Genomic DNA, 72089 nt, shown 5'->3' with positions numbered 1-72089 from the left:
ACAACAACTAAAGGGAGAATTAACTAAAATATATAATTTCAAAAAGTTTAGTGACTAAATTAAAAAGAAAAATAGTTGAATGATCGAAATAGAACAAAGTTAATAGTTTGGTGACCATTTTTACACTTTACCCTTTGTAATAAATCCCGATGACTTTGTCACCGGATTCGGAATTCGAAATAGAAACCTTAGTAGCCGTCAAAGCGCGTGGGCGATTAATTAGTCCCAAATGTGTGGACAGATCTAAAGTGGGCCCACGTGTTTGTCCCCACTAGGGTAACATCCACCGTTAGATCCGGAAATATGCATCCCAGCCGCTCATTAATTTAACAAAAAATATACAAGAATAATGTTAAGATAATTCTCCACGTTATGGTAAAGCGTAATCAAACAAATCGTTTTCAGCTTTATAATTTTACAAAGGTTTACAAATTATTTTCAGTGGCGGAGTTAATTTTTTTTTTAAGAGTTAGGGTTAAAATTGTATATTTGTACGATAATAAAAATATAATTTAATTATTTTAATAGTTTATATTTTTATAATTTTTAAAATATTAAATTAAAATTTTATCATTTTAAGAGGTTAAAATATAATTTTACCATTACTAAATTAAAGTTTTATAAATTATTAAGGGTTTAAATAAAAAAAAATTCATTTTAAGAGTAGTCGGCACTATATTCATTAATGTTTTTTTTTATTATTAAAAATTTTAAAAAATATTACTATTTGGTATATTGATGATAAAATGTGTTTTTTATTTGGTAAGAAATTATGATGTGTTTAGTTTCTTTATATTTTTATTTTTAAAAGGTATAATGATTTTTTTAACTTTTCAACTTTATATAAAATGTCATTTTAGTATTCTATTTAATTTTTCGTCTTTTTACTAATTAAATTTTTTTTCAATTACCCCAAAATGAATAAAAAAACTACCGTTTGTTAACTTTACTGACATACCAAATAAATCATTATACCTTTTTAAAATTCTATATTATAAAAAAACACATATCAACCCAATTGATAAAATTAAAAAAAATCTTAAACTATACGTGAAAAAAACCTAGTCACAAAATTTAGAATTTAAAAAAGGTCAAAATTTGATTTTAGTCCTTAAGCTATGGATTTAGTTTCTATAATCAATTTTTGGCTATGTGCACTGCAATTTTTGAAATTCCAGCCATGAACAAAACGATAGTAGTTAATCAAATTCTACTTTTAATTATGTACTATGCGTAAAGTGCGGGTTTAGCCTTTGTACTCTAAGTTGATCATTTTTCACTCTATACTTTTCAAATTTTGAAAATTCAATTTTGACTCGAACAATAGTTATTAAATAAATGACATGACATTCTTTGTGAGTATTATGTAAAAATAGTAAGTTGACATGTTATTACACATTTGATAATAAATTTGCCGCTATAAAATTTTGAAAATAGAAAAAATTTAATTTTAAAAAAAAATTAATGACTACCATTTAGTGAAGATTAAAATTTCAAAAATTAAAAAAACTCCATGTTCTCACATTGATATCTGAATTTTTTTGTCCAAGTTAGCCCTTAAACTTAAAAATCATTCTCATATTGGGGTCTGAAGTTGATAATTATTCCCATATTATGACATAAATTTTAGGATTTTCAAAAAAATATTAGGGACTAACTTAGACAAAAAAATTAAATTTTAATATGAGAAAAATTGCCAAATTTAAAAAAGACAAAAAAATTATTCAAATCCCGAAGATAATTGGCAAATTTATGCCCTAATAATAGATTTAACCCTATAAATAATTATCAAAAAAAACTAGGGTTGAGTAAAATATTAAGAGCACCCCCCTTCTCTCCCGTTCTCTCCCAATATTCTTTCTCGGGATTGGTGGCCAAAGCGAAACTGACTCGTTTCCCCTATAAATAAACCCTTCTTTCCTTCATTCCCTACACGACCCTATGAAATGAAAACTCACCCTTTTTCCCATTTCTTGCTCTCTCTTTTTTCCTTTTGGATTTTGCAGCCATGGCTGCCTATGAAGCTTTAGGGTTTTCCCTTTCTTTTCTTTTTTTGCAGAAAAAAGTTGGTAGCGATAAGAGGAAAAAGAAAAGAAAGAACAAAAAACATGGCTCTCTTCGTATTCTTCCACAGCTTTCTTGAACTGCAATTTCATGTAATCAGATCATTCATTCATTCGTTGTCGTTGATGGTGCTGCATATATACGAGTACGTTGTTGCGGTTCAATAAAGCTGTGGGAAGATACAAACAGGGTCAAAGTCAAAGTAAAAAAGTCAGTGATTTGAAAAATTCAATGTTAATTTCTTCTTTACATGATCTGAATATGTTTTTCTCTGTGTTCTTTTATATACAATTAAAGCTTACGTTACAATTTAGAGCATGTTAATTCTAAGACTCGAACTTGGTCTCTAGATTCTTGTCTTCGCTGTGTTTGGTTTTGGATCTTAATTGTGTTCTGTCTTAATTTTGGTTTTGGACCAATCTGATCTTACATTGAGTACCATTCATTTATAAGTTTTACAATCATATATAAATGCCATTTAAATTATTCTGTTTTGAATGGTTGGAAAAAAAATTTATTTTAACCATATTATAGAGTTTGCTAGGACTCAAATAATGAGCCATTAAAGTTCTTGTTATATTGAATGTTACCTTAAGGACCACTTGGATTAGCCTTTGGCCTAGCTTTTCTGATTTGAAAAATCCCCACCCAATTCATCAAAGTTTACCCTAAATCCATTAATATTTTTAGGGTTTGTAACTGTTATTCATCAATCTTATCTTTTAAAATTTCGAATTTAAGTTCTCGAATTCAATGTCATCAATCTACTCGTGCCTTACCATTTCATCCAATACTGATTACTATAAAACCCCACTTTGATTTTGCTTACATTAGGGTTTTTTTCTTCTTCATATATATATATGACAAAGGACAACTCAGCTGTAAGAAAAAGGGGTTCTAGAGTATCTTTAAAACATGCTGTCTTGTCGTGAGGGTATATTTGCAAAAATAAAAAATAAAAAACCAGATCTGAATGTTGGTGCCTTCCTTTTAAGTGGATCTAGCTGCTACCATAGACAAATTAGTGTTTTTTTTTATAAAAAAAAAAACTCTAAATGAAGGGATAATGTTTTGTACTAATTTTGACAGCCATTAAACAATGAGAAGAAAGTACTATGATCTGAATTATATATATATGTATTAAATTAGCTGTACTCTGATATATATTCACGAGAAAATGTTAATGATCCAGTTAAAAAGGCTAAGTGTTTTGTTCGTTTGTTGACGTTGTTGTACAGATCATCCGATCTAACTACTTTAATTATGTGATCCATGCATGTCTTAATTGCCCCCCAACTATTCCTGGCAAACATGTATGTATCTATCTATAATTATATTAATAACAGTACTTATATTCATGTCGATTGAGTGCATCAATGTTATTGATCAAATTTTAGAGATTGCAACTTCGAAATAATCTTATTCTAATAAGTTTCTTTTTTTGGTGTTTTCTATATTTGTTTGACGGTCCATGTTTAGGTTCATGTTTGTCTTTTAATACTATCATCTTCAAGATTCTACTAAGTTGATTAGATAATTATTGGGTTTAAAATTACATTAAGAATCTCAAATTTAATATATATATATATATGGGCCGGTGATATTTAACTACAATTTAATCTCAAAATTAAATCTTTTAAGTGCATATATATATTGTTAGTAAAATTAAGGCATAATGACTTATTTGATCTTCTAATTTTATAAAAAAATCATTTTAGCCATCAAAATTAATTTTTCACTTTTTTTAGTCCTTAGACTTGTGTTTTTTTATTTATCAAATTACCCCAAAATAGATGAAAAATTTAATATTTTTTAACTTTGTTGATGTGACATATATATGGATTGCCATATGGATGACACATCATCATATAAAAATTTTAAAAATTCGAAAAATTATATAATTTGATTAAATGCTAGCATGTTATCCACGTATATGTCATGTCAGAAAAATTAACAAATATTAACTTTTCCTTCTATTTTGAAGTGATTTGACAAAAAATACAAATTCTAAACCTAAAAATGTGAAAAATTAAGTAAAAAACTTTTTTTTTATAACATTGGATGACTAAAAAGGTTATTATGATAATTTAAAAGAATGGCACATGTTCTATTTAGGGTGTAATAAAGAAATAGACATGTAACAACACTTAAATTTTGCTTTTGAAATTATAGGTATATATATCAAATATTAACACATATTTAAGTATAAAAGTAACCATGTTAAAAAAATTTACAAATAAATTTATCTTATCCCTTAATAAAATAAATCGAAAATTTTCATTCAAGATTTTCATATAATTCTTTTAAGATCTACCTATTTATTCTTGATAATAATAATAATAATAATAAATAAATAAATAAATAAATAACTACAAGCATATATATCATTGGAGAACCTAGCTAGAACTTGAGAATATTGCATTGATAAGGTTAAAAGGGAAGGAAATGATTTAAGATATGATGATTATAATTATAATAATTATTGATTGTTATTATTAGCTATTTCTAAAAAGCTGTGATTGCCTTGTGTTTTGTGAATGTCTGGTTGAATAATCTTGGTCTTAAAAGACACTGCAACCATTAGTCTTATTGTCTGTATTATTTGCCTGTAATATGGTAATAATTATAATATTAATCTCAAATTTCATTTTCCATCACTTTCTCTTTAAAGGAACTTACACAAGTTGAGAATGCTAATTTGAACTAAAATAAATCTTATATGTGATTTTTCCCTTTGCATGTGCATGTGTCTCACTACCTAATCACACAGATATGCAAAGAACTGATACACTTAATTTCTATAACACACATTGCCGCTTTCTTCCTTGCATGTTTTGCTGTTTGTATGTAGGCAAAATTAGGTTTATGTCCTGAATATCTTTTATCTATACTATATATGGATTTGATTGAATCAGTGTTATAAATCAACTCAATATTAACTCAATTAAAAAAATCAATTAAATAAAACAACTTAATATTAATTTTTATATATAATGGGAAAGGGACGTGGATACGAGGATTTAATTCTCATCTTACTGAAACGTGACATGAATCAATTGAATTAAGCTCGAGTTCTTAATTTCATTTTAATTATGTGAAAAATATTTATAAAACTCTCATAATCTCGAAATATGTAATTGATAGCTTAGATATTGTCATGACTCATGATGATGGTTAACCATACTTTTTCGATTAAAGATCTTTTATTACATGATCGTCACATTGAATCATAATTACTATGAAATCGAGTAAAAAAAAAACTTAAACAAAAACTGAACTCTCCTTACTACTTATATTTTATCAACAAAATTCAAACTCAGAAACTATTATTTACATTTTACTTTTTCATCTTGGTAGTCAGCACAAAGTTGGGCGCACTTCCCACATCGGATAAAAGGGCAGGCCCCTGCTTTGTTTCAGTTTCACTTGCTGTCCTAATGCTCCAATGGTTGGAACAAAGAGTTATGCCTTAAAAGCGACGTGACTGAAATTTTTTTTCCCCACGACACATGGGGGCGCCATTATTGCTTTGCCCTTGCCATTTCCCTTTCAGTTTGTTCACAGGCGCCAGTTGTATCGAATATTAATTGTTTAGTTACTGGTGTTCGTTCAACCGAGAATGGTAAAAATTTCGATGCCTTTTTAAAAGAAAGATTACGATTTTAAATGTGATATTTAAGTAAAAAATTTTCTGAGTAGAGATGTAGTTAGGGGTAAGTAAGATGTAGAAATTTAAGGTTGAGTAAATTGAGAAATTGAAAATTGATCCAAAAATAAAGTGTTTGATTGGTTTATAAAGTACAAATTAAAAAATCATGGTTATTTTAGTCTAACGGAAGTCTATTTTTTATTTAATTTATAACTAATTTAATTTTTATTATGTACAAATAAATATTTTATATTTAAAATAGTTAAAATGATAATTATCTATACAATGCTAATGGAGTAAAAAACTTAAGTGGGTCAGGATTGATTCAGTTGTTTTTAGAGTATAATAAAATAATAATTAAATAATTAAAAAACACTTGGCATTATCTTAAATCTGTTTATGAAGTTTTTTACTCCAGCATAATTATCCTAGTTAAAATGCCTTGAAAATTCTATATATAATATTTAAAAAATCTATATAAGAGTTATTGATTATTTTTTATTTACTTGTCAAACGTCTTAAAATAAACCTCATTTTGTCAAAATGAGTTCAAAACCTCAAAACTCAGAATTAATATGAAAAACTCGGATTCGAACTGAATCAAATTATTATAAATGGTTCAAAAAATTCAATTCAATCCTTCATTGAATCCCTTTTGTTGAATAGAGAAATATCAATTTTAATCCCTTTGAATTATCAAATATTCAAGTTAAACTTTTTCAAAACAAAATCTTCACATTTAACTCTTTAACTTTTCAACATTTTATTTGGACCACCAACACTGAATTCAATAGCAAGAATGCAACAACAAACAAAAAGCCATATTCATGATCTAATTGTTAGTGAATCACCAACGTGAAACTACAACGAATATATGTATGTATATATCGATTCAAATGTGTACAAAAACATGAACCGCTGCCCTCCCTTCATCCTTCCCCCACAAAATCTCACTTGTGGATTTAGTACTTGCATTTTTTGCTTACATAGAATAGTTTGAAAGGGATAAAAAGAAGAAAAAAAAAACTTAAAAGATAATTTTCCACTATTGCTTTCTTTTAATGACAATAATAATTAACTTGAAAAAGGGTATGATTTTCTTTTGAGGGTGTTGATGTGCCACCACTAGTCTATTTTCATTGCCCCTCTATAAAAAAAACCCAAAAAGAAAATTCAACTTGTATTCACATGGATGGGAAATTTCGTCCACACTCTTTGTTTCTTGGATTTGAGATACTTTATAACACTTTCAAGTGTTTGGGAGTACTATATATATGTATGTGCCTATGTATGCTAAAAGCTAGAATGTATGTATTAAAATGGTTTAAATTGAATTTTCGACTCCTAAGGGGAGCTAAAAATGAATTTCCATTCAATAAAGAGTCTAAAAGGGATTAAATATTTGAAATATTAACATCTGAAAGAGATTAAAGTTGCAATTGTACCATTCAACCAAGGAATGTACAATAAGGATCATCATGATGAGAAATCATTAAAAATCTCCCTGATCACATGAGATCTCTCAACTTTAAAAAATAAATAAAAAATAAAAATAAACAAACATATGATCTTTATTTAATTCTAAAAAGCTACAATGTGAGTATATAGCAGCTTGAAATGGTAAATTGCAGATGCATAAAAGTGTATGAATTATTGTCACCTTTTCCCCATGCTTTCTCAATAATTGAATTCATTCTGAATAATAATAAAAAATTAAAAGAAAAATAAAAGCTGCACTGCAGCAATTCATGAAAGCTAGATAATATCTAATATTAGCAAAATTATATATATTATATATAAAATAAAAGTCATATACCATTGTTTTTATTTTCTTGTTAATTATTTCCTGCTGTGCTCACCATCACCCTTTGTCTTCCCAATTACACTTACTTCTCTATATAAATATAAAATAAAATTTAAACATAATTTTTTTCATACTCGAATATGATTCTAACTCGAAAAAAATCCAAATTTATAGATTAACAAGAGTGGCTAAACATTTCAAAATTATGTATGTTTCAAAGCTTTCTTTGAATTAGGTAAAGATTCCTTATCATACTCAATTATGATCATTTTTTTTTTCAAAATGGTCCCTTATTCAATCTTGATTACACCTTAATTATAGCCCCCCCCCCTTTTCTTTTCTTTTTGGGTTTTTCTATATCTTGTTAGATTCTTCTCACCCTTCTCTTTAATTGTAGATCACTGCTTTATTTACTAAATTTCCTTGGCCTAAAAGGATATATATAATAGTGTAAAGAAGAAAAATTGTACTACTACTAATTAACAATAATAAATTGATTTAATCCTTTTAAGTTCTCCTCGAATTTTATTTTGGGCTAATTATTCAATACTTCATTATTTATAATAATTGATACCCATTGATCTACTTCTTAGAATATAATTGGATGAAATCTAAACATGATATGAAAAAGAAAAAGACACAAATGAAAACAAAGGGAAGAAAAAGTAGTTGGGAAGAAGAGGTAGATAAACTTTATGCATGTCCCTTACCTATTCTTTTGTCCACCAATGTTGTTTTTTTGGATGAATATTCAATAAATTTAAAATTGGAATCTTAATCTTTTACTAATCTTTAAATAGGGTATTTAAAAATTTTTAAAGTAAAAAAAATCCACCACCATTTTAAGGATGTACGAAAAGTTGTATAAATTATAATATCATAGTGATAACATTAAATGTTATTATGTGTTTAAACAAGTTTGAACTCGTAATTTTTAAATTTTTGTGATAATAATGGTGTTATTAAAATAAAGTCAATATATTATATGAGAATTTTTATTAAGAAATTCGATATGAATTAATGCGATGAACAATTAATGCATGGCTTATCGTTATTAAAAAAAAAAGAAGTAGGGGTCTTAGAGGGATTAATCCTATATAAGATATGTAGGTTAAATAATCCAAAAGAACAAGAAAAACTCAATTATTACAACACTGGACATTAATTGCTTCCATGCGAAACTCATTGTAGGAGAAGATAAAAAGAGAAGATAAATTATTAAAAATGCGAAAATTATATAAAATATAAACACGATATTTATATCGATCGAAAGAGAGTGAAGCCAAAGGTTGACTATTTTTTTCCCACATGGTAATTAGAGTGAAAGAGCAAAGGACAAACAGTAAGAACTATCAACTTTGTTGATTGTCAAAAAAAGAAAAAAAATCATAATTTTTGAATCAATTAAAATGCTGGAAATAACAAAGATTATTGTTAAAAAAAATTTAAATAAGAAGATGATTTAGTTCAATTTGAGATAAATTAAAGTCTAGTTATTGTCTCCATGTTCATGCATGGCAAGAGATGTATAAAATCATCATGGAAAACATATATATATATAATATTCATGAAAAAGATGGAAAACCCACCTTGTAATTCAGCATCAGAAACCTTTATTCTGAGAAAAGCTGCAAGAATTACGAATCGTAATTTATATAAGCAAAAAAAAGAAGAGAACTGGTAATAATTTTGAGAGCTTAAAAAAGCTTACCTTGTTCGTCTTCAATGTGTATATATCTAACTTAAACCAGAAAAAAAAGCAAGTCCTGAATTGTCATCATGTTCTCCCACAGCTTTCTTGAGCTTCCATGGTATATACATACACATATATATATACATATATCTAGCTATTAGCTAATTCTTTTATGATGGAAAACAAAGAAAGTTCAAGAAAGCTGTGGAAAAGCATGATCAGAACTTTAAAAGAAGAAAAAAGAAGGGGAAAAAAATCACTAAATTTGGTCTCACAAAAGCTCTAAAAAAACACAGATAGTGATGAAGAAGAAGAAGAAGAAGAAGGGTGTTCCAAAAACTTTCAAGGACCACTCTACCATTATATAATATGTATACCAGCTTTATAGAGGGAAAAAATGGGGTTGGTAGGGTTTATTTTCACTCACCAATTACAATTTACTTCAATATATATATATATATATGAAAATTGGTTGCTTTACTGGTGAGTGAGTGCGCAGTGGGGTATATATATATAATACAGCCAGATAGGTGAAGGAAAGCAAAATTAAACTCAAGCTCAAAAATGAATAAAATTTTAAGGACAAACTTAAACATGAAAGAGAATTTAAAAGATACCCGGCCCCCATAATTAAAGGGATAAAATTTATGGGTTAATTGCATATACATCCTCAAACTAATTTTTTTCTAGATTTTAGATTGATCTCAAGTCAGTTTAAAGTATTATTATCATATCAATTAGATTATTATGTTGTTAGGTTGGGCATTAAATGCTAACTTAGATATGATGTGAAGTATATGTAATTACGCAACTTTGATTAAACATATATTTTTTCATTTTTGGGCCTGCCAACCCCCTTAAAATCTCTATTGTGTGTGGTAAATATGCTTTTATATCATATCCGGATTGACATTTAACGGCTAAAATAACAATTAGGTTGATAAGAAAACTTGATTGTCACACAAGCGATACTTTCAAAACTTGAATAAAATATTTTGAAATTAGGGGTCAATTTAGAACTCAATCATAACTTGAGAACATTTGATGCAATTAATTCTTAAAAAAAAAATCCCATTCGAATCACATGCAACCATGTGAGTTGTGATTTTGATTATAATTATTGGAAATTATAGGTATGGGTTGTTTATGGTCCCCAATCTTTGATGTTTTGTTTTTTTAAACCCAAACCTATATATAATATAAAGGTGATCATCAATCATGAATATGTAAAATATTTCTTTTTTATTTTTTTATTTTTTTTATTTTTTTCCAGATAGTTCTAGAAAAATAAATAGATAAATAAAATTGGTTATTACAAATAAGAGCAAAAACAAAGATGAGTTTATACATACACACGCATACCTATTACTTGATGTTGATGGAATGGCCCTACACTTGGCCCATTTGATTCGGCCTGTATCAGGTTTGAAAAAACTTTTTATTCCAATTTAATTTATTTTATATTTAAATATTAAATATATAATAATGTTTTAAAAAATGAACCAAATGAAAGCTTTAGCTTAGATAAGTGGAATAAAAAATAAAATAAAAAATTAAATTATGAAAGATGAAAAAAAACTATTAAAAAGAATAACTTATTGTTGGTTAAATGTATGAGTAGTTTTAAATTGAAATTTATTTTTTTACTTTCAATATAGTAAAAAATATAAATATTCTTATAATTATATAATTTTACATTTTTATTTTTTATAATTTTATTAAATAAATTAATGTGTGTGATTATCTTGTAATATCAAACTCAAAAAATTATATCAGCAAATAAAAATAATACAAGTAAATTTATTTATAGAATTTTTTAAGAGGTAAATATTATGTGAGTAATCCTAATGCATAATTGAATTGATAATTAAAATATATTTTGATCAAGTATAAATTTTATTTCAAATTATTTTTTATTTTGAAATTTTTTATTTTCATTTTTAAACTATCAATATTGTATTGATCAAGTCTTTTAATTATTAAAACTGTTAATTTAACCATAAATGACATGTCAAATCTTATATGACATAATTTAAAATAAAAATTTTAAAGTAAAAACTAAAAATAAAGTAAAACCGAAAAGAGAGAGTGACAGATAAATCTTTTGTAAAAGATTCAAAAACCTCGGAACAAATATTTTTAGGTTTTTCATTTGATAGTCAAAATAAAAATATAAAAAAATTGAATAATCTGATTGATACAACATCAATAATTTAAAAAAAGTCTAGTGCAATTAATTTTAGAATTACAAGTATATATTAGAAACCAAAGAATATAATGAGAAACCAATACTCAAATATACATATATAAAAGTCGATTGAGTCTTAGTTCAATTAGCGTGAGCATTGTTACTAATATAAGAAGGTTGTGAGTTTGAGTGTGCTGAAGCGCATTATCTTTCTAAGCATTGTGTCAAAACATAACTTATAATAAGATTATTCAATACATATATAAAACCAAGACCCTAAATTTGAAAACGAAAACGAAAGAAAATTCACCCACCCGAACCATATAAATTCAGTGTGATGTAAGTAATGTGTCAATGTTTGGCATAGAATAAAAACTAAAGAGACAGATTATGGCACCAATAAATGTCTTTTATTATTATCATTTGTACATCATCATTGATGTACATAATTTCCAAGCATGGTAAATTTCATTTAACCCACCAACCTCAAGGATCAATGTACTCTTCATCGATTCAAATATATTTTCCTTTTTTCCTTTTTTAAGATTTTTTTTCTTATTTAAGATTGATTTAATGGAGAAATAATTTATACACTTTTGAAAATTTTATATTTTTATAAAATTAAAATAAATAAATAAACCCTAAACTACAAAAAAAAAAGGTATTTTGGGTTTTTTTTAAATAGAATGGGGTTTATTTATTTATTTTATTTTGATATGAATTTAATTTTATTCTGTGTCAACGTATATGGGCCACCATTGTACTGGCCCGTCCTGAAACCACCCGATTCCTGGGCCTGCTTTTTAATTAGACCTGACAAAGTATTATATTAGTGTCATTTTCGTATTTCTGTAATTTCTCGTCTTATAATCATATTTAATTTTTTTTTATATTTATAATTTTTTAGGATAAATTGTAAAACTACACATTAAAATTTGATTAATTATGAAAAATATAATATATTTTCAAGTCTTTCTCAAGTTTTGATTAAAAGAGTTGAAACAATTTAATCTTTTTCAATTTCAAAAGTGATTAATCACAACGCTAATATTTATATATTCTGCAAATGTGTAATATTTTGCGGGTTAAGTTTGTTAAACTAATGACTGAATTGTCAAAAAAAAGTATGCGAATGACATGGTATGTATGCCACGTGTCTAAAGATGATTGATTTATACCATCCCGATTTTAACGGATTTATAAAAACAGATTAAAATATGTGATGAAGACTAAATTCGAATATCAATTTTAATCCAAATTCAAAAGAAAAAAAATGTATATTTACCAACAGTCAAATACAAATACAATTGTATTTTTATTTTTTAAAAAATAATAAATAAAAACTTAAAAGAATAAACTTAAAATGTTGCACCAATGTTGGGTATTACCATATTTGTAGCAGCAGCAGCAGATGGCCTAGAAGGGAAGGAATCGACCGACCACGTGAATTCACTGAAAAATGTACTGCTTAAGTAAATAAATTTTATGAACTTCAATCCATTTCAATCTCTATAATCCGGTTTTTTAGATTATTTATTATAATTTAATTCGATATGATTTTAAATTTTGAAATTTATTTTGCATTAAAAAGTAATTAAAGAAATATAATTAAAATGTGATTAAAACGTCTATGTTTACACAATGTTAACAAGTTAATAAACGTTAACCTTTTCATATATCTTGAATGATTTGACAAGTAATATAAATTAAAAAATTAAAAAAAAAACGAAAAATAAAATAAATAATTAAAATAATTTTTTTATAAAATTTAAGGACTAAATAAATCATTATATCATATATTTATTCTTATATAACCAAGTCGGTACGTGGTGTCCAGAACATGCACGTGGATCTCAGTTTAGCCGTACTACAATCTTACCAAATTGTTTGAACCAAAATTCGTCCCATTATTTTACTTTAGGGTTAATTGTAAATATAGTAATGAAATTGTAAAGATATATGTATTAATTGGAGCTATAGTTTGGATTTTACATTTTGGGGTTTGCGGTAAATACATATACGTGGGGTTATAAATTAATTTACGTATTTTAAATATGTTTAATGTATTAGTTTGTAATGTTTAATTAGTGATTAGATTGATTGAATGACTTAATTAATACAATGTTAATACTTTAAAACCTATGAACCATTTTAGAATATTAACAATGGAAGATTTGCATGTTCAAATAACTAAAATTATAATTAAATTATTATAGTGCATAAACGTTCCGAAAAAATTGAAATATATCTAGACAAAGCCCACAATAATAGGTATGAGATTTAAACTGAAATCAAATCTGGAAAGAACTCGCATAAATTAAACTATTGAGGTTTAAGACTCCAATCTTACAATTAAATCATAATATTACCGGGGTTTAAGGTTTAGTGGTTAATTTCCTTGTTTGGCATCGAATGGTTCAAAGTTCAAACCCTATAGATGTAATCCCCTCTCCCAATTTATAATGTATCCGAAAATCAGATAATTTTGAGATTTTCATGTTTGTTTTACGATTCATAAAAATTAATCCTTTCAAGGTTCGTAGCTACTTCTCCCAATAATGTTGTCTTTAATGTTCGAACTCAATTCCTTCTCTTAGAAGTATAATATGCCTTACCGTTAGACCCAACAATTGTAGCTTATTGGTCAGATGTTCACCTTCCCCCAAGAATAACTAAAGTTCGAATCATCATTGTACAAAAAAAATAAAAATACAGCCAATAGTTGTTGGTGACTCCATTATTTTATCTAGATATAAATCTCAAAATTTTACAAGAACTTTGATTGTGATTCAAATGTATACATGAAACTTTAATTTTGATTCAATCATAAACATTTAAAGAAAAAATACATCAATTTATGTTTATATTGGGTAAATATAATTATTTATCTATGAAATATCAAAATTTCATATATAAAAGTGCACAAAATTAAAGTTTTTATATAAAATTGCATATTAGAACAAAATTCATGTGTACTTTTGAAATTGATCCCTATTATCTATAATAGGAGTAGAGGCGTAGCTAAGAGGGCTGGCAAGGACCCCGACCCTTCTTAAAATAGAAGTTTTTTCATTTTAAATGAGTAAAAGTAAAATTGCATTTTGACATCTCTTAAAATTAATAAAAATTTAATTTAATCCTTTAAAAATAATAAAGATATAGATTATTAAAATGATAAAATAATATTTTTATTATTGTAAAAATTATATTTTAATTTTAATTTTTTTTAAAAATATGTTTTTTTTTTACAAAGTTAGGAGGTTGAATAAAGTAATTATTAAAATTTTTGTGGGGGTGGCGTTCTCATTAAAGAAGGAAATACAATTCAGTGGTGGGGTAAGTCAGAAAATGTACCATGGCCATATCAAGTCAAGTCACTATTATCAAAACTGTTTCTTGACTGCATTTTCGGGCCATTAAATGTTGCGAATCCACTGTTGTTATTCTCTATACTTAAGCCACCGTTTTAAATTTAGGGTGGGTTTGGATAAAAAAATATTAGAGTGGGTTTAGATTATTTATTTAAGATTAGTATAAAAATAATAATGGTGGTGAGATTATATATTATAACAATTTTATAGTGTAAGATAATTATATACTATAACGATTTTATAGTGTAAGATAAAAAGTAAACTAAATGTACCGTATCAAACCTAATCGCCCATCTAAATCTACTCTTAATATTTATACAAAAAAGTTAAAAAAATTTATCTTATTTTTCTCATTTAAAAATCTTAACCCAAATAATAAGCATTCTTAGTATTTTTCGTTAACATTTTGTTAACTTGACATGTTAATTAAACTGTCATCATATGATAATTTATACGATTGATAAAAAATAAACATGTCAAATTGATAAATTTTGACAAATTATAATAAGCACTTTTAAAGGTATTTAGAGATAATTTTACCGTCTGAACTTAGGTGAGGTGTGATTATTACAATTGAGGTGAGAGCACAAAGGGGCACTATGTATCATGGTGGCTCCTTCACCTTGATAGTTGAACGTTGACAGGTGAGGGTTTCCGTACTTGCTTCTCTTTATTGGCAATGACGGCCTAGTTCAAGTAAAGTTTGCTCACTTCCCAAATTCGGGTTTCAACTTCCAAACCATTTGAGTCTAGTTTTGTTTTTGTATGGTTTGTACTCTATCATTTCAAATTGCCTTGTAGTGATTATGCCTAGGGGTGTGCATAATTCGGGTAAAACTGAAAAAATTCGGTTAACCGACCGAATTCGGTTAATCGGTCGGTTAACCGAATTTTTTCGGTCGGGGGTCGGTTAATTTTTTTTATGATTTTTCGGTTAACGGTTAATTCGGTTCGAAACCGGTCGGTTAACCGAAAATTTTCGGTTAACCGAAAAAATTAATAAATAAAATTATCCAACCCAACCCAAACTCAATTACCCAACCCAATAAAACTAAAACTAAAGTTTACCCAATTACCCAATCCAATAAAACTAAAACTAAAAGACAACCCAATTTACTAAAGTCTAAAACCCAATTTACTTTAATAATTTATAAATTTTTTAAATTTTAAAAATAAAAAATAAAAAAAAATTCGGGTATTTTTCGGTAATTCGGTTAATTCGGTTAATTCGGGTAATTCGGGTAATTCAGGTAATTCTTAACCAAAAATAAAAAATACATAATTTTCGGTTAATTCGGTTAACCGACCTTATTAACCGAAAAAATTTCGGTTCGGTTAAATTTTTTTTAAAAAAATCGGTTCGGTTAACGGTTAAAATTTTTGGAAGGTCAGTTAATTCGGTTATAGTAATTTCAGGTCGGTTAACCGGTCGGTTAACCGAATGAACACCCCTAATTATGCCTCTCCTTTGTTGTTTGTAATCCTCTTTTTGAATTAAAGTTCATTTGATAAAAAAAATACATAAAATACATCTTAAATTCTTGATAAATATAGTAACTAATAATATATCTTAACCCCGCTTCTATATTAACGGGAACATATATCGACCAATATTAATGAATTCTTCTTCATCTTCAGTATCAGAAGGATGTGGAATGGTTAACAAATGTTAATAATTCAGATTAAGTAATTTTGTTGAAAGAAATATTTATGAACTTTGAAAAAATGTATCTAATCATAAAAAATATATATATATTTTTAATTCTGATCAAATCTGTTCTTTTTGAGATAATATCTAGAATTACCCACAGTCCTAATCGATAAATAAAAAATAATATACTTCAGTACACTCAAACTCACGTCCTCTTACATTAGCAACAATACTCATACCAATCAAGCTAAACCTCAATTCACAATACCTTTTGTTTTTCAAACTGTTTATATTTTGCTATATTTTTAAAATGTTTATATTAATGGTAAATTACATCTAAGATTATTCTAAAATATGATATTTTGATCATTTTCACTTTAAATAAAATAATTGTTCAAACTAGTCACTCCCATTAAAATCTTCCTTTATACACTAACGAAATATTGATGTGATATATTACCCAATTAAATGACAACACATGTCCCTTTCACAGTGAAAGCAAGTGGAAATAGAAAATTATACAATCATTCAACTTCCCATTGTTTTTATTATGATTTTTAAATTTATATTTTATTAAAAAAATCAAATCAAATTAATTTAATTGATTAGAAATTTAAATATTACAAATTCTTCTTTGACAACACGAACTAAATTACTTGCAAGTAGATTGGTAGAAAGAAAGGCATTGGAGTTTAATCTTCGAAGCACCTTTTAATACTTAGGGTCTGTTTGTTTATCTGTAAAATGTTTTATGAAAAATATTTTCATTGTTTCTTTATGTTTGTTTGGTAGAAAATGAAATCCCAATGTAAATCATTCTCTAAACCATGAGAAAATGAGGGCTTTTTTTAGGAAAATGTCTTACCTTTTTTTTCGGCAAGACATTTTCCAATCTTTCTCCTCTTCACATTCCAGCAAAGAAAAATCCTTTTCCTCTTCCCCTTTCCCCTTCGTTGCGACCCCGACCAAGTGTTTACCACTAGCCAACACCACTTATCAGAACCAGTTACGGTGCGTTTACTTACGGTTAGCGTAAAAATAACTGTGACAGTGAAATTAGATACTGTAACGATACTGTAATCTGAGATAAAAAGAAAACAAAATACACCACACTAAAAATAAACACCCGTCTAAAAGAGCCTTTCCCCTATTTGCTATTATCGTGCAAATTTACATGCTTTTTATTCTTTGCCTCGGGGTTGATTGGGTAGATGCCTAGATCTAATGATTTTGGTGTTTGGCTCTCCCACATACATAGAATTATTAGATCTCTCATTTGTTTTTCTGAGCTTTGATAAAGAGAAAGCTAATAAAAGTTTTTAGCACAATAAAAGAAGAGGATGCTTTTGATAGAGAGCATAGGTGATCTTGCGAGGGAAACTCCTTAAAACGCCTCCATGGTCTGCGCATTGTGTGCCCATTGTGTATGTAAGTTGTTTATCTGATGACCTAAATTTGCTGGATGAATGATTTATGTTTATTTGAGCTTAAGTCTATATCAATTGTTTTGAATCGGAATTCGAAAATACAAAATATTAATTTTTTTTGTTTAGAAGCACAATACCTTCAACCATCCATATTCAATAAAAATACAAATTTAAATTTGAGGTTAATCACAAATAACTGAGTTTGAGGATGGAATTTATTTTTCAATAGATAAAAACCCTATTTGGACAATTATTATCTTGAACTAAAAATACTTTAAAATAAATTTGATGTAGCTTGAGCTTAATTAGTTTCAAGCACGATTTTCATGATAAGTTCACTTCAGTTTAACTCGATTATCACCCTAAACTTGATAGCATGATCATGAACCCAAAATGCAAACTTTAAGTTATATCTTCTATACCATATATAGATACACATGTTCGAATTTAAAAAAAAAATCATTGGGATCGAAATTGAATTATAAATTTTTAAAATGCCAAAAATATAATTTTATTATGTATTAATTTATGATTTCATCATTTTTAAAAAGAGCTAAACATTTTTTCTTCTATTTTGGAGATCAAAGTACAAATTTATCATATATAAAATTATAATTTAATGATTTTTAAAGGGATTGAAATGCAATTTTCTATTTTTGGGCAAATGCCTACCGGTTTACATTTGCATTGTATATATAAAAAAATTGGATTAAACCCATCAGTTGAACAGATATAAAAAAATTGAAAATCAATATTTGATACATATAAAAGATGTGAAAGCTAATGAACAGATAGAAAACCAATCAATGTGGTAAAAAAGAGAGTATAAAACTAAAAAATAAAAAATAAAAAAATTCAAATTTTTATTAAAATTATTTTATAAGTCCCCGTATCATTAGGTCGGATTAATTCTTAACTCAAATGACATGAGCATTGTCGCCAATGCAGGAGGACGAGGGCTCGAGTGCATTAAAGTGCATTATCTCCTATTTATGGGTTGGGAAGGAACTATGAATAATTACAGGTATTGTGTTAAAAAGAATAAGTATGATCAAAACCTACAATTATTGATTCAGTTTTTAGAACCAAATGGAATCTGATCTAATTTTTAATTCATTGAATGTATGTGTAACACAAATAAAAGGTTGTGACAAAAAAAACACATATAAAGGTTGAACTCCATGGATATAAAGCCTACAAATGTTTTTCACTATCAAATATCCACTTCAAGTATATAATTGGGAAAATAAACTACCATTCATGTATTTTTTTTTTTTGTTTATAAAAAAATCGAAGGCATATCTTTAAACTGCAACCTATACCATTCTGCAAAGAGAACAATACAAACTTTAAAATTAAAATAGCTAAAGATTGAAGCACAGATTTCACACAAAGTTATCAGCAAAAACACTTACTAGAAAACATCAGGGTTGAAACGCCCCGGGATGTTACTACTTTGCTGTGCTTGCTTCAAGTGCATTGTCAATGCATAGTTGTTTATCTGTTAGGAGAGGATGATCAAACAATTTTCATCAGATTACCGAAAGATCTAAAGTATTTGTGTCTAATACTTGTGTATATGATGCATATGTGAAGATTGATTATAAGAATATGGGGTTAATCCATTTTTTGGCCTAAACTTAGTAATTGTTCCCACTTTGATCTTTTATGTTTTTTGTTCAGGTTAATCTTTGAGCTAGGTAATTGTTCCCAAATTAGGGTTTGAACTTTTTTTTCCCGAGTTAGTCCTGAATTTGACAATTGTTATCACATTGGAGTCTGAATTATTTTTTAAGGGAAAATCAAGGACTAATTTAGACCAAAAAAAAAGTTCAAACCCCATTGTGGGAACACCTGCAAATTCAAACCCCAAATAATACATTAACCCTAAGGATATGACCTTCCGAAGACTCAAAATTAAGCATGCTTGTATCTAACACATATCCGTATCCAACACTCCAACTGATAATTGAGTAACATAGTATGCATATATGCTTCCGGTGTATGAAGCCTAACCTCAAGGGTTCTCAACTGCTCCTGATATTGAGATATTACTTGCTTCAGATGCTGTAATTCTTGACTTTGATTTTCATATTCTTTCTGGCGCTCATGTTGAACAGCAACAGCTCGCTTGAGAATAGTATTTTCCTGAATTAGTGTTTCCAGTTGTTCTTTCAGCATCATATTTTCCTACAAACAACAAAAGTAGCAATTTGTGCAATTTAATCCGTATATTACATAACCAATAGCAACTGTAACAGCCATGATAAGCACCAACCTGGTGAACGTTTTGGGCCACCTCTGCTCCAGCACGAGCATGGATGGACTTCTCGAAAACCTCCAGTGCTCTAGAAGCACGAGCTCTGGCATCATCGATGTTGGAAGCATTCAACATTTCTCTAACAAAAAGCTCCACCCAATCTGAACCATCCATTGAGAAGGCTTCTGGAGATGTTTGTTCCTTTGTTGGAACATCTCCATTAGCTGTTATACCTACAAACAGAACAATGTTATTCTCGCCAAGCAACTATCAATGCTCCATTAGTTCCGTAGTTAGTTAAATGAGTTTGTTCCGAACATTAAACATGTTTATGATCGTATAATAAGATATATTGGCAAAAAATTTAAAATTTGCTAAACCTCCTTTGCTTCATAGTCACAAAAAAGGGGTCTAAAGATTGAATCAAAAGGGTTTTCCATTCATACATTGGGTTTGAATTTGAACAATCAAAAGGGTTTTCCATTCATACATTGGGTTTGAATTTGAACATTTCCTTCTAACTCGACACCAGTTTTATCAGCAGCAGCTGCATTTCTATCGGCAGATCCTAAACAAAGCTCATTCAAGCTTCTAATGGCTGAATCCAGATCATCTCCACATTCTTCAAGTGCTCTCTCAAGGACCTAAAAATTGATAGATTATTTCATCAAATCATCTGTTTTCAATACAGTTTCTTAAAGTAGTATTTGGGAACTTGGATGTGGATATAGAAAGTAGTGTAAGTAGTATCACACAACAATATAAATATAGTTATTTCTCAAATGCTTATTTAGTAGTGAATTTGAAATCGATATATTTAAAATTTTCAAATATATAATCATTGAATTTCAACTGACTTATACATAATTTATGCATATTTTTTGCACAATTTATATATAAATGAAATCCAAATCTTCAAATTCATCTGTTCAAACATAAAATAACTCAGTTTCATTTTCCATTATAGGATTAAATTTTTCATTCATACAAGATTATGATATTTTTTTGAAATCATTTACCTAAAATAAATATAACATGAAATTTAATTTTAGAACCTGGAATTGGATCAATTAATTAAGAAAATTCACAAGAAAAATCGCAAATTTTACTAGATTCCGATTCTAGCTCCAAACTCTTTCACCATAAAAAAGTACAATATGTTATTGCTTTCAAAGTTTTATCACAATAAACTAACGAAAAAACAAAACAAAAAGGAAATCTCTAATAAATAAAAATTATAATAATTTTCCATTTCATGATATATGCATATTAAAGGAAGGCAAAAGTACCTGCTTATCCATGTGAGGAAAAATAGAAATCAATTGATCGATCAAAAACGACGGAGGCGACGGCGGCGAAGAAGAAGGAGAGAAAGAAGAAGTAAACCGAGAAGAGCAACGGATTCTCTTAGAAGCAGGAGGTGTCGAACTCAATTCCTCAAAGAAAGATCTCTTCCCTGAAACTATTGCAGACATGTTTCAGCCAAATTGCCTGCTCTTTTGGCCCTTCTTTTTAATGTTTGTTCTCCCCTCTCCAATCCCCTCCTACCTTTTAAATTTATATACAAATTCAAATCTAAAAAAAAAAACTAAAAAGAACTCCGATTCAATCGATCGATCTCGAATCTTAAAAAGAAAAGGAATGAAAATAATTTTAGAAGATTAAGATTTCTTTTTGTTTCTCCCTATTGATCGAAATTGGATAGAAAGGAGTTGATGGTGGTGGTGGTGGTGTTCTTGAAGCATTTCAGGAAATTGAACAATTTGATTTTCTTGGCTAGAGCAGGCAAAAATGGCGAGAAAATAAAATTAAATTAGAAAAAGAAAAGGGGGGTGGAGGGTTAACGCCGATGATTGGACATTGGAGAATCCACCACTTAGAATTTTACGCACGTCCGTTGTTACGAATTGAAATTTGACACGTGTTTTACATCCACTTCGCTATTCGAGGACTTCGATGGATGTACCAAATTTTAGATTCCCGTGAATCGGTTAGATCATATTCATTCTTCCTTTGTTCCATCCGATGAATAAATTATTAAAAAATATATAAAAAAATTGTTTCACTTATTTTGTTTCGATTTAAATTTTTATTCAATCAATTTCATCAATCGATTTAATCTTATGGTGCCCAATCCTCGAAAAATTGCTATGTTGTCACACGTCGTGCTACTCTGTGCACTGTATGGGTGAGTGGATGGTGTCTCTGCTCATGAGTGAGATGTGTGGTTGCGTGTATCGCCTTGATGTCTGTGAGGATGGGCTGAAGTTTCTAATGGATCTAAACTTGGCCATCAAAGATTGGCTGCCATTTCTGGGTGTGGTGTAGAATGCAAGTGTGATGTATTCATAACCGATGTAGTTTTTGTAATATCGAGTGGGCTAAAAGCAATTTCTTTTGGAGATTTATGTATTCCTCGATTGTGATCACTGCACCGTACGTTGATGTGTCACAGTTGTACATTAGGGATATTATGATTGTGAATAGTGTATTTATTAGGGTAGAGAAGGGTCGAGCATTAGATCAGAGGGTGTTGTGGCTTCTGAGTAATAGTGATACTGAAATTTCGATGCTAGTTTCCGGATTGGAACCAGAAAAGAGATTGCATTCATGTGTTTCCATATCTGCCAAATTGTGAGGATCCAGCCATGAATTGCTAGTTTGTGCTCTGGCATTGCGTTGGGGTACTCTTGTATCCAGGTGGTTATCCATGCATGGATGTCTATTAAAGCTTGCATGTCCACCCGTATGACCCATGGAATGGCTAACCAGATTGCCATGGAGAATGAGTAGGTTCTAAATAGGTAGTCTTTGTCTTCCAGTGTCTCGTTGCAAATATGATTATTATGATAATGAAATTAAAAGATAAATAAGTGTTTATATGATATTATCTAAGTTTGTTGGTCTGAGTAATAAAAAGTTCAATTTTTTAAAATAAAGTTTCGAATTAAAGTCTTCTTAGTGTAAAATAAAAAACAAACACTACAAAAATTTTAGCCCATTAAAACTAACTCGATTTCAATTTTAATTGTAACTAACCAAAAGAGAAGATTGAGTATGAAAGGAGGAGGATAGAAAGTCAATTTTATTTATTTAAAGGACTTTGGAAAATTGATGTGCCAATTATTTCAATACTTTACTTTTTATATTACTTAAAAAACCCAACTGTAATGACCCAAAATTCACAGGCACCGGAAAAAGTACATTATCGGGCCTCCGTCTTAGTAAATCGAGTTCGAAATAATTACTAGAAATATTTATGAGTCTAACGATGTGTTTAATTAGGTTTAAATTAGGTGAATTTAGCTTAATTTAGAGTAATTAGTAAAAATGACTAAATTGAATAAAGGGCAAAGGTTCAATTATAGATCAATAGAAAATAAAAAGGACTAAACTAGCAATTTTACCAATTAGCATAGATGAGGCGGCATAAACTGTAAAAAAATCTAAGGCTTTTCTTAGATATTTGTTATTGATTGATTAAATTAAATTATAATATATTATTAGCAACTAAAACAAATAAAAGAAAGAAAATAAAGTAAAGAACAAAGAAAAGAAACAGAATAGGCAAACGAAAAGCAGGGGAAGGAAAGAAAGAAAGAAGAAAAGAAAAAGGGAGAATTCGGGTTTGAAGGTTTGAAAGTTTAATAGGTAAGTTAATTTAGTCATTTTTACTTAATTTTAATGTTTTAAAAGCTTTAGAACAAAGTTTTGATGAAATTAAATTAATATTTTGAAAGTTATTAGAATTCTAAATATTGTTCATGTTGAATAAAAAAAATGAAATAGGGGTTTAATTGAATGAAATTCAAGTTAAAATAGATATAAGGATCGAATTGCAAAGTAAGCTATAAGTTTTGTGTTTTAGGGACTAAATTGAGGAAAATTTTGGAATTAAGAAAATATGTTGAAAATTTAATAGTTAAATTTGAGTTTAAATGAAATTTGAATAGACATAAGGTGTGAATTGGTGTTATAAATTTGGTTATTAACATTTTACATCAAAACAGTTTTGGGAAGTAGTAATAGTCTGACTTTGAAAATTCACTAAAAATTGTATAAATTGAACTAGAGGATGAACAAAATATTTAATTAAAGCTTATTGAGTCTAGTTTCTTATAGTATAAATATTGTAAGCAATGAATTGATGAATCAAGAGATATTTGAAATTTTGTAAGACTGGTTTAGGGTGATTTCGAGATGCGCTGTTTTAACTTTGGAAAATCATTATAAATTGTACAAAAATTATTATGGAGTGTAATTTATATGTGTGAACTCCTTAATGAATCTAGTTTCAAAATAAGTAAACAAGAACCTTATTCAAGTTCTGTACAATGAGATAATTTATTTTTAGTAGAGAGAGGTCAGAACTGTCAAATGAAATAACAGGGGAGTATTTAATGAATAAACTGTACTAATTGGCTAGACCAAAAATTCTGAAAATCTTATGGTGAGAAGATATATGAGTCTAGTTTTAAGGAAAATTTATGGATATTAATTTGGAGTTTCGTAGCTCAAGATATAAATAATTTAGTAACAATGACTCAAGTAGACAGCTTAATGGTGAAATTATATATATACATTAAAAATGGTTAAATTTGCATGTTTAGGCTCATGGATTAAATTGAATTGTGTTATATTGATGATTATAAATTATTATTATTTTCGTAGTTAACAAAGAACCCAAGACATCGGCGCACAAAGGAAAGGAGAAAGCTATCGAGGATTAAAACGAGAAATTCACGGTTTGTATTACTATAATTCAAATTACTTTTTATTAAATGTTTTATATCAATTCTATATTTAATAAGTGAATTATAAGGTAAGTATTGATATTTGAGTTGAATGAGAATTGAATTGAATGGTGAATGTGTATGTATAATTGAATTGTAAATTGATTTGAATGTGAAAGTTTTAATTGAAAAGTAATCTTGGAATGGAAATGAAAGTGAATTGAGAATAGAAATACTCTATTAACTAGTCGGGCTGAGTCGGATATAATTGGCATGCCATAGGATATGGAAGTGTACGGGATTTGCCGGCTTTACTGATCAGGCACTTTATGTGTCGTATTTCAGGCACCTCGTGTGTCGTATCAGGCACCTCGTGTGTCGTATCAGGCACCTCGTGTGTCGTATCAGGCACCTCGTGTGTCGTTTTAGGCACTTTATGTGTCGTATACTGATCAGGTACTATGTACCGTTTTAGGCACAATGTGCCGTAATGGTGTGTTGGGTTGGAATCCGTGTATCTGTCAAAGTCCGGATTTGTTAATAGGGTGAATATCTAAGATGAGAAATTTAAAATAAATTGATTGATTATATTATTGAAATATTGAAAGAAACGAAAAAGTTGAATAGTGGATTGAAATTGAGATTGAAAATGAAAGGCATGAACTTAATGTTCATGTAGTGATTGAAATTGTTACATGTAATATGTGATGGAAACTGAAGAATAGATAAAAATTGTATCGTTATTATTAATTAATGAAAGTTTAAGAATGAATTGATATTTGTGAAATTAGATAGTTACATGTTTGGTAATTAAAATTCTTTATTGCTATTATAATTTGAATTATGGTAATACCACTGAGTACGGAATACTCAGCGTGTGGTTGTTTCGTGCGCAGGTTAATAGGAGTCTGGTACCCCGGTCCAGCATCTGAACGATCCCGACTCCAGCAAATTTTGGGTGATGTTTTCTTTCTTAATTGAAAGTGGCATGTACTAGGTGATTTATAAGTTATATAGATATACTTGTAAAGTTGGTTATAAGAATGGTATACCATATTTTGTTATTAGTTTGATAAAATGGTAAATATTATATTATATAATTTGGTATAAGTTGGAATGAAAAAAAAAGAATGAAGTTATTAGTTAATTTGGATTAATATTATGAATGTTTAGTTATTAAATGACTATGTTAATGAATTGGTTATGATTTAGATATATTTAGGTTTAAATTGTTTTTGATTGTGCCATTAGTTTTGGATTAGGTGGTTTTTGGTTTGAATTTGCAGGGGGTTTTATGTAAAAATTAAGAAGAAATGCTGTCGAATTTTTTTTGTAAAAAATATATATATATTTCCCTGAATACTCGAACAAGTCCCGTTTCATTCCACTTTAATACTTGTGTTGGGCTTCGAAAGTCCATTATAGGGACATAATTCTTCAATTATACTATGAATGTTATAATAATTGTAAAATATCCATAAGTTATCTGATATATCCGGTAATGCCTCGTAGCCCTGTTCCGGCGACGGTTTGGGGTTAGGGGGTGTTACACCAACACTTTTCCTTTTCACGTCCAACCCCCCAACTCTTTTTTATATATATAATAACTCAAAATTTTCAACTTTAGACAACTTCCCTTCACATGACAATTTTTTATGATTATACAATAGAAAGTAATTAAAATATTTATGTAGATTTTTTAATGGTTTTTTATTCAAATAATATAAAAATAATAATTAATTATGAAAAAAAATATGGAAAACAGATTAATTATGAAAATAGGTATTTGTTATAGTGTTCTGACAATGCTGCCTGACAAATTGGCAGCAGTAGAATAAAATGTGATGACCTAAAATATTAAGGGACTTGATATGTAAATTTTTCGCTTTATTGACAGTTGAAAAAAAAGGCTTTAAGGTGTCACCTAAGAGTGTGGTGACACCAAACTTTAAATGGGTAAATTGCTTCATTTCCTGTTTTTATATTATTTTTATATTATTTTAATAAAAAATTCTACAAAAAACTTTAATTTCGTCTTTTGCACCATAAAATCCAATAATTTATTTTTTTGTGTGTTTTATATTAATGTAAATGGATAAATATTAAAACTATACATAAACTTTGATTTGGTGTAATTATATACATAAATTTTTTATTATAATTCAAATGTATACATGAAACATTAATTTTGATTCAGTTATACACATTTAAAAAATTAATATATTAATTTATTTTTATATTCAATAAATATATTATTTGTATATGTAATATAAAAACATAAAATTGTATTATATCTCTCTTTTAATTTTATATATTTTAATTATTTTTTCAAACTTTTATAAACTTAATATAATGTTTTAACTATTTTTATAATTTTATTTAGATGACGTTAAAATTTAAAGGGCATCTAACTTTTCATCACTCGACTCTTAAATAAGGGCAAAATTTTTCATTAGTAAGACTTGAATTCGAAACTTTGCTTAAGGGGTATTGAGTTTCTTACTACTCGTCCCACAAATGTTGATAATAAATAAATTATTGGTCAAATTATGCTATTAATCAAAGTACTATGAGTAGGTTGCGAATTAAGTTCATATACCTTGATTTGATCATTTTAGTCTTTCTACTTTTCAAAATTTGAAATTTCTGATAATAGTTTGTTAAATTATGTTATTTCCGAAATCTTATGCAACAAATATATTACCAGATTGTATATCATATTAGCTTTCTACTTCCATGTAATACTTAAAGAAAATCATTTTATTTTAGTTAACGAATTTAACGATTATTGTTTTGATTTATGAGCCAAAATTAAAATTTCAAAATTCGAAAAGTGAAAGAATTAAAAATGATAAAAATTGGAGAATAAGGACTCAATTTACAACTTATGAATGGTATGTGATTAATCAAAATGTGACCTAATAGATTTAAGGGTAAATTACACAAAATGTCACTAAACTACTAGTAAGTTTGTGTTTTGGTCACTCTTCAAAAAGTTACAAGATGGTTATTGACCTATTTGAAAGTTTTCACTTAAGTCACTAAACTATTCTAATGTCTTTATTTTAAGTTGTTGTAGCGAACTCCAAGTGACGATTCGATGATTAGTATGGTAGATCAGTACCCATCGATGAGTAGAAAAACGTACATTAGATCTAAGTTAGTTTGAGAATCAGTGTCGAAGATAAAATAAAAAAGAAAGTTGTTTAGATTTTGGTTAATAGATTCACGACGTTAAAAATTATTTTTGAAAAAAAAATTGAACTATAGATGAGAAAGGAAATGAGAGCTTCCAGTCTGTGTAGCCGGTGCGAATAGGGATGGCTATATAACAACGATCTTAATAGGTTAATGACTTAAATAGAAACTGACATTTAGTTTCAAATTTAACAATAATTAAATAAATAATTATAAAATTATAAAACAAGACCAATTTTTTTTTCAATTTTTAACTTTTTACCGGTTTCGAATAATTAACTTAAAATATCAATTCAATTCTTATGTTTAGACCGATATATCAATTCGAGTCCAACCGAACCGATTCAACAAACCCAACTGGTTGGATTGCAAAGTGAGAAGTGAAAAAGAAGGGAAAAAGTACAAATCACATCATAAATCAACCTCCTTATGTAACACAGCACTCTCTCACTGTTAAAACCTCGTACATCTCCCCCTCCCCTTGTTCTCTATCTCTTCATACAACTCTACTTTTTTTTCTTCGTGTTTCTCCATTAAAGAAGTACAGAAAAAGATGCAAAAGCCAGGTCCTAGACCTTACGATTGTGTAAGAAGAGCTTGGCATAGCGAAACACATCAACTCATAAGAGGTTCCATGGTTCAGCAGATTTTAAGGTTTCTGGGTCTTTTTCTTCTTTCATTTTCATCAATTTCCTTACATTTTCTGCACCTTTTCGTGTTTATCTATTTTGGGTTTTTAATTCCTTTGCACACCATGTGTTTGATTTTAGGCTTGCTATTCAAACCCATAGCTCAGCTACTAAAAAGAACAAGGAACGGCGAGTTAAAATACTTATTGTCATCGTTAAAGCTGAGGAGATTATGTATTCCAAAGCCAATTCTGAGGTTATTTTCTGCTCTTAATTTTGAATTTACTTTTCTGGATTTAAAAAAAAATAAAATTATCGCTTTTTAGAATGAATATATGAACCCTGAAACGTTATGGGACCGAGTTAATGATGCCATCGACACGATTATCCGTAGAGATAAGAGTACTAAAACAGGAGAGCTTTTGCCATCTTGTGTTGAAGGTACATTGTTTTTTTTTTTTTCTCATTTATACAGTCTAGCTTAAAAGCTTTATGAAAATTTCAATTCGAGAGTAGTTTCAAGAACAATTTGGACGGAGAGATTGTAATGTGTGTATATATGTTGTTTTAGCTGTACTTAATCTGGGGTGCTATCTAGTGAGATATTCGAGGAGCCAACAACATTGTAATCCTAGGACTTACCTTACGCCGAGAGCTCCCGAACATGTTTCTTTGGCTCCTAGGATTTTCGATGAAGGTAGTGAGGAATGTTGTCCTCGGTTTCCGCCAGTTCAATCTGTAAGAATAGCCACTGATGTGAATTCCAACATTTCAGTTTCACAAACTAACCATAGTTGGAGTCATTTTCTCTCTGAAATTGTCCATATGACTGTGACCGGTCGACGAGGATAGAAACTAAGACCTCCGATTGGTCAAGTTTATCCCCTTTATCATGGAATTCACCATCAAAACACTTAGCCCCTGACGGGTTCTCCAGTTCGTGAAAATATAATGTCTGATACCATATTTGTTGGGAGCCCTATTGGTACATCACTCGCTGAGCTAGGGGTAAATGGTTCCTCACAGAATCTCTTTTCCTCTTCGGATATTAGTGGTAAGGGAGACAAACTGCAAGGTATCAAGCGCACTAATGAGAAATCATTTCTGGAAGAGTGTGATTTGTCCTTACAGTTGGTACAAGTAGAAAAGGATTCAATATTTGAAACCGGAGATGTTGGTCAAAGTAGCCCTTGTGATAGGGGCAAAGTTAATGAGGTTTTCTAACAAAAGAGTAAAGAGTCCTGTTTTTCCCTCGAGGGGACTGTTAATGGCCATTTTGAACCAATTTCTTGAAAGCTGTTTATAGAAAGTGAAAGCAACAATTTAGGGGCAACAGTGGGAAAGAGGAAGGCAATATTTCGAAGTGATTCGGAAGATAAATTTTTTTTCTACCAACCAGGGCCTTCGTCTAATAATTGAAGAAATGAGCAGGTATGTAGACAAATAGGTTCGTGTTGTAGTTCGCCCGTCAACTTGATTTAATTTTCATGACACATCTCATTACTTAAATGTTTTAATAAATAATAGTTAACATGAATGTTTGTTTTTTAGCCAAAGGAGGTCACTTTTTATTTCTTGGCATTAGGTTCCATTACATTTTGTCAATTCTGTGATGCAGATAAGTTTTGCTAAATCACTTGTAGATCGGGATGGCAAGAGGCATCTGTGTGTTGTAAGAAACGGATGTAATTTGTAGCAAGGAGACCGGATACAGGTGCAGGATATATGAAACAGATGGGAGCTAATGGTCTCCTGTGTAGCTTTGTGGTTTCATACACTTCCGAGATTAGATGACTTGGCATAACATGGTTTCTCGGGAATGACCTTGTTAGCACTTATAAGTTTTCAGGTGGTACTGACACACGCAAGAAGAATCAATCTATGATGGAGTGGCTTGCAAGAAGAATGGCTCAGTTATTATCCCAAGGATGACGAAGAGTCCCTTAAGCCTTGAAGATGGATACTTGTTTCGAGGATTTACTTCATTTTGGGTCCTGATTTTCAGGACAAGAGAAATGTTAACTAAGCACCATTCATCCATGTTCATCGAACTCTTGGAATCTGAGGCTGTAATTGGTGGTAGTTGACATTAGTTTCTCAGCTAAGGTACGTCACAACTCCTTTTTCCATTTTTTAACTTGTAAACTTAAAATTTTTTGGTGATTCATCTCAAACCTGGGCAGAGTCTGAGTCTGAATCCAATTCTTCCCATGATATCTGTGGTGGGGTGACTCCACCAAGCATTAAACTTCTTGTTGGTAAGCCATCTCGTTCCTTAGTGTGAATCCCAGTTTTCACTTCACCTTATTACACTGTCACCACCGCCTCTTACTTTCGAACAAACATTGACTGTTATAATTGTACGGCACTTAGATTAAGCATTGTATTTTTTTTAGTTAAATAACATTAACATGATGGTATTTAAGGTTTAGTGTTTAGGGTTTCAACTCAGTTTTGCCCTGCCCACCCTAAATAAATAAAAAAATAAAAAAAAAAAAAAATAAAAATAAAAGTCCATTTACAAAATATGCTAGCCCAAATATAAATAAAACCCTAAATGCCCAAATAACTCAAAGCCCACAACCTAAACTCTTTCAGAAAACTAAAAAAACCCTAGACCCTTTGAACTGCCGCTCCTTGCCACGTCAGCAGGTACTCGCCCGAAGACACCCGCACCCCGAGGTATGCCACTTTGCCATTGTTTCATCGAAATGGCTAAGGAGCAACTCCAATCGTCGCTGTTGACCTTCCAAATACCTGCAAAGAAAAGAGAGAAACAGCAAAAAGCAAAAATGACAGAGAAAAAAGAAAAATAAAGGATTTTGTAATATATGGCTATAAAAGCCATAACAATGGCATGTAAACTCTACACAGAAAATACGAAGAACAAAAAAAACACTAAAAAGAAAAAGAAAGATGATTTTTTTATTTTTGTTTTTTATTTCGAAAAAATAATAAATAAAAAGATAACAAATCATTTTTTTACTTGAGTCGTTTCACCTCCCTCCATTGTTGGAGGTCTTCTCCGGCATCGAAAACCTTAGAACCTTTTTAGGGTTTGGCTTGGGCTTTAATGAAATAAGGTGTAAAAGGCATGTCGGCTAGGTAAAAGGGCTGAAAGTTTCCTTTTTTTTTTGCGAACAGAGGGCTTTGCCTTCAGATTTGGTTGAAAAGGTGCTGAAAAGGCTCATTTTTGTGTAACTCCAGCCATCGAAGACGACCGATGGCCATGGCGCGCTTCCAACGGCTCTATGGCCAGACCTTAGGGCGTGTTTCAGAGAAAAAATGGGAAAGAATTTTTTTAAAAAAACACAGTAGAAATGTTTTTTTTTTTTGAAAATTTTAACTTATATAGGGCCTTGGTACAACGTCATTTTGGCTTGACTTTAGAAACCCCAAAACGACGTCGTTTTGAAGCGGAACCCGATTACTTGACTCGAATCGCACAAGATCCGCGTGTTTTTATATGGGGGATTTATTTATTTACTTAGTCCTTCCCATTTTTAATTACTTTTCAATCCAATCTTGCTTTTTTTTCCTTCTTAAAGTTTATACCATGTGATTTTGGATTTTTTTTGTTTTGGTCCCTCTTGGAACGGTGCGTTTAGAGGGTCTGGGAATAATTTCCCTTGATCCCTACTCTTTTTTGTGCGTTCTGTTTTTGTTTTTTATTATTATTTGTTTATTACTTCTTTACTTTTTTTATATATTTAAAAATTTATATTGTTTATATTTCCTTTTATTTGTGCATTTTTTCTCGTATTGTTATTATTATTTTTATCGTTCATGTTAATATTATGATGATAACCATGACATGATTACTGCTATTATTATTATAAATAGGTGTATTTTTATTATCGTTATAGTTGCTTATTATAATTCACGAGCATAACTTCTTTATTTTCTTATTCTGTTTATTTATTTATTTATCATTTTGATATTATTATTTCATTTTCTTTACATTCTACCATTTTACCTTATTTTGCTAATCACTATGCTATCATGTTAAAATCTATTTATCCGTTTTTACACCATGCCTAAATAAATTAAATATATATAATTTAAAAATTTACCTTCGTTATCTAACAAATAGAAAATACTTAAAACCGAGGCAATGTTCATTATTTTTGGAATTTGGGGAGTTGTGCTCTTAACTTACAGAGTATGGCATCTTTCTAAAACTGAAGTAATAAAATATCCTATTTAAAATAAGAAAAAAAAAACAAGATTTAGGTAACGATCAAATGACGATTATTCTTATTCTTGATTAACTCAGAATAAGGCATTTTCTATTAAATTTAATTTAGTTGAGTAATGCCTTAATACAAAAAGAGATTCTGTTTTAAATTCTCTTCAAATTTTCAATTCTAGACACTAAGATATTGAATAATCAACTAGATACCAATTTTGGGCGACACGATGGTGCTAATCATTCCTCATGCGTAACCGACTCCTGAACCTATTTTTTGGATTTTGTAGACCAAAAATTATTATTTTAGTAAATTAAACCTTTTATTAAAATGATTTAATTACGAGGTAATCCGATCACACCTCATAAAAATGATTTGTGGTGACTCCATTTTTCGTTTTTTAAAATAAAAGTCGATTTCTAAAAAAAAAAGTTTTGATAGCTTGGCGACTCAACTGGGGACAAAATAAAAGAGTTAAGCTGCAAGTTGATTACTTTTTGTTGAAAGTTGATAATTTGGTTTAAGTTAATGATCCCTTAATTGCGTTTCATCCTTCATGTTTCGTCTTTGATATCTCGAGTTACATAGCGATCTAGTACATCTATTTTATTGGCTTGAGAGTTTCTCTTTGTATGTTTTCACATATACTGCATTGCATATTCGTTCCATTTTACCCTCTTTAAGTAAGAGTGAAGATATTTCTTCGTGAGGTATTCACCTTCATATATGATAGTGGATCGCTTTGGGGACACATCCATACTTATGTCACCATGAGGTCTTCACATTCGTATAGCCATAGGGAAATGTATTCCGTTGAACCAAACTTGGTCCGTATGAGCCTATAATGGGGGACGATTGAGGAATCTGCCGGTTTAGGTACCCTTATGTTAGAACCAAACCATATATAATAAGCTCTAAGAACCTACCTTAGGTATAAGCATACCAAACCCCTAGTGGTTACCCGAATTGATGTTTTATTTATTATTTCTTACTTTGTATTCTAGCTTTGTATGAAATGTACTAACTTATTTCGTTGTGTTTTGGTTGTAATTGCATTACATTTTCATCATAAAAAAGGTTATTGATTTACGTTCAGTTGTTAAATAAAGAGATTGTCATGGAAAAATAATTTCTTGATAAAATAAAAAACAATGTAACCGTACAAATATGGTCTGAGAAGACACAACAAGAGAAGGGTGACAGCCTAACGAAGGAATATATGTTAGAACTATGAGATTTCGCTTACATCAATGTAACTCAGAATAATCTTTAAGAGTTGAAAAAATATGAGACCAATTGGATGATGAAACCAAGCAGTTATTCTACCGTGAAAATGGTGATTTGCCTTATTTACTCGATGTCAAATTGATAAGTGCTTATTCCGAGATCTTACCCAGTATTGGAATCTTGCCTATAGCTGCTTCACTTTTGAGAAGATAGACTTGGTGCCAACCGTAGAAAAGTACACAACTCTACTACGTTACCCGAGAATCTAAGTCGACAAAGTTTATTCTAGAGTTGCCAACGTGTCGACTTTCTTAAAGAGGCTAATAAGCATAACTGGGATGAACGAGTAATGGGTCGCGACCCGGATTAAAAAAAAGGGAGATAGTAAATGCATCCCTTGGAAAAGTTTGCAGGATTTGATCTTGGCACATCCAGATACAAAGAAAAGAGTTGACATCTTTGCTTTAAGTATTTATGGGTTGGTCATCTTCCTCAAAACACTAGGACAAATAGATAATGCAGTTTCATATCTATTTGACCGGTTTAACAAAAGGGTTAAACCCGTTCAACAATCTAAAACTTTCAGATCTTTAAGTGCATGTTGAAGAGCAGGTGAATGAAGATTTATCGATCTGTACAACTCTTGTTAGCCTAGTTCCATAACCACTTTTGGAAGGTAAAAAAGGTTTCTTATTGAGTGTTTTCTATAAACTACTTTCCATTAAAAGAATTAGTGGCTATTCCAAGACGAGACAACATTTCTAAAGAAAAGTAGATGGTAATTCTTTAGAGTCTCCAAGATGAAGAAGTTGAATGGATGGCCGATTGGATGATCCCTGATGAAATTTTGTACCGATATAGAGACTTTGACTGGGTTCCTCTACTCGGGATATGGGGAGCTGTTGGATATGCCCCTCTACTTATATTAAGGCAATATAGGTCGAAGTAGTTTATACCGGCAAAGAAGGGTTGGCTCAATGTGAGTTTACGTACAAAGGTGATAATTACAAAAAAAAGTTTGTGAAAAGATTTACCACAGATCCCATGACAACCCTTGAATATGATTGGTGGTAGGGTAAATGAATCAATGACAATGTCCCTTCATAAAGTTAAGAAAACACTCGGCCAATAAAAGAACAGTTGCAAGTGATCTCATCTGAGTTAGAGATTGTGAAGTAAGACTTAAAAAAAATATTTCGAAGCCAGGGAAAAAGATAGAAAGGTTGGAAGAAGAAAAGATCCAGCTAAGGTTAGATGTCACCATCCAAAAATTAAAAGCTGAGAAATTAAGAAAATGAAAGAACAAGGCTGAGGAAGATTCTGCGTCTGTTAATGAGGATTGCCTGATTGGGTAAAACATCAAAACAATGGCATCAAGAAATCCAAGAAGAAAAGGTTAGAGCTTATCAGTGGGAAAAGAAATTTCAAGAGACTCGAACCTAAGAAGATGCTCTAAAAAGGTATTTGTTAAAAAAGCCAAAATGAAAATGTTACGTTTTCTTGACTTTATGAAAGGACTTTTCATTGATTTGTTTACCTCACCACCAATCATATTTAGGGGCCGTAATGGGATATGCTGCAAATCTTTTCGTTTTGTGAGTTTGGTTCCAAGCGTTCGATATTTCATGGACCTTCTTTTTGTAATTATCACATTTGTACGCAAACTCACATTGAGCCAACCCTTGTGTTACTGGTATAAACTTCCCCGACTTATACTGTTTCAATACAAGTAGTGGGATATATCTAAAGCTCCCCATATCCAGAGTAGAGGGACCCAGTCGAAATTTCCACATCGGTACAAAATTTCATCAGGGATAATCTAATGGGCCCTCCATTTAACGTTTTTGTGTTGAAGACTTTAAAGAATTGTCATCCACTTTTCTTCAGAAATGTCTTGTCTTGGAATAGCCACAAATTCTTTCAATGGAGAGTAGTTTTCGGAGGACACTCGATAAGAAACATTTTCTACCTTCCAAAAGTGGCTATGGAACTAGGCTAACAAAAGTTGTGCACACTTGATAAATCTTCATTCACTTGCTCTTCGGCACGTACTTAAAAATTTAAAAGTTTCAGCCAAAATTGTTGGGACGGGCGTGACCATTTTGTTAAATTAGTTAAATAGATCTGAAATTACATCATCTATGTTGTAATACCCCATACCCGTACCTGAGACAGGGATAGGATACGAGGCATTACCGAGATTTTCAGAATAATTTCAATTAATTTTTATTATTTAATATTCATTTTCATGTTTCATGTAACATCCTTTTCATATATTCAATTCAAAATATCATATAAAATACGATACAATACTTAAATTGTCATATTTACAATGCTCATTCAGGATATACGAACCTACCTGACTAAATTGCAGAAATACCAAGATTTAGGGGCATATTGGTAATTTACCATTTTCCCAAATTTCACCCAATCTTAAATTGATAATTTCATTGCATATATTAATTCAGATAATAAAACAATTCATTCCTTTCAATTTAGTCATTTTCGACATTTTTACAAAATTACCCATAAATTTTTACTTTTATTCAATTTAGTCCTTGAGCCAAAAACATACAAATTAGCCATGCTAGCTAAATATTCATACATATTTTTCCTCCTCCTCCTCTCCATTCCACATCCTTGGTATAAACAACACTTGTAGGTAACATTATCCATAATTTTCACTATCTACTTATGTGAATATTCAAGCTGTCCATCTGTGTCATAGTCACTAAATTATTTTTATCTTGAGCTACAGAACTCCAAATTAAGATCCTATAATTTTCCCTGAAACTAGACTCTTATACCTTCTTACCATAAAAATTTCATAATTTTTGGTTGGGCCAATTAATACAGTTTATTCATTAAAGTCTCCCCTGTTCTGCTGTCTGACAATTCCGACCCTTCTTCACTAAAAATTAATTATCTTCTTGTACAGGATTCAAATGATGTCTTCGTTTGTTTCTCTTGAAAATAGACTCATTCAGGATTCTAAACATATAAATTTAAGCCCCTAATTATTTTTATCCAATTTTTTATGATTTTCCAAAGTCAGAATAGGGGAACTCGAAATCATTCTGACATTGTCTCACAAAAGTTATTATATCTCATAATTTACAATTCAATTGCTTATATAGTTTCTTTCATAAGAAACTAGACTCAATAAGATTTAATTCCATATTTTATTCATCCTCTAATTCAATTTCTACAATTTTTTGTGATTTTTCAAACTTAAACTACTGCTGCTGTCCAAAATAGTCTTAGTGCAAAATGTTGATTTTCTACTTTTAATTTCAATTTAATCCTAACTAAATTCACTTACTTTTCTATATTAATTCATACTTTGCTTCTACTCAATTTTTAACCAAACTTACACATAATTATCTATTTTTCATCATAAAACCATAATTTCGAAATTCTTTCAATTTAGTCCTTAAAGCATAAAACTTATGAATCACTTTACAATTCAATCCTTATTTCATTTCTAACTTGAATTTCTATCAATTTATCCCTTAATTCATCTTTTTTGTTCAATAAGAACAATGTCTTATAATCAACTATCTTACAATAAATCAACTTAATTTCATCAAAACCTTGTTCTAAAGTTTCTAAAACATTAAAATTAAGTAAAAAGGGCTAAATTGACATACCTATTTAAATCTCAAGCTTCAAACCTTGAATTTTCCCTTTCTTCTTTCTTTCTTTCCCTGCTTTTCGTTTTGCCTATTCTGTTTCTATTTCTATTCTTTTTTTTTTCTTTATTTCCTTTTATATATATACACACATGTATTTATTATTTAAATAATAAGTATTATTTATTTATTCATGTGTATATTATTAGTACATTTGTATTCATTTATAACCATACATTTGTCATTATCTAATATATTTATCATATAAAATCTTATAATATAATTATTTAATTAATAAATATATTTTATAATTAATAAATATCTTTTAATACTTAAATACAAGCATTACAAGTGTATGTATTTTTTTTTATTAATACACTTGTACCCAATCATTACCACACATTTGTCTTACTTTTATTTATTTATCATATAATATTAATTTAATAATAATAAATACACTAATATTTACTTAAATAATAAACAAATAAATACATGTATTACAAATGTGTGTATTATATTTATTACACTTGTATTTTATTTTTGCCATATACTTAGCATTCTTTTTGGCTTATTTACTTATTTAGTCCTTTCAATTTTCTTTATTCTATAATTAAACTTTCACACTTCATTCAATTTAATCATTTTATCCAATTATCCTTAATTTAAGCTAGTTCACTTAATTAAACTCTAATTGACCACTTGATTAACTTCGTAAATATTTTTAATAAATATTTACTAATCCATTTTTCAGAAACGGAGACCCAAAAATACACTTTTTCAGTAACGGTAATTCGGGTCATTACATATGTGTTCTAATGCTTTGGGAAATATGACCAACTCGTAAATACTTAAGGCGAAAACGTTGACACTTTTCTTCGTATCTGGATGTGCCAAGATCAAATCCTGTAAAACTTTTCTAAAGGATGCATTTACTATCTTCCTTTTATTCAATTTGGGCCGCGACCTATTGCTCGCTCATCTTAGTTATGCATATTAGCCTCTTTAAGAAAGTCGGGACGTTAACGGCTCTAAAATAAGCTTTGTCAGCTTAGATCCTCGGGCAACGGGGTAAAGTTGTGTACTCTTCTACGATAGGCACCAAGTCTATCTTCCCAAAAGTAAAGCAGTTATAGGTAGGATTCTAATACTGGGCAAGAGTTCGGAATAAGCGCTTATCCACTTTGACATCGAGTAAATAAAGAAAATCACAATAGTCATGGTAGAATAATTGCTTAGTTTCGTCATCCCATTGATCCCATATTTCTTTTAATTCTTGGAGATTATTTTGAGTTACACTAATATGAGTGAAGTCCCCTAGTTATGACATAGATCCCTCCGTCAGGCTATCGCCCTCCTCTTGTTGTGTCTTCTTGGACCATATTTGTACGGCCACATTATCTTCCACTTTATCAAGAAATTCTTTTTTCATGACAAGCTTTCTATTTAACAATTGAGCGCAAATCAATAAATTTTTCTATGACGAAAATGCAATGGAGTCACAGCCGAAACAAGTCAGTACATTTCATATAAAGCTAGAATATAAAGCAAGAAATAATAAATAAAACATCTATTCGGGTGACCACTAGGGGTTTGGTATGGTTCTACCTAAGGTAGGTTCTTAGAGCTAATTATTTGTGGTTCGGTTCTAAAGTAAAGGTACTTGAACCAACAGATTCATTAATTTTCACTCATTATAGACTCATATGGACCAAGTTCGGTTCAAGGGAATAAATTTCCCTATGACTATACGGAGGTGAATATCTCACGAAAAAATAGGTACGGATGTACCTGAAAGTGATCCACTATCTTATATGAAGGTGAATACCTCACGAAGGAATATCTTCTCACTCCCACTGAAAGAGGGTAAAATGGAACAATTATGCAATGCAATATATGTGAAAACATACAAAGAGAAACTCTTAAACCAATAAAACAAATCTACTAGATCGCTATGTAACTCGAGATATCAAAGACAAAACATGAAAGATGAAATGCAATTTAGGGATCGTTAACTTAAACCAAATTATTAACTTTCGACAAAAAGTAATCAACTCGCAGCTTAACTCTCTTATTTTGTCCCCAGTAGAGTCCTCAAGCGGTCAAAACTTTTTTTTTAGAAATCGACTTTTATTTTAAAAAACGAAAATGGAGTAACCACAAATCATTTTTATGAGGTGTGATCGAATCACCTCGTAATTAAATTATTTTAATAAAATGTAACAGCCCGATTTTGACTCTAATTGGACATAGTGGTTTCGGGACCACAAGTCCGAGTTAAAAAAATATTTTAATATTATTTCATGTGTTTATTATATGTTAATTTACATGTGTGAAAATTTCGTGAATTAATTTTATTGTTTGTGTGCTTAATTTAATAAAAGGACTTAATCGCATAAAATGTGAAATTGACTAATTAATGTGTAAAGTGCTAACTTGCTAATGTCTTTATAATGTGAAGTCCTTAATAGGAAATTAGGCCATTATTCAAGATAGTGGATCGCATTATGCTTATAAATTATAGTTTTTATATTATGTATAAAGGTTATAATAATATATTATATTATAATGTTAATATATTAAAAGACAAACAAATTAAAAGCCACATTTTTCATCTTATTTTGACCGAAACTAGAGAAAAGAAAAAGAAAGAAACCTAAGCTAGGTTCGGCCATCTTTTGAAGCTTAATTCAAGGTTAGTTTTTGTTCGGTTTTTGATGATTTTTACGTTTTTGAGATCGTTGCTTTGAATACTTCAAAACCCATGTCTTAATTTTGTGAATTGATGAATATTTTGAATTATGCCATTGATGAATATTTGTGTTTTGGGATGTTTGATGATGAATAATGGAAGATATGTCTTAGATTAACATGTTTTGTATTGGTATTTTTGATGAATTTGAGTATTTAGGGCTAAATTGTGAAAATAAATTTTTGAGGGACTAAAATGTGAAATAAATGCAATGTGTGGACTTGTATGAGAACCATGAATATTCGGCCCTTGTGTGTTATGGGCAAATTTTGTGTATTTTGTGTTTTGTGCAAAAAGGACTAAATTGCAAAAAGTGTAAAATGTTAGGGGCAAAATGGTAATTTTCCCATTTATGTATTGTTGGACTCAAATGAATGTTTTGATGAATAAAAAGGTTAAATTTGACTATGTTTAGATCAAGGAACGAAGAAAACGAATTTGGATCGGGGGAAGTCGAAGATAATCGAATACTCGATCGTGTTTGCTGATATCCGAGGTAAGTCTATTAGCTATTTAATGTCATAAAATCAGTATATAAATAAGTATATGAGCTGTTTTTGGATGAATTATAATTAAAAATATGATAGTTGAAATAATTAAAAGTATGAGTGAAATATATATATATTATGCAAATCTACATCTATATGTTCTCGTATTGAACTTAGGTATGCCATTTATACAAGTTTATAAGGGGTTCGACTATGCAACTATGCATGTATATGTTCTTGTGATAAATTTAAGTATGAAACTTATATATGAAAAAGGGAGATTCGATTAGGTATGTATGTTCTTGTAAAGGTTCTTGAACGGGGTTGAAGAGATGAAATTATTAGCTTGGATTATCTTAATGTGTTCGAAAGTACGATATTAATAGTATGCTTCAATGTGTTAAGTTATATATATATATATATATATATTCGGATGTATAATTTAGATATTGAGTTGAATTTGATGACTGAACTTTTTATACCGATGTGGGTTAAGGATATAGTTTATAAATTATTGAGCTGAATTTTTATATGAATTCTATATACCATTATGATATACAACTCCTATGAATTGAGATTCTTTTGTTAAAGCTCAGTATCATTCGGTTTATCGTTAGTGACATAATTCAGACTATAAGTCTAGCAGGCTTAATGCCGGTGACACATTTCAGACTATAAGTCTAGCAGGCTTAATGCCGGTGACACATTTCGGACTATAAGTCTAGCAGGCTAAGAGCCGGTGTATTGAATCAGGTTTTAAAACCTAGCAGGCTAAATGCCGGTGAATCCGTTTAAAGCATGTGATAATATACAATTGATACCTCTATGATTTTGATTATATGAAATCGATGTATACATAAATGTTCAATCACATGATTTTAGTCATATTAACTTGATGAGCATATATATATACATATATTTGGTCTAAGCAATTAATAGATATGTATATATATATATGTTGCATTCGGCATAGGTGGATATATTTATGTGTATGCATTCGGCATAGGTGAAAATAAGTGTATGTATCTATGCATTCGGCATAGATGGGTATAGGTGCATATGTGCATTCGGCATTTATGGATGATAAGCATAAAAATTTGGCTTTTGATATATGTAGTTGAATAGTTGTATTTAAATGGATTCGATGAAGTGCGAACAATAAGTACTCTAGAAATCAGTATATGCTGTTAAGGATTATGCTAGTAACTTGATTATATGCATATAATGTATATACATTTGTCCGTTTATGTGTATTAGATAAATATACATCCTTTTAGACTTAAACAAAATGACTCAATAAAGTAGTGTTTGATTAGTAATCATATTTGATGATTGTAATTTCAATAAATTTACTTAAAGAATTATATGATTCTTTTATATGTATTATAGATATGCTGTAGACTTACTAAGCTATAAAAGCTTACTTTGTTTGCTTTCGTTCATTCGTTTTTATAGATTTTTTTTTGGAGACGCGTTACGAGCTCGGGGATCATCAGCACCGCCCATCACACTATCGACTTCTTTTGGTATTTTGTTAAATATTTGAACTCGATCTTATGGCATGTATAGGCTTGATAATGTTTTGGATAATTTTGAATCCTATTGTGTAAATAGCAATGCGAAAAGAGTTTAACTTCCATGCTTGAATTTGATTATATATGTTCATGAATTGGACTTGCATTTGGAATTAGATATTAAAGTTATGTTTATGTGAGCTTGGTTTCGTAATGCCTCGTAACCCTGATTCGGCGACGGAGACGGGTTAGGGGTGTTACATAAAAGGTTTAATTTACTAAAATAATAATTTTTGGTCTACCAAATCCAAGAAATAGGTTCAGAAATCGGTTACGCACAAGGAATGATTAGCACCATCGTGCCACCCAAAATTGGTATCTAGTTGATTACTCAATGTCTTAGTGTCTAGAATAAAAAATTTAAAACACAATCCCTTTTTGTATTAAGACTTTACGCAATTAAATTTAATAGAAAATGTCTTACTCAAAGTTAATCGAGAAGAAGGATCATGCCACGTGAGTTAGGACACGATGCCTCTAATTCTCAAAAACCAGAATAATCGTCATTTGATCGTTACCTAAATCTTTTTTTTGTTATTTTAAATAGGATATTCAATTACTTCAGTTTTAGGAAGATGCCATACTCCGTAAGTAAGAAGTACAACTCCTCGAATTCCAAAAATAATGAACATTGCCTCAATTTAACTATTTTCTATTCTTTAGATAAAACAAATGTAAAATTTTAAATTATATATATTTAATTTATTTAGGCATGGTGTAAAAATGGATAACTAGAATTTAACGTGATAGCATAGTGATTAGCAAAATAAGGTAAAATGGTAGAGTGTAGAGAGAATGAAATAATAATATCAAGATGATAAATAAATAAATAAACGGAATAAGAAAATAAAGAAGTTATGCTTGTGAATTATAATAAAAATAAACCTATTTACAATAATAATAGTGGTAATCATGTCATAGTTATCAACATAATATTAACATGAACGATAAAAAAATAATAATACTAAGAATAATAACAATGTGGGTTTAAAAAATGCACAAATAAAAGGAAATACAAAACAATATAAAATTTTAAATATATAAAAAAAGGTAAAGAAGTAATAAAATAATAAAAAAAATAGCTCATAAATGGTTGAAATTAAATAAATAAAGGATTGAATCGAAATTTAAATGAAATCAAGAGGATAAATTGTAATAAATAAACTAATAAAGCAGAATAAGGGACAAAATCAAACGCACGAAAAGGAGCAAGGATCAAATGGAAAATTATTCTCAGACCTATGCACCGTTCCAAGAGAGACCAAAAAGGAAAAAAAAATCCAAAATCCAAAATCACATGGGCTTCAGAAGCCAGGTTAAAACGACGTCATACCGAAGCCCTATACAAGTTAAAAATTTTTAGAAAAAAAAATCATTTCAACTGTGATTTTTTTTTTTAAATTCTTCTTTCCCATTTTTTCTCTGAAACACGCCCTGGGTCCAGCCACGGAGCCTTCGGAAGCCCACCGTTGCTACCAGTCATCGGCGACCGTCACCTCCGGTGGCTGGAGTTACATAAAAACGAGCCTTTTTAGCCAGATCTGATGGCAAAGCCCTCCATTCGCCAAAAAGAAAATGAAACTTTCGGCCCTTTTACCTAGCCGATGCGCCTTTCCCACCTTATTCCGTTGAAGCTCAGGCCAGACCCAAAAGGGTTCTAGGGTTTTCAATGTCAGAAGGACCTCTGACGACGGAGGGAGGTGAAACGACTCAGGTAAAAAAATAATTTTTTTATCTTTTTATTTATTATTTTTTCAAAATAAAAAAACAAATAAAAGAATTTTTCTTTTTAATTTTTTTTTGTTCTTCGTATTTTTTATATAAAGTTTATATGCGATTGTTATGGCTTTTATAGCCATATATTACAAAATCCTTTATTTTTCTTTTTTCTTTGTCATTTCTACTCTCTGTTTCTTTTCTTTGCAGGTATTTGGGGGGTCAACAGCAGTGATGGGAGTCGCTCCTTAGCCATTTTAGTGAAACAATGGCAGAACGGCATACCTCGGGGCAAGGATGTCTTTGGGCAAAATGCCCACTGAGGTGGCAAGGAGCAGCGGCTCAAAGGGTCTAGGTTTTTTTTTAGTTTTATGAATGAGTTTAGGTTGTGGGCTTTGGGTTATTTGTGCCTTTAGGGTTTTGTTTATATTTGGGTTTGTAATTTAGGCTAGCATATTTTGTAAATGGACTTTTATTTATTTTTCGCTTTTTTTTATTTATGGTGGGCTGGGCAAAATTGGGTTGCTACAATGGTGTTTAAGGTTATGCCCAACATCATCGTGATGCTACGTTGTTGTGAACACAACTAAAATTGTTGACATGCAAATTTTGGTTGAATAAAACTATTGACAAAGCTTCCATTAGTTCAAGTTCCACTGGTTCAAGTTTGATATGGTATGGGCATTTTTTGACGAAAGCAATGCAACAGTGACTGGCAATGAAGAAAGTCCACCATGACCGGGAGTCATTTGAATTTGGGAACTCGACAAACAGATAAATACGAAAAAAGCGGAGATCGTTGGAGATGAAATGGTATTCTACTCTCCTATGTTGATTAAGATTTATGAGTGTAATTGAGTTGAACTTTAAAATCTTTTTGACAGCGAGATTATCATAGGTAAATCTTTTCACTTATGGAAGCTGAGACGGTGTCGTTCCTAAAAACTAAATTTTTTTATTTGATTTTAGTAATTTTAAATGAAAAATACATGAGAGTATGTACATTTAATGAGTGTTTGGAAATCCATCTAGTAATTGCATTTGGGGATAATTGTTTGTAATTATACAAGGGTGGCAAAGTATTTCGGGCTAATTGCTTGTAATTATATGATGGTGGCATGTTTGGATAACTATTATAATTAGTGGGTAAATGATAAAGGGTGAGAAGGATGAACACGAAAACGGATCGTAAAGTTTGTCAAAGTCGCGGATTTGACTTAGGGCTCTAGACGTTAGGAAAGAAACTTGGATTTTTTATACAACCTGAAACGAAATTAAATCCAAGTTAGATAAAACAATTAAAACAAATAACTAAAATAAAATAATAAATCAAATATTAAGGAAGTGAATAAAAAAGATAAATGGAAAGATAGAACGTGGCGTGTAGAAGTCCTAAGAAGCCTTAGAAACACGAAAAATCCACAACCCCCTTCAAGCGACTCTAATTTTCCTCCAAGATAAAAACCTTGGCAAGAAAAAGTTTGAAGATGATCCCCACAATCTAAAAAATTTGTTAAAACTCTTCTGAAAGAAACTCAAGAGAAATTCTTGAAAAGAAAAACTCAGAGAAAATTTATTAACTCAAAAGAGAAATAGGATAATAATGAAATGTCTCCATTGTGTACAATGCAAAGGCCTATATATAGGCTAGAGAAATAAATCTAAATAAAACTTCTAAATATACTAGAACTCTAATTTAATCTAAACAAGAAGTAGTTTTAAACTAAACTTTCTTGTTAACATAAAATTCCTAAATAACTTAAAATACTTAATAATTATAAAAAAATTTGGAATAAAATAATAATAAAATAATAAGAGCTAATAAATAAAATATTGTGCTCATATATAATAAAAATTAAGCCTAAAACTTAAACCCAATATGAAACGTCTAAGCTTGTAAGATCAATTGGGGTTCTTGAAGTGAAATGCTTAAACTTGTTAGCATTTTCCACATGGGCTTGTCATCATAGATTGAGAGTTTAGGCCCATGAACATAATTAGTCTCTTCTAATTCATCATTACTCCAGAATTTATTGTCTTGAAACTTCAACTCTTCTTCTCGAATTTTTTTTCGTAATAAAGTCTTGAACCACTAAGTTGAGTTTTGACTTTATCTGTTTGGATTTGGATCTCGTAATTGGGCCTTGAGGGAAACTAAACTCATCTCTATTGTAGCCTTTGAATTGGGATGAGTTACTTGTATCAGTGGGTCTAATTGATCTAGGCTTAATTGGAGCACTTCAATTATACTTTTCAATTCTTAAGACAAAAAAAAATTATATTATAAATTTTAAAAATTTATATTACAAAAATAATTTTATAAACTTATGACAAAAATTATATTATTTAAATCCTAAAAACTTTCTAAAATTATCGTAAAAATTTATTATAAAAATTATTTACATATTGTAAAAGTGTTATAATATATTTAATTTTAAAAAGATATAACTGACTCAAATGTAATATATCATAAAAATAATATATTTATTAAAAATGTTGTACTTTTTTATTATCTTAACTTATTTATAAAAATTAACTTTTTTTAATTGTGGCAAAAAATTATATTATTTATATTAAGTGTTATGAAAATTTTGGACACTTTATATATAAATTATTACATATTATAAATTTTATTCTATTTTTACTTAATTTACATATTATAAAAGGAAATAAAACTTGTCATAAGTTTTTTCTCAAAATTAAGTTTATATAATTAAAACTATAGACTATTCGGACTGTAAACTCAAAAATTATCAAGTAATTATCAATTATGCAAATAGAAAAAGTTTTATTGCAACATATCGTGAGGTATGATATCATTTGAGAGAATGATGTCGGACACAAATACTATAGACAACTCAAAATTTTTTTAATTTGAGACATTAAAGGTTTCGAAATGTGGTTGAAAAGATATTTGTTGTTATAAAAAAATATTTATTGTATTAACAACACCTTAATATAGCATAAAAAAACAAAATTCGATTGTATTAGCATGTTGTATATTTCATAACTTCAATCATAGGTGGAATTGAAATGATTCATACTTCGTAGAGTACATGGAAGAAAGAGATCTTGATAATCTTAATGAAGTAGATTCAAATTCAGATGCTAATGAATTCGGTTAAGGATCAACAAATGATGATAAATAACATAAATTAAATATTAAATAGAGAATAACCTAACAAATATGCATTAGAACAATTAGATAAAATTGTATATTATGTTTATTTTTCTTACTATTATTATTAATAATCGTGTTATCAACTACTTTTTTTAGACTAACATAACATATATTATGATTTTATTTTAATTTTTATTACTGGCTTAGAAATTATTTTTATCATACTAATAATTTTTTTAGCAATTAATGTTTTTTGAAAATATAAATTATATAATTGTGTAATTACAATTTGTACCATCATACATGACATAGGGAATTCTGATGTAATTACACTCCGTCAGCCAAACACGTCTAGTAATGACATTTTCATTCAATTGCTTAATCTTTTATAAGTATTTTTTTAATGAAAAAAATTAATTTTAAATGAAGAATAATATTATTAAAAAAATTTAAAAAATACAATGAGTTATAAATATAATCATATTTGTAAAAAAATATATAAAAATTAAAAATATCATAAAATAAAATATATTAAATTTATAAAAAGATATATTTTAATTTGTTTTAAATTTTGCAATTTGTGTTAGATCATGTCATTAAATACTAAAACTATAAAGAAACTTTCCTATTTTCACAATATTTTAATTTCCGATTGTATTTAATAATTTTCTTATTATTTTTGGTATCTTTTATCTTTTTAATAAATATCAAATAATTAAGTGATCATTTTGCATGTTAATTTTTAAGAATGCAATGACGATGCGTAAATATTATGCACCTATAATAAATAATAATACGACAAGTCATCATTAAATTAAACAAATAATATGGAGGACTAATAAATAAATATTAATATTTTAATTTGTTTAAACATAATTAAACATTAATCATAACTATTATAAAAAAATATTAATAACTCTCAGATTTAGTATTTTGGATATGAGGGTTTTAAGTTTAGGTCTCCAATTTAGATTTTAGGGTTGTAATTTTATTAATAATTAATTATTAGTATTAAATATTGTGAGTGAAATATATAGAAAAGGTAATTAAAATCAAAGTTGGAAGGAAATTAATTTAAAATTTTAATAGCGTGCAAATCAAGCAATTAAGCTCACGTAATCTTGGGGTTGACCCCTTTAATCACGGCATAAATTTTATTACGTTATCGAAAAATTATTTTCTCTTTTAATCCCTTTTTTTTTGTTATTTTCTCTTTTTGGGGCCAAAATTTTCGATCTTGTTATTTATAGTGATATATGAATATCTTAAAATTTATATACAAATACATTAATCATGACAAATAAAATATAAAAAAACCCTAAATATATTAAATAGCATATAAAAGAATTTAACTAATCTTAGACCATGTAATTTCTAAAGGTTTTAGGTAACCTAAAATGTAACTAATCTTACACCATAAATGCTAGTAAAAGGACCTTTCGGCTATTTTCTTCTTATTTAAAACCCGACGAGATATCATAATTGTGATGTGTGGATTTTAATTTTGTTTATCGGAGTTTTTTTTTTTTGTTATGTATTATGATGATTTGATTTTATGTTATGATTGCTTTGACATATATTTATGTTTGTGAATATATCGTATTTGTGATAATAAAATTTATAAAAAAATAGACCGTAAGAGTCAGTAAAGAAATTATTTAAATGGTAAGATTATAGTTTCAAAATCTTAAAATTTTATGTAATTGTGACACGTACAAATTTTTTATTGCAAATAAAAAATCTCAAACCTAAAATTTATATGGCAAAGAACAATGAATGCCCTCAGTTTGACACTAATCCTAGTTTTTTAATCACATTAAGAAAGCTACAATGAGACACGGCAAAGTAGCTGTGAGACCTGCAACACTCAAAGAAGTTGCTGAGTTGCCTGGCGTCGATGGGGTGTTGTTATTATCTCCAGCGGGAGATGGCGTCGAAGGGTTAGTGGGAGTGGCTGTGGAGGAAGGGGGTGTCGCCGTTGAAGGTGATGGTGAGGAAGAGGATGGTGGTGTTGCCGTCGATGGTGATGGTGATGGTGAAGGTGAAGGTGAAGGGGAGGAAGATGACGGTGGGGTTGCTGTTGAGCTACCAGTGACGTTGATGGCCAGTTTTTGACCGGCGGCGCAGTGACCGGGGACGGCGCAGATATAGAAATGCTCGCCGGCGGTTCGAAGAGTGATTCTTGTCGGACCGGTGGTGAAGTTTGAAAGTAGGTTGCTTGTATTACATGGTTGATAAGCTGCTCTTGTGACCTCGGCTACGTTGTGTGTTCCAGTGACATAATTGAAAACTGCATAATTGAGATTAAAATGGTTTAATTTCTCAAAAAGGACATGCAATTTCAGTTGTTTTGTTCAAGTTCAAAAGTCTCGCCAGATTTCAACTAAATTCAATGATTCTATAACCGGAACAGTGGTGACCGATGAGACTACCAATTGGTCCAGTTTAACTAATTCGGTTTAATTGATTCATACTAATTTGTGGGATAAAACTCTTTTCAACAAACCAATATACCAATTGATTGATCTAATCTAATTGAGAAACCTTGACTAAATTCAACATCGAGTCAAGTAGGACTTAAAAGACAACAAGTTCTATTCTATCTCTACACAAAAAATCAAATCCGAAACCCAATAGTAACTCTAAAATCCTTACCTAAAATGTCCCCAATCATGAAGTTTTTGCCATTAGCCCATGTTTGGTACATTGAAGCACCACTTGTAGGAACAGTCCAACCCAAGTTATCTCCAACAGTGTAAGTAGTCGGAGAACGAGTTGGCCCTGAGACAGGCGCCGGAGAAGGTGAAGACGGCAAAGGAGCCGGAGAAGAACCCCGAGGGGGAGCGGCTGACGGCTGAGGAGCCGGAGACGAACCCGCAGCACTAACATTTACCGCCAGTTTTTGCCCAGCACCACAATGGCCGGAAAACCCACAGATAAAATAATGACTCCCGGTCTCATTGAGTGTAACATTGGCAGGACTATTCGTAAGTAAAAGAAGCGCGTTCCCACCATTACAAGAATCGAAATTAGCCTTCGTCACCTTCGCCACATCGTGCGATCCATTAAGGAAATTAAAAACTGCCCAAAAATCACACACACAAAAAACCCATCATTTATTTCAGCCTTTTGATCGCTCAAAATTATTTTTTTTTAAAAAACAGAGGAAAAAAGTGACTTTACCGAGAGTGTCGCCGGCTGTGAAAGTCTTGTTGGCGGCCCAAGTGGTGTAAACAGAGGGACCTGGTGGAATAACCCAACCTAAAGCATCCCCAACAACGTAATCCCTTTGTGCTAACGAGCTTTGTACCAAAGCTGCAATAGCGACAGTTACAAGAAACATTGTGTTCAATCTTCTTCCCATGTTATTTGCTATTTTCTTTTGTCTTGTGTTCTTAGTATTTTTCTGGTCGCCCCTGTTTTTCACTTACTCTGTTTTTTTCAGACCCTGTTTTATTTTTATTTTTGCTCTAATATTTGTAGGCAAATACTCTGTAAGTAGAGCGAGTAGACTAATAGCAATGAGGCCGCGTTACATACAATCCGATTTATATATTTTATTCTGATTTTCGTTGCAAATTTTATTTTATTTCAAAATTTTAACATTTGAATTCAACTTTAATCTTTTTTTTTTAAAAGTCAATGAATTAATATTATTGGTAAAAGATGGGATTTTGAAATTTTGAGTGTTTCGTATTTAAATTCAGTCCTCTAAAAATTATGGGTGAAATTTGTATTTTGTAATGTTTAATTCTATTTTTACCTTATAATTAAAAAAATTAACCATCTCACAAAATATTATATTATATTTTAAAAGATTAAATAGAATAAATTTTATAAAAATTAGAATATTTAGTAAAAGGAAGCATAAAAAATTTATGAACTCTAAAGTCAAAAGAGGAGTTTTTTTGACAAAAGTTTCAAAACAAGATTGTGCAGGATCCCAACTCAACTTTTAAGTGTAAATCTGCCTGTCCTTCCCTTATTTTTAAGTAATATTTTAATAATCGGGTTCGTGAGTAAGCTAATCGGATTATTAATTTTTTATTTAATCGATTCGATTATTAATAAATATATAAAATTTATTTAATAGTTAAATTTTTATTTATTTCAATCCATTTGATTAATAATCGATTTAATTTTTATTTCTGAACTAAATGCACTAATCAATTCCCAATCTAATCAAACAATAAACCCAATTTTCAAAGTAAAAACCTATCCTTATAAGGTCAAACTGAAACCCGACAGGTTTGGATTATTTTGTTGTCATCTTGAACTAGAAGGGATATTAACCGCTAGATGAAGGACACGTGTAAATGTTGGTCAACAAACTGAACGCGTAGATTTTAGTTGGAAAGTAGTGCTAGTTCGCAGAGTTTTGGGACTTTATAATTTTTCGCCGCCTGAAGTCTTGGCTAAAACCTAAGACTTTTTTTACATAATTATTATTATAAAGAGCGAAATAAAAAAATAAATAAAAATTAGTGGACCGAAATTATATTATAATATTTATTAAAATAAAAATATAATTTTATCATTTTAATAATTTTTTAAAAATTAAATTAATTTTTTATTATTTATAAGGAAGATTAAAGTGTACTTGTATTTTTATTAATTTAAAAATATTTTAATTTTAGGAAGTCGAGAACCCAAGCAGCACTTTAGCTACGCCCCTATTTATTATTATTTTATTTATTTGATTTGTTAAAATCACTTTACAGCTTCAGCCAATTGTAAACAATTATATAGACTTTATACTTTAATACTTTTTTTCTTTTTCTTATTTAAATAAAATATAAAGTAAATTATTATTATTATTAGGTAAAGAAAATAACAGAATAAAGACTTTGTGGGAATAAAGTAAACGAAAGTGTAGTGAGGATGTTTCCTGTGGAATTTTAAAGAGAATGGAAATTCTAGATGAAAAATATTGAGAAGGTTTCGCTTGTGGATGGAGCTGAGTTCATGTATGATAATAATATTATATATATAAATTTCTAAAAATTTGAATTGATACGAAATATGAATTTAAATTTTGTATAAATTTATCTATTTATATATAATTAATTTAAATTCATCTAAATTTATGTATATTATTTATAAAAAAATTAAATTTGTAAATATAAACAATTAATATATATTTTTAAAACTTATGTTATAATATTATATATTTAGTTTCATATAATATAAATTGCTATGCAGAAATAAATAAGCATATTTTAAAGTTGAAAAATGAGTCGGGTTTAGATTTTTAAGTTTAAAATTTCGATTCGATTTATTTTTTTAAAATATTTTTCTGTGTGTGTAAAACCATTTTTTAAAACTAATATTAAAATTCAGAAATTTAGAGAATAGTCAATTATATAATTAAATTTAGGTAAAATATGTTTTAAAATTAGTATTATGGTAAAAAGAATGAGCACCCCTACTTTTTGAATAAGTCTATATGTGGAAAATAATTTAGGGGTAAATTGCAATACTATAATGATTTGAAGTGATGAAGTCAAATAATTAGCACAAATTATATTTCCTTCCATTATGTAATTAAAAGAATTGATGAGTAAAGGCTAAGAACTTTGCAAGTAAACGCTGAAGAGTTAAAAGAAGAAAAAAAAGGTCATGGAATTTGGGAGGAAAGCTCATCATTTAATTTAGGGTAAATTCTATTGCTAGTCACTGGAAATTTTCTTTTCTATCAACAGCCGTTAAATTATGAATGGGAAAATAATTTGGCAACTTTTTAAATTAGCATAATAGCAACTTTAACCCTCAATATTTATACATTATGTAATTTAGTCTCTTATTTTTTTTTTTGCAATTTTAGTTTTATTTGAGACATTGAGGGTTAATTTTAAAAGAATGAAAAAATATAAAAATTATTATATTTAATTTTTTAGTGTTTTCATTTTTGGTATATTTTTGATCAAATTTAGTTTATAGATTTGTTTTTCTTTAGCTTTTTAGGTTAAATGGTCACAAAGAATAACAAAATTAAAAAAAAAGACCAAATTACATAATATGTAAATATTTAGAATTAAATTTTTAAAATTAAATATTAAATTGACACATGTATAAATATTGATGAATAAAGTTACTATTACGCCAATTTTAATTTAACATGAAATTATTAGTTTGTATAAAAGTTGAAAAAGAATTAAAATTTCAACCGTAGACCAACCATGGATTTGCCTGGTTGACTTGGCTATAAACTTATATATATATATATGTGTAGAGTTTGATTTATATTAATTTAAAATTATTTAGTTTTATAATTTTTTTGTATATTTGTGTATAATTAATATTTTAATGATTCAATCGTTAAATCTATTAATACAATTGTACTTATTAAGTATGTAAAATTTTGAACCAGTCCAATATATTTATCATATTAATCTAAAATATTATATATATTAATATTTATTAAACGATTAAAATTTTTCACATAATATAAATTCACATCAATTTGTTAAATATGACCTATACGAATGAAATATAAAATATGATAGCTGAATCATTAAAATATTAATCATACAAATTGGGTATATTCTCTTTTTCATATGTTCACAAGTTGGATGGTAATTTGAAGTGTGAATATACCTAACAGGCCTCTCGATTATTGGGATGGGATCAATTTAGTCATTCCATTATTAAGTAGATCAATTTAGTCTTTATATTATTAAGAAGAATCAAATAAGTCTAAATTTCAACGGGTTTAAAATTTACTATTTAAAAAATGTCATTTAATTTTTGGTTTTATAAATGGAATATTTTGTTTGGAGTTAAGCTGCAAATGAAAAATAATTTGTCTTTTTTTTTTAACGATAAATGTTAATTATGTTATAATTTGACCTTATTTGGTTCTTTTTAGTAAGTACATGGATTAAATTGATACCTTTAATCGTAAAGGTACTAATTTGATCCAATTGCTATAATAGAGGAACTTGACCGGTACTTTCACTTTATTTAAAGTTTTTTTTTAGAGGGACCATTTTGTTCAATATCAAAATTGAGAGGGACTAGAGAAACTTTTTAGCAAAAATTTAAAGCTTAATGATATCATAAATCATTGTATTATTTAAAAAAACCAATTAAATCCCTCATAATATTTTACACTTAATTATCACTTAATTAATATTAAATTTAATTATGTTAATCAGTTATTATTTTGAATAATGTTATTTTGCCTTAATTTAGTGCCAGCCCCTCCCAAAATGATTTTTTTTCATTTAGGCCCCTTTATAATTTATAAATTTTAAATTAGTAATGGTAATATTACACTTTGCCCTCAAAATGATAGAAATTTGATTTAATTATTTAAAAATATAAATATATAAGCTATTAAACTGGTGAAATTACATTTTTACAATCGTAAAAATATAAAATTTAATTCCGGCCTCTCCCTCCAAAAAAATTTTCTGGCTTCGCCTCTACCTTAATTACGTAAAATAAAACTATATTGTATGTTGAATATAATAAAAATACTTTAATTATCATTTGATTTTTTATATTATAATATTTGAGTTGATAATTTAATATTTTTTAAACTATATTTAAATATTTAAATAAAAAATATTATTTTATGTTAAATACAATATTTTAAAAATAAATATTAAATGTGAAAAAGAAACATTGAAACCCTAAAACTAAATCAACAAATAGAAAAACAACACACTTTGAACCCTAAATTATATAAAAAGAATGGTGGCTACAACCTACAACTCTAGTTTTCAAAGAGTTTTGGTAGATGTGATTTAGTGGTTAAAAATTAAGTAAACCAAAAAAATAAAAAATAAAATCTAATGTCAAGGCACAAGATTTGATTTTTCTTGAGAAAAAAAAATCCCACTCATTGTGAATAAAGATTTTATATTTTATCAGCATATGTATGATATATTGCATGTTTAAAGGAAAATGCATGCTCATTTTAGAGAAGATATTATTGAAAATAATAGTCATGAAATCGTAAAATAAAATAAAAAATGATACAAAAAAATGATAATACGTACTTTTATATTTAAAAGGTAAATGAATAATTAAAGAAATAAAACATGATTCTTTGATAAATTATTAAAGTTGAGGAGTACACCACCAACAATTATGTGATTTGTTGATAGAATCTTGAATTTTTTGATATTATGAATATCTATTTTATGGTCAATATTTAGAGTTTGTGATTACTCTTTCAACAATATTATCTCCAAGATTCAAATTTATAAATTTTCCATTAGAAAAAGCAAGTCTTTTATTGAACTTAGACTTTGTATCAAAGTTGGAATCAATCAATCATTGAAGATTTTGCTTAATTTTGGTGTTTTTTCTGGGTTTTCTGCATTAATTTCTACAATAAAAGACATTTAGTGCCTTCACCTACCCATATTGTCTCCATTCACTAACATCAGCATTACTATAACTAGACGTTTGATTTTAGTGAACGAAATGCCTAAGAAATTTCATGTTTGTTTCTAGATTTCACTAACATCAATTGGGAATCGTAAAAATAGGAATATCCATAAAATTGATATAATTAAATAATTTAATTACTATTTTATATTTTTTCATAATTAAATGACTATTAATATAATTTACTTTTGTTACCATAACTTTAATATTGTAAATTTTCTTCAAAAAGTTTTATTGGTTTATTATCTAGGCTCTATAGAGCTTTAAAGAATGAAAATATAGTTTTTTTAATATATTTTTATATATTCATAACCCATTTTCAGGGATAAAGTCAAGAACAGACAGAAGCCTAGACCCTTTTAATTAAATTAAAAAATTTGCACTTTTAGCTTCTTCTAAAATTAGTATTTCATTTTTTTAAGGGGAAATAAAATGAATTGATTTGAATTTTCACTCGAAAATTTTTAAATTTTATTTAAAATATTGAGTATCTAACTACTCATTAATAATTTAATTTATGCTTTTAAACTCGGTAAAATGAAATAAATATATTTTTGATACCTCTAAAAAAAATAATTATATTAAACTCTTTTAATACAAAATATTTAATTTTAACTCTCCAAGTGTTTGTCTATTTTTATTCAAAAACCCTAAACCCTTCAATTCTTTTTGAATTCACATTCTTTTAAATGCTATAATAATCATGACACTAATTAAGTTAAAGCTCAATTCGTTAATCCAAAATTTTAAGAAAAAATAATTATTGTGTTATATTTATAAATTGTTTGGCCAACAATTAAAACATAACAAATTATGAATGATATTGTACTATGAGTTAGGTTGCATTTTGCTCATTTTACTAAAAAATAGATAAATTAGTCTTTGTAAATTAGATTTAAGAGAAAATTAGTCACTCTGTTAATAAATTTAGCCATTATTGTTAATTAAAGTTGGTTCTTATAAGTCAGCACGAGGTATATGAGACAAGCCATATGTCACTAATTCTTTATTTTGTTAATTATATCAATTTTTAATAGTATAAATGGAAAAAAATTTAACAGAAAAAAATCAATTTACTCTTTGATCTCGCATATAAAAAAAACAAAATATAATCTAATTTTTAATACAGAAACTTTACGATAATTTTATAAAATAAAATGATACGTATGTGGAAAAATGAATCAAAAATTATTCAAATACCAAATAACATTACAAATATGATTATCACTATCATAGTAAAACAGTGGATCTCATCTCACATAACACCAAATAACAAAAAGTGCAAAATGGAATTAATAGCATAATCAGCACATCAAAACTAAGGCAATGGCCATGAAGAAGACAGGAGACAGAGTAGAAACAAGGGAAGAAGCTGAGTTGGTCCCAGGAGGAGGACTTGAAGTTCCAGGCGCGGTGGCGGTCGGAGTTCCAGGCGAGGTGGGCGTGGCAGCGGTCGGAGGCGTACTGGTGGTGGGGCTGGTAGCTACAGGCGTGGTGGTGGGACTCGGTCCAGGTGCGGGAACAGCAGCGGTACGGTTGTTCCCATTTCTTACTTCGACGTTGAGCTTTTGCCCGCCGGAACAGTGACCGGGGAAAGCACAAATGAAGTAAAAATCGCCGGTCCTGTTAAGAGTAATCCTTGCCGGTCCGGTGCTGACGGTTGATATAGTATTGGCAGTGTTGCACGCATCGTAAGCAGTTTCCGTCACCTCTGCAACATCATGTTGTCCGGTAGTGAAATTGAACACTGCAAAACCACACGCATAAAAATATCAAATTTCGAATCAACAAGCTCAATTGACAAAGATTTTAAAGCTCAAAAACTCACCAAGAACATCCCCAACAACGAAGATTTTGTTATCAGCCCAATCATCGTAGAAATCATTATTGGTAGGGACTTTCCAGCCAGTAGAGTCACCCACTGTATAAGTTGCACCATTTGTACTCTGCAACACATTGGCAGCTAGAACTACAAAAAGTGCAGCCATGGCCATGGTGATTTTCCCACTCATTGAAAATTTTCTGTGTTCTCACTTCTCAGTCGCTCCTCTCTTAGATCTGTGTCTCTAGTTTTCAAATGTAATGTGTAATTTGTATATCTTCATCTTCAACAATGGAACATATATATATATATAGAATAATGGAGCTGTGTGACTTTCTTGGAAGATGATGAAAAAAGCTCATGTTTATGGGTCAATTAATTAAAAGTCGTTTCCCATGTGTGAAGAGAGACCATAATTGAGTTATTTAGGGTCGTGAGTGGGGGCAGTTACTGAATGGCATCCACATATTGGCAAAAGTACACAGAAAATTCGTACAAATTTTAAAATTTCATAAATAGTAAAATAAATATAAAAAATATTTAATTATACGATCAAAATTATATTGAAATCATTAATAAATTTACTATTGTATATTTTAATCTGTTCAAAACGTAATTAAAGTAAGATTAAAACCTTAATATTAACATTACAAAGGGACTACAGCAGTAGGTACACCATCCTTTAATGCTTGGACTTTCAACACGGGAACCACCGATTGGAGTCTGTTCAACAATGGCCGCTTCCTATATATTTTCCTTATAGGCCCCCGGCAACCAGGAGTAAAGAAAGGTCAATGGTTTTTTTCAAGACAAGTGTTACATCCATACAAACTTTTTTAAACAATGTCTCATCAATTCCTTCGGAAAAGACATGGCTCTTTTTTTTCGTTATTGTCTAAATAGTGTTGTATGAATCAACAACCATTACAACAAAGTAAACCTATTTATGACTTGGTAGAAGTAAAAGAATTTAGATTAAAATATAGATTTGAAAAATAAATTTACGAGTCGGGTCTCGGGTAAGTTTTTTTTTACTTGAACTCAGCTTGACCTGAATTTGCTATTATTTCAGTATTAGGTTGCTATTATTTTGTTTTGTCAGACATAAGATAATATTGTCTGAATAATGTTTTCTCACTGTTTTACTACTATTTCACTATTATCTTATTATTATTTTGTTGTTATTGTTTGGATATTATATATATATTGTTTTATTGTTAATTTTGTTACTATTTTAGAGGTATTTACTTACTAAATGCATCTATCTTAGTGTTATTTAAGTCTATACATTTATTTTAAAATTTTTAATATATTATAATTTTTTAAAAAAATAATATAAAAAAATTAATACGGTGGGATTGGACTGAAACTAAAATTTAATATTTTTATTTGAATTGAATTTAATCAAAAATTTAAAATTATTTTTGGAACCGAAAGAAACCTAAAATTTTAATTGGAAACAACCTGCCATGGACGCCTCTAAAATCAAGCCCACCAAATTACTAGGAAATCTTAGGGAAATTAAAGTAACTCGTTGCCTTGTCACAACCCGACACCAACTTCTCACGATTGAATTTAGCTATAGCTGATTACATCAAGTCAGGTCAGATGGCATCTTTCCAATCAATTACTACTCTACTCTTGAATATATGTAATAGCGCATCAACGTGGTAGGATCCATATTAGATTACACACTTTATATAAATCCCCTCCTCCATTAGATTACACACTTTATATAAATCCCCTCCTCCATGAGCTAGAGGCTCCATCTGAACTATACTCGATTTCAAGCTTATTCAATCCACTTCCTTGTAGCTCTCGATATAATTATTGTGTGAATCACTTCAATAGAATTCGACCAAATAAATAAGTTGAACTAAATTTTGAGTGAATGATTCGAAACTAATTAAACCAGAATAAAAAATCGGTTGAATTAATTTTATATATATTTTTTAATTTTTTAATAATTTTTAATTATTCTATTGAACTAACTGAATTAAAAATCAATGGTTTAATAAATTCAACTACCAATCCAATTTTTAAAACATTATCATATCTTAAAACTCAAAATTTGTTTCAACAATATAATTAAAATGATAAGTATAATCGCAATTAGTAAATAACCTAAATCAAATTAGTACAATGCAAGAATGAATTGAAAACTAGCATATATCTAAATAGAGTCCACGTATGGTGGGACTTAAAAGTAGAATAAAATTTTAAAAAAAAATCGACACATTATTTACATAACGTTTGAATTTGAGATCTCAAATCTTATAAAGGTTCAAATGCTAAAATTTAGATGAATATTGTTTATGGCTATTTATATGACAATATTTATATTTGGATTTTTTTAGTGATTTTCATTTTAATTTTTTACATGAACTAGTTAATAATTGCAAGATACAGAGTATGAGTAAAAGTGATTGTAGAGGTGAACACTTTTTCAAGCATTGCTAAAAACAAAACAAAACAAAGGACAACAAATTGATTATACAATTCGGTTTTTTTATATTTATGAAGCCTAGCTCAATCAGGCCCGACCTTGGGGGTCGTCTAGAGGTGCAGCCGCATAGGGCCCAGGGCTGAAAGGGGTTCAAAATATTGTTTTTTAGTTTTTAAAGGGCCCAAAAAAATTTAGCTTTTAAGGGCCCAAAATTTTTTTATCAACTTTTAAGGGACTTAAAAAAATTTCCTCCAACTTTTAAAGAACCTAAAACCCCATATTATTATTTTGTTAAGGCCCCAAAAATGTCAAGAACGAGCCTGAGCTCAATGAGATGAATCCAATATCTTTGAAACAAATACAACTAATGAAGCTAGTTTTAACACATCCCCATGAAGAATTTTCACTATTGTATCTTAAAAATTTGACCTTTCATCACTAAATCCTCTCCATAAGAACTTTGTAAAACTAACAACAAAAGGTTTTAAATGCACTTACAAAATGATGTTCCTCTATGAACTGGAAGTGTTTTCTCTACATCATTCTAACTTACACAAGCCTCTAAATATATAAGAGTTCTGGTTGGCTAAGATAAAGATAAATAACAATCAAGACCCCACTAAAATAGACTCAAAAAAGGCTTTACAAGGATCCTCGTAGAGTCCAAAGTAAATCAAAGAGATCTTTAGGATAAGTCTTCAAATCAGTCTTGATTCAATCTCCATATTCCACGAGACTCGATTGTTTGATTTGACCCGATCTTTAAATATTTATTGCTCCACAAGATGAATCTTCAAATATGATCTAGCACACATCCAAAAAATCATTTAAGCCATTGTCCAACTAAATTAGTTTAACAAATTTCCAACTCCAAATAAGATAAATTATATTGCTGGTCCATTTGCTAACAAAAGTGGCCACTTCAATTGATACATTAACATCCACTTAAAAAAACACTTGCCTTAACAACAAAACCTCTCTATTAATGTTGAACAAGCCTTCCATATTTAGAGTATGAATCCATCTTCACAAGGTAAATTCATCTTAATCTGCCAAAATCTCATCAAATCAATTATCCTTAATAGAAAGATACAGAAGATCATAAAATCAGCTCAAATCTTCATTAATTACATATTTAATATATGGTAAGTAAAATACATAAGAATCCTTGGAAAATAATATTGTTTGATTCAATCTATTACCCAATGATAAACACGAACTACACAAGATCCTCAAAAAGATACAAGCACATTATCAAAATATTTTGATCAGATTAGTGATAGTGAAAGTGGATACTTCTATTGATACCAACCACATTATAAACTTAAGTTAGCAAAATTAATGCTCCATTTACTTAGAACACCAGCTCAATAAATATTTAACTATAATATAACATAAATATAAATACATAAGGAACCTTTGACCTTCAAATCAAATCACCAAAAGTTATAGAGAAAAAATTGAAGAACATTTAAAAGGGCCTCAAGGATATTTATGTTTTCTTAAAGATCAATCTTTAGAAAAAAAAATTGCAACATACCCACTTTTATTTTAAACATATTTTCTTCAGTTTATCATTGAAATTTAAATTTGGAACATTCAATTTTGTAGTAAACTCCAACATCATTAAACTAGAGTTGTAGTCAATTGTAAAACATAGTAATATTTAGTTGTTTTTAATATTCTTTTGGTGTTTAAGTTGTTTTTATTTTTTCATACCATTACATATTTCTTCGTTAAAATTAAATCACTTGAACAGTTAAATTTAAACATGTGGCACACATACCATATCTTATCTTATAATGTGAAACAACTTGATTGTTCACATAATCCAATTTTAATGAAGTTATAAAAATATACTAAAATGAGTATTAAAAGTTAAATTCGGGTATCAATTTAAACCAAATATATATAGATAGATATCAATTTAAACGTTAAAATTAAATTCATGTACATAAAAATATATATGTTCTTTGTCAAAATTAGGATATTTATTATTATTAGTAATGACTAATCTTTTTATTATGAAAATTCTTCAGTTGAATATGAAATATGTTCCATTTTTATGAACGAACTGTCATATTATTAAGAGAAGAGAAGAGAGGAGAGAAAGATAAAAAGATAATTCACCCATTTGAAATTGAACCAAGATTTATTCAAATAATAAATGTCACTACAAATATGATCATCATAATGGTTATAACGTAGAATCAGTATCAGCACAACAAAACTAAGGCAATGGACAAGTACAAGATAGGGTAGAGAGTAGCAACAAGGAGAGAAGCTGAGTTGGCCTCGGGAGGAGGACTTGAAGTTCCACGCCCGGTGGAGCTCGGAGTTCCAGGCGTGGCGGCGCTCGGAGGAGGAGGACTTGAAGTTCCAGGCGGGGTAGCGCTTGGAGGAGGAGGACTTGAAGTTCCACGCGGGGTGGCGCTCGGACGAGGAGGACTTGAAGTTCCATGCGGGGTGGGGCTCGGCGTGGCGGCGCTCGGAGGCTTACTATTGGGCATTGGTCCAGGTGCGGGAGCAGCAGCGTGGCGGTTCCCATTTCTGACTTCGACCCTGAGCTTTTGCCCGCCGGAACAGTGACCGGGGACAGCACAAATGAAGTAAAAATTGCCGGTCCTGTTAAGGGTAATCCTTGCCGGTCCGTCGCATATGATAGTTATAGTATCGGTGGTGTTGCACGCCTCGTAAGCAGCTTCGGTCACCACTGCAACATTATGCTTTCCAGTAGTAAAGTTGAAAACTGCAAAAAGAAAAGAAGAGCAACATTTACATATCAAATTTCAATTAAAATGTTTAGTCAACAAGCTCAGAAACTCACCAAGAGCATCCCCAACAACGAAGACTTTATCATCAGCCCAATCTTCGTAAAAATCAATATTGGTAGGGACTCGCCAGCCAGTGGAGCCACCCACCTTATAAGTTGCACCATACGTACTCTGCAACACATTTGCAGCCAAAACTACAAAAAATGCAGCCATGCTGATTTTCCCACCCATTTAAAAAAAAAAATTTGCTGTGTTCTCTGCTTACAGTCAGTCACCTCCTCTTTGATCTCTGTATCTACTTTTCAGCTGTAATCTGTAATCTGTTTATCATCGTCCTCAACAGAGAATTTATATAAGAGAATATATGGAGCTGTGTGACCACTTCGGAAGATGGTGAAAAAGCAAATGGGTCCAATTAATTGAAAGTCGTTTCCCATGTGTGAATAATGACGGTAAATTTTAATGTAAGGTGAAATGTGGTTGTTGCTTATCTTTCTTTTTATCACTAATCATTTATCTCTTAAGTGCACCTACGACAAGAGGATTCATCAATGTTGCTGATAATGGATATTCTAATTACAACCAAAAATAATAATGACTAATTTTTTTGAGTTATTTAGGATCGTCTGCGGATTGTGGGCAAGTTTAGTCTCTTTTCCAAATATTATTAGTAAGTTCAAATTGAGAATATTATTATTAATGAGGTGATAGAGATTTTTGTTTTACTGTTATTTATAGTCACAATCAAAATCTTGTTAAAGTTGAAGCATTAGGAATAGTTTGAATTCGAATCATAATTATACAAAAAGAATTACGTAGAAGTCAATAATAAATTTACATGTCGACTGCATTTTTTATTGTTGTTTCAAAACTAACATATCGTCACCTTTTTTGTTACAACAAATGTGTCTTTTATATCTTTTTACTTTATTCAAGATTCAAATTTAAGTTCTCCCACTGATAGTAAAAATCGATATAATGGCTAAAATTAAGTATGGTCTCTTCCGACCCTTAAATAGAAAGATTAAGACACTTGAACACGCTTAAACTTATATTTTTCTACACTGGTAACAATATCGATACCAATAAAATTAAAGTTAAAAATAAATTATATTAAATGAAAGTAAAATTTTTGAAATCCTTAATTTTAACATTTTAAAGGACTACAACAATACACACGCCATCCTTTAGTGCTTGGACATTCAACACCGGAATCTATTGGACTAATGTTCAACATTTTAAATCAATAATCAATGTTTATTACTATGCTCCCAAAAGATTATTTGGATTTGAATTATGGTTATATTAAAAAAATATATTTTAATTTTGATAAAAAATTTAATATTTAAAATTATTGAATATTTATGTTGGAAAAAATTTATTTAGTTTCAAAATTTTTATTTTAATATTTAAAAGATGAAATCTGAAAAAAAAAAGTGGAGTGAACAAATTAATATTAAAAAAAAGGGAAAATTATATTTAGTTTGAAATTTTAAAGTTAAAATCCAAAATAAAAAACGTGGGTGAAAAAATTAATGTTTAAAAGTTGAAATTTTAATATTTAAAAAAAACAGAAAAAAAACTACGTTTAGTTTCAAATTTTTTGTTTCATATTTGAAAGTTAAAATCCAGAAAAAACGTGGAATATTTAAAAGGTGAAAAAAAATGTGAAATAAAAAAAGTGGAGTGAAAAAATTAATAATTAAAAAAAGGGGAAAAATACGTTTAGTTTCAATTTTTTTTAATAAATGAAAGTTAAAATCCAAAAAAGAAACGTGGAATGTAAAAAAATGCGAAATTACTGTTTTAATATTTAATTTTAAAAATTATAAAAATTATTAAGGTATATTAGAAATCTAATCGCACGTGTATTTGTGTGAAAATCGTAAATTTAGAGCACAATTTTGTGTTTAAAAATAATGAAAGAGATGTTAAAATAAAAAAAATTAAATTATTTATCATGATGTTGTCATAAATCTTGAGTAGGTACATATGTCATTAGTTATTTACGATTTTGAAGTTAGTGTTTTAATATAGGCTTAAGTACTAAAAGAGCCCCTGAAAAATAATTAAAAAAATCAATTGAGCCCCTTGTCGAACAGTGTAGTTGATTGGATCTATAATCGAAAGCTAAAAATCAATTGACCCCTTCAAATATAGTTTTTTTTTCTTAAGTCATTAATAGAACATTAAATACCGATGTGTCAAACGATGTTGGCACTTTTCAACAATTTTAGAGGTTTTTTAGTACTTAAGCTTATATATAAAATATAAAGTATACAATAGAATATATTAAATTATAAATTAATATTTTAATATTATGGATATTATAAAATTAGAGTAAGCAAAAATATGTTGAATATAATTAAAAGGATTTTAATGTCCCCCCCCCCGATGCTTTGTACTTTCAACAATTGGACTATTTTCAACATTGCCCCCCCTTCCTATACATTTTTCCTTATAGCACCCCGACAACCACGTTTAAAGAAAGGTCAATTTTTGTAAAACAAAAATGTCATTTTTTTTAAAGAAAAGTTATAATTGTCACAGATACAAATTTCTTTAAAGACAATGACAACTCTATTCCATCTCAACTTCAACTAAACGATTTATTTAAAGAAGACATGACTTTTGGCTTCGTAAAATATAAAATGACATTGCCTAAACAAAATGTTGCTTGAACAAAGAACAATTACAACCGAGAACACCAAGTTACGAGAAAAATTTTAAGGAAACAAAAGTATTTAACATCTTGACACATCATGACACATGACTGAATTTGATTATGACTTGTCACGTCAAATTAGCTTGAATAGAATTTTTACTATTCACCATCCATCATGTGATTCTTATCAGACTCCACACTCTGCATAAACTCCCCTTCACCATGAGCAAAAACTCCATCAGAAAAATCTCCAACTTCAAGCCTCCAATCAACCCAATTCCCTATGCCTCTCGACATAGTTGTTGTGTAAACCACCTTTTATTCTAAATCTTAAATCTTGTTTTAATAATAAGTATAATTAAAATTATAACTATAATCATGGGTTAAATTAGGCATATATACTGATTTTGAAACATATTTGAGGGATTAGGCCGATTTTTGTGATATTACGAAAATAGCCCAATTTTGGAGAGAGAAGGCGAAAACGTGTCTAGCTAGATGCATTTTTATTGAAATTCAACAGCATGAGCTTCTCAGCCACCTTCTACCTTTTATGGACAAATGTTAGAGATTATGTGACCCAAATCTCATCACTTGTTGAAGAAATAAATACAATGGGAAAACAAGGAGAATAATGTTTTTCAACTGTTAAATAGATGTAGTTGAAACTCCTCTTGTATCATTCGTTTTTCAACATTAGTGAATTTCTCTTCCTCTGCACGTGGTTTTTTTTTCCCGAAAGGATTTCCACGTAAAATCTATATGTTCTTAATTTTCATTTTCCTATTGCTTTGCGATCGTTCTACCACCATTATCGACGTTTATTATAACAATAAATCATCTTCTTTGGTCAGATGGGTAAATGTTGGTTCTTTTATCCTTGAGTCTCAAGTTCTATTATTTTTATAAGCATATTAATGTATTTTACATTTTATTTTATTTCAAGCTTTTTTATTTTTAATTAATAAATATATTATTTTCAAGTTTTTATTTTTATTTTCAGTTCATCTTTTTAATGTATTACTCTTTTATTTATAAAATCAAATATTTATTGTAACTATCATTACTTTTAGTAAATATAAAATTTAATTATTTATACTAAATTGAAACCAAATTTATACTAGAGGCTTCTAGATATGACAGCTCATTTTAGGTTGGATCAATTTATTTAATTTTGTTGTTTTTCTTTATTTTCTGGAGGATTTTGTTTAAGCCCAATAGGCTGGACTGGGCTCTGTTTTTGGGTGTTATTTCAATCCAGCTTAATATTTCTGTAACACCCCAAACCCTACCTAGACGTTATAGCCAAATCTGGTGACGTCACAAGGAATGGGTTTTGAAAACAGTATTGATTTGATAAATCGTTTAATTTTGATACATTGTGATTGTCATGGTTATACATAAAACGTTTATCTAATTAATTTGTTTACCAAACACTTACTACAGCGGAAGTTTAATAAATGTGATAATTTTAGAAACTCGATTTGTTGTTTTAGAAAAAAAAAGTCCATAAAAACCGTCGATTTCATAAAATAATTTATCAATGCACGTAAACTATTAACAGTTAAAAACCATAAAGTCCAGAGAGCCCCGGAAATTACAAACTCTCAAAATAAAACTAAAAATTGTAAATAAAACCATATATTAATAATTTTAAATAGTTTTCGGTCGAATGGTCACCGCTGAGTCTCCGCCGTACCGATCCGCCTAAGTCTGTGGATTACCTGAACAGAACAGACAAATGGATATGAGTTTTCGTAAACTTAGTGTGTAACCCAACAGAAATAATCATGCAAACATACAGATACAGAGTCAGGCTCATGGCCTTTTCAGATACAGTACATAGAATCAGATATATAGATCAGAAACACAGAATCCTATCCCCATCCTCTACACACTAACTCCGACCATCCTATCACACCATGTGAGGTTATAAACACCTACACATCCCTACATGCCATATCATGCCATTACAACACATGTGAGAAAATGTGCAGCCAAACTGCTAGAATATAGGCAATGATCGCTGTACAGAATACTTCCTCTTCATATACAAATCCCACCCCACAATCATATACAGAAACAGATACAGAATAACATACTAGTCATGCTCAACATGCTAACGTACAGATATAAGAATAATCAGACATGCATAGCATTATCTTACTCAAAATAGAATAGTAAATTATCAGATCTACAGTTTTAGGGTTTGGTTAACCCTCAATGACCCTACGGTAGGCCCACAGTTGATTAGAACGACCTGTGCGACCCTAGAGGAAATTTCAAAAATATGGGCCCATATGCCCGTGTGGCCCCACACAACCTGGCCCAAAATTCACATGCCCGTGTGGCACACACGGCCACACTCAAGCCACCACACGGCCGTGTGTTGCACACGACCATGCCTTCGTTGACCACAGGGCCGTGGCTCGCACACGGCCATCCACATGGCCGGCCACACGCCAGTGTGGCATCGACAGTAGCCTTTTTTGGCTTTCGTCGAAACTCAATTTTTTGCGTTTTGGGAACACACCTATTACCGATTTGAGGCGAAAACTATCCCAAATCTTCCAAGACCTAAAATAGAGCACCCCAACAAGGATTTAGCAGATTGGTTATCAATTTCGACACAAGAATTGACAAGAACTCGACTTACCACTGATGACAAATCGCCTCTAATGCGAACTAAACTGTAGTAGTGTAAGTCCCAACTCCACAATTTGCTCCTAAACACAAATTACCAGCAATCAATCACTACCGATTGACATTGTTAAAACCCCAACCAAAAGTTAACTGGAAGCCAAACATACTCGCCAACCGAAAGAATCATAAAACCTAGTAGCGACGATAGACTGAAAGTTTTCCACAGAAATTAGAGAAAACAATGAAAATTAAAGGTGGGAGGTAAAAAGAGAAAGAAAGTGAAAGAAAAGAAATTTGGGGAAAAAGAAAAACTGGAGAAGAGAATCCACGTCAGAATTTTTTTGGAAGAAAGAGAAACAATTTTTTGAAAATAAAAATAAAATAAAATATTTTGATAACTCCCCCCTCAAATCCCACAATATCTCAACCACCTCAGAATTTAAACACACCCGAAACTCTTTTAGACAACTGAGCAAAAATATAACATCCATACTCATGCAAAAATTTGAACTCAGGACCTCTAATACATTACTTCTCTTACCACTCAAACTAGCAAACTCATTTTGACATAAACTTACAAATAATTTAATATAAGTCCACTGGATAAAGATAAGGCTTGATTCCAAAAATCACAAAATTTAAAAAAGGTGAAACTTGAACCCAAGACCTCTCACACATACCCGAAATATTTAACCATTAAAGCAGACACACATTTATATTAAATTTAACAGAAAGAGAAATAAATTATTCAGGGCGTTACAATTTCAAAAAATATATATTTATTAATAAAAAGGGTGGGTTGTAGAGGCGAATTCAGGGAGTTGGCAAGGCTTAATCAGAAATTTCGTTTTAAGTCTCTTTGGTTTTTAAAATTTTTATTTTGATATTATAGTTAGTATTTTAGAAAGGAACAAATTTGTGTTTGCCTCAAAAGTTTTTTTTATAAATTTAATTCCTTTAATAGAATTTATATTTTTTATGATAAATTTAATAACATTTTTAGTTGAATTTGGTAAATTAATTCAAATTAGTATCTAAATATTAATTCGTAAAAATAAATTTTAATAATTGCAATATCTAAGTATAAATGGTATCTAAGTATTAATTAATAATTATAATATTTAATACAAATTGATTATTTAATTTAATTTTGTTTTCTCTAAATTTTGGTAATCAAGATTATCTTGAATTTAAAAATACATTGTTAAAAGTAGGTCCTATCCAAGCCTACTTTGAACATGTATATTTTATAAAAATATCTCGGCCCCGTCTTATCAACAATTTCGACTTTGCCCTAGTGTGTTTACTCATTTTCCAGCTAAGATAGTGTTCGCTTAACTTAGGGTACCAACTCAATCAAAAATATATATATATAGACTAGATTATGTCACATCATATGTGATTAATGCATTAAATTGAATGATGTAGATCAATTAGATTTAGACATGTGGAATACATGACACATCATCAGTTGAGGTACTTTTCATGTGTAATATTTGAATGATTCACATAATTGAATTTTAACAAAATTAGAAAAAAAAATGGACTAAAATATATGATGGAAGTTGAATTTGGATACTAATTTGAAAAAAAAATAGTATCAATTTAAATATTGAAACTAAATATAAAAATATATATTTAATCTTTTATAAATATAAAATTTAAAATAAAGTCATGTACTTCTATAGAATTTAAGATTTAGCCATTGTACTTTAAAAGTTAAAAATTTAATCTTTTTAACTTTTTTTTTAATTTAAAAATTTTAGTCCAATTATTATTATCGTGGGTAGTTTCCATTAAAAATTCATCTACTTAACGTATTTATTTTCTACCAATCATATACTGCGTCACATGAGGACAACTTAATCAACATGTCAAAATAATAAAATTTCACTGAAAATTCTTATACTTTTAATGATCAGACTAAGAATTTTTTTTTATTTGTATCTACTTTTCAGCAATAATTATTTTTATTTTCCCAAATCAGATGAATTAATAATAAAAAATTTATTTAATGCATTGCCAGTAAAATTAAAAACTTCAAAAGCAACCGTGAAATGTTGCCATGTATAAATATTTAAAAAAAAACAAATACGTATCATATACTAAACTCTACTAAAATATAGTAAGCCTTAATAATAGGCGTAGGGTAGTAATTGTTAGAGGTAACTTTGTGGGAAGTCGTTGGAGCCGGTTGTAGGTGAATTAACTATAAATCCAAGTGTGAATAATCACTGCATTGTTTTATTGATTTACCTTAAACTTAATAATAATAATAATAATTAATATCATATATAAATTTAATAATAAATAATATTTAATTAAAATCTAACTTAAAATTACATATGTTACATATATAAAAATACATAATGAGATTTTGGAGTTAAAAAGGATAAATAAAATTAAGCATTATTTAAATAAATACTTATATTTATATTATTTTAATATTCTTATTTATTATTATAAAATATTTATAAATTATAATATATATTTGTTACTAAAATATTCATATAAATATTTTTCAATAAAAATATTATTTGAAATTTAAAAATATTATTAATGTTAAATTTATTATTAAAATAAAATTATAATATTAAATAATTTATTAAAATAATAGATAATATTAATTATATTATTAAGTGTAAATAATTAAATATGTATTTTCAATAATGTTTTATATCAATATGTAAAAATTAAATTAAATTTATTATTAATACAATAATATTATATTTGAGTCAATTTAAATTTTATATAAAATTCAAGTTAGTTATAAAAAAGTTGGGAGATTCAAATATTCAAAAATTCAATTTATTTTGTATTCTCCTATAAAGTATTTTTATAATTAAATTAAATTTTATGAAACAAACATAAAAAAAAATATAGAAAAGTTTATAAATTATTTTTGGTAAAACAAAGACAGTAAATAGGGGCGTATCTAAGGGGAGAGGTTAGCAGGCCCGATCCCCCTAAAATAGAAAATTTTTTATTTTGGTCTTTTAAAATTTTTAAAATTTTAAATTAATAAAAATAAAATTATATTTTAGGTCATTTAAAAATGATAAAATTTTAATTTAATCATTTAAAAATTATAAAAATATAAACTATTCAAAAGTTAAAATTATAAAAATTCTACTTTTGTTACTATTTCTTTTTAATACTAAAGAATATATATTTATATATTATAATTAAATTTAAATAGAACGTATATTTATTATTATATAACAATTTCAACGAAAATCACATATAAAATCAATAATGATTTTATTAAAATTTGATCTGTTTGATTTTAATGTTCAATTTAGTATTTAAAATTTTACTTTTTGAAACACATGTGTTAAACATTTATTGGGCAGCACAATATTACTTATTTTGAGTATCAAAATCGAACAATAAAGCCCAAATTTATACTAAATTGAGACAAAAAAAAACTTATGTATTAAATTAATCATTGAAGACAAATTTAAGTACGAATTAAATTTTTTAATATTATATTATTTTAATATATTTTTTTCATTTTTTAAGAAATATAACGAAAGAACAAATAAAATTTGTAAATAGCTGGAAATTAGTCCCCCAAAAAACAACTATTTGTAGAAAGGACCATATTATCCCATCCCATGAAAAACATTTGTTTTTCCCCTATGTCGTATAGCAATAAAGTTTTATAAAAAGAAAATGTGGAACAAAATTAAGGGTGAGTTTGGATGGGCGGTGCGTTTACCTGCGGTTAGTGTAAAAACAGCGGTGGCGGTAAGATTAGATACTGTAGCGATACTATAGCGTGAGACAAAAAGTAAGCTAAACGCACCGCACCGCACCCAATCGCCCATCCAAACCCACACTAAATTCCGTTTCAGATTACGGTGTACTAAAATTCACCGACATTGAAATTATTATTATATTCCATAAATATCATTCACAATAAAAAATTACACCTTTTAATATTTTAATAAAAGCAACCCATAAATAAATATG

General features: G+C 29.0%; 5 protein-coding genes and 1 long non-coding RNA gene across 11 annotated transcripts; 1 reads left to right on the top strand and 5 right to left on the bottom strand.

Annotated features, from left to right (window-relative positions):
- Nucleotides 1–2044: 2044 nt before the first annotated feature.
- Nucleotides 2045–9622, bottom strand: LOC121212587 (uncharacterized). Its single transcript, XR_005907888.1, has 2 exons — nt 9229–9622; nt 2045–9145 (listed from the first exon to the last, which is right to left on the bottom strand). It is a non-coding gene; the product is annotated as an uncharacterized lncRNA (long non-coding RNA).
- Nucleotides 9623–19015: 9393 nt separating this feature from the next.
- LOC121212586 (uncharacterized) lies at nt 19016–21961 on the bottom strand. 3 transcript variants are annotated; one of them, XM_041085674.1, is made up of 6 exons: nt 21397–21961; nt 20598–20751; nt 20126–20340; nt 19864–20037; nt 19263–19348; nt 19016–19173 (listed from the first exon to the last, which is right to left on the bottom strand). In XM_041085674.1, coding segments are annotated over exons 1-6 (816 nt in total). In that variant the 5' UTR covers nt 21583–21961; the 3' UTR covers nt 19016–19172. The 3 variants fall into 3 exon arrangements, with proteins under 3 accessions (XP_040941608.1, XP_040941607.1, XP_040941609.1); XM_041085673.1 differs by having other exon boundaries at nt 19016–19194; nt 21397–21956; XM_041085675.1 differs by having other exon boundaries at nt 19016–19348; nt 21397–21956.
- A 6458-nt stretch (nt 21962–28419) lies between these two features.
- Nucleotides 28420–32244, top strand: LOC121212585 (uncharacterized). Of its 4 annotated transcripts, none has more exons than XM_041085672.1 (7): nt 28420–28692; nt 28809–28923; nt 28994–29108; nt 29239–30098; nt 30286–30773; nt 30851–30925; nt 31875–32244. In XM_041085672.1, exons 1-4 carry the CDS (start codon nt 28592–28594, stop codon nt 29517–29519), a joined length of 612 nt encoding a protein of 203 aa, XP_040941606.1. In that variant the 5' UTR covers nt 28420–28591; the 3' UTR covers nt 29520–30098; nt 30286–30773; nt 30851–30925; nt 31875–32244. The 4 variants fall into 4 exon arrangements, with proteins under 4 accessions (XP_040941606.1, XP_040941605.1, XP_040941604.1 ...); XM_041085671.1 differs by having other exon boundaries at nt 31812–32244; XM_041085670.1 differs by lacking the exon at nt 31875–32244 and adding an exon at nt 31320–31793.
- Nucleotides 32245–49006: 16762 nt separating this feature from the next.
- LOC121212584 (uclacyanin 1) lies at nt 49007–50895 on the bottom strand. Its single transcript, XM_041085668.1, has 3 exons — nt 50548–50895; nt 50020–50445; nt 49007–49654 (listed from the first exon to the last, which is right to left on the bottom strand). Exons 1-3 carry the CDS (start codon nt 50726–50728, stop codon nt 49176–49178), a joined length of 1086 nt encoding a protein of 361 aa, XP_040941602.1. The 5' UTR covers nt 50729–50895; the 3' UTR covers nt 49007–49175.
- Nucleotides 50896–56933: 6038 nt separating this feature from the next.
- Nucleotides 56934–58021, bottom strand: LOC121212582 (cucumber peeling cupredoxin). The gene is made up of 2 exons (XM_041085667.1): nt 57593–58021; nt 56934–57511 (listed from the first exon to the last, which is right to left on the bottom strand). The coding sequence occupies exons 1-2, from the start codon at nt 57774–57776 to the stop codon at nt 57069–57071; spliced, it is 627 nt and encodes a 208-aa protein (XP_040941601.1). The 5' UTR covers nt 57777–58021; the 3' UTR covers nt 56934–57068.
- A 4144-nt stretch (nt 58022–62165) lies between these two features.
- Nucleotides 62166–63272, bottom strand: LOC121212581 (cucumber peeling cupredoxin). Its single transcript, XM_041085666.1, has 2 exons — nt 62860–63272; nt 62166–62781 (listed from the first exon to the last, which is right to left on the bottom strand). The coding sequence occupies exons 1-2, from the start codon at nt 63035–63037 to the stop codon at nt 62249–62251; spliced, it is 711 nt and encodes a 236-aa protein (XP_040941600.1). The 5' UTR covers nt 63038–63272; the 3' UTR covers nt 62166–62248.
- Between the last annotated feature and the right edge of the window lie 8817 nt (nt 63273–72089).

The sequence above is a fragment of the Gossypium hirsutum genome, chromosome A13, assembly GCF_007990345.1.
Source record: "Gossypium hirsutum isolate 1008001.06 chromosome A13, Gossypium_hirsutum_v2.1, whole genome shotgun sequence".
In the NCBI taxonomy this organism is placed as follows: domain Eukaryota; kingdom Viridiplantae; phylum Streptophyta; class Magnoliopsida; order Malvales; family Malvaceae; genus Gossypium; species Gossypium hirsutum.
The sequence above is the reverse complement of the archived record's forward strand: the minus strand, read 5'-3'. Positions and strand labels throughout refer to the sequence as shown.

Coding starts and splice junctions, on each gene's coding strand:
- LOC121212586 (XM_041085673.1), bottom strand. CDS start 21,582: ATGTCTGCAATAGTTTCAGGGAAGAGATCTTTCTTTGAGGAATTGAGT. Junction 20,341..20,597: donor TGTTCAAATTCAAACCCAAT/GTATGAATGGAA, acceptor TTCTGTTTGTAG/GTATAACAGCTAATGGAGAT. Junction 20,038..20,125: donor TGGCCCAAAACGTTCACCAG/GTTGGTGCTTAT, acceptor TGTTGTTTGTAG/GAAAATATGATGCTGAAAGA.
- LOC121212585 (XM_041085672.1), top strand. CDS start 28,592: ATGCAAAAGCCAGGTCCTAGACCTTACGATTGTGTAAGAAGAGCTTGG. Junction 28,693..28,808: donor ATGGTTCAGCAGATTTTAAG/GTTTCTGGGTCT, acceptor GTTTGATTTTAG/GCTTGCTATTCAAACCCATA. Junction 29,109..29,238: donor TTTGCCATCTTGTGTTGAAG/GTACATTGTTTT, acceptor ATGTTGTTTTAG/CTGTACTTAATCTGGGGTGC.
- LOC121212584 (XM_041085668.1), bottom strand. CDS start 50,728: ATGGGAAGAAGATTGAACACAATGTTTCTTGTAACTGTCGCTATTGCA. Junction 50,446..50,547: donor CACAGCCGGCGACACTCTCG/GTAAAGTCACTT, acceptor ATTTTTGGGCAG/TTTTTAATTTCCTTAATGGA. Junction 49,655..50,019: donor CATGATTGGGGACATTTTAG/GTAAGGATTTTA, acceptor TCAATTATGCAG/TTTTCAATTATGTCACTGGA.
- LOC121212582 (XM_041085667.1), bottom strand. CDS start 57,776: ATGAGTGGGAAAATCACCATGGCCATGGCTGCACTTTTTGTAGTTCTA. Junction 57,512..57,592: donor CGTTGTTGGGGATGTTCTTG/GTGAGTTTTTGA, acceptor GTGGTTTTGCAG/TGTTCAATTTCACTACCGGA.
- LOC121212581 (XM_041085666.1), bottom strand. CDS start 63,037: ATGGGTGGGAAAATCAGCATGGCTGCATTTTTTGTAGTTTTGGCTGCA. Junction 62,782..62,859: donor CGTTGTTGGGGATGCTCTTG/GTGAGTTTCTGA, acceptor TTCTTTTTGCAG/TTTTCAACTTTACTACTGGA.